General features: G+C 36.0%; 1 protein-coding gene across 1 annotated transcript; it reads left to right on the plus strand.

The window, feature by feature from the left end:
- The first annotated feature begins 33,119 nt into the window (after positions 1–33,119).
- On the plus strand, positions 33,120–57,129 carry GRHPR (glyoxylate and hydroxypyruvate reductase). The gene is made up of 9 exons (XM_074281781.1): positions 33,120–33,313; positions 40,879–41,009; positions 42,416–42,488; positions 42,681–42,797; positions 46,155–46,243; positions 48,069–48,173; positions 51,124–51,259; positions 52,614–52,744; positions 56,704–57,129. Exons 1-9 carry the CDS (start codon positions 33,228–33,230, stop codon positions 56,757–56,759), a joined length of 924 nt encoding a protein of 307 aa, XP_074137882.1. The 5' UTR covers positions 33,120–33,227; the 3' UTR covers positions 56,760–57,129.
- Positions 57,130–60,948: the final 3,819 nt, after the last annotated feature.

The raw sequence follows: 60,948 nt of genomic DNA on the forward strand, positions 1-60,948 counted from the left end.
TCTCTAGGGAAGGGAGGGGAAAAGGGAAAGGCAGAAGAAAAATTTGAAGCACAAAGTTTTGCAAGGGTGAATGCTGAAAACTATTTTTTCATGTATTTTAAAAATAAAAGGCTGTTATTTTTAAAATATGCTCATTACCACAAAATCCATCTTTTCAACCATAGAGTTCTCCTGGGGATGTTATATAGCTCCAAATCATGAAACACAACCTCAGAAAACTCAAAAATTATAAGTGATCAAGTAATTATTATGACTAATAATTTATAGAGTGCTTACTTTGTGCTAAGCAATCTACAAATATTACCTTATTCAATCCTCACAACAACTCTGGAAAGTAGGTGCTATCATTATCCCCATTTTGTAGATGACAAATCTGAGGCAAAATAGCAGTTAAATGATTTTCCCAAGTTCACACAATGTCCAAGGCTGGGTTTGAATTCAAATCTTCCTACTTTCACATCTGGTCTCTCCCTAATTAATAGAAAGATATTCAATGCTACATAAAAAACCAACAGCAAATCAACAACTACTTGTAAACAAGAATCAGCATTAAGGGCATTGTGATAATGCAAAAGTCCTCTATGGTTTGAAGCTTTCTGAAACCTATGGAGTTCACATGTGGCAAGCTGACTTCCTTGTGATATGTTCTCTTTCCCAACCTTTGGTAGAAAATTCAGAAATACCATCTTGATTTCCCAATTGATTCAACAGCCAATCCCAATCAGAGACACGTAATCAATCAGACATAAGTGAACAAGATTCTTTATAAAAATCCCTACAAAAAGTGATATAGTACAGTGCAGAGAGAGATGAATTTAGAGTCAGATGTGGATTCAAATCCCTTACTGTCTGAAGCCTTAAATTGGGTAAATTAAAACTTTCTAGATCTCAGTTCCTCATCTATAAAAGGAGGGGTTAGATGAGGGGACCTTAAAAGTCCCTCACAGCTCTAAATCTATAATCCTACAATCTAATGACCTTGGGTTGTTTCAAGAGTTGCCCTTCTGTAATACAGACCAAAGACTGGAGCATATTACCCATCAATTAGGGAAGAAGGCAGAGAATTAGGCTGAAGAAATATGAAAATGTCCTCTCCAGGAACTCTCATACCTCTTCCTGTTCTTGTTGCTTAGTCAATTAGTCGTGTCTGATTTTTTGTCTCTTTGGGGTTTCGTGGCAAAGACCCTGAAGTGGTTTGCCATTTCCTTCTCCAGATCATTTTATAGATAGACTGGGGGGACTTGCCCAGGGACACATAATTAGTAAGTGTCTGAGACCACATTTGAACTCGGGTCCTCCTGACTAGAAGGCTGGTACTCTATTCACAGCATCTAGCTGCCCCTGCTTCTTCCTCTTCCTGCCATAGTCTAAAGACCATCATATTCAAGAATCCAGTGAATGAAGTCCATTTATATCCACTTTCTCCAGCAACTGAGACCACATGATACCCTTCTTCCTTTATTTCTAATTTCCTTAGACCACTTCTCCCATGTTGTTTTAGACTGGAAGATTATGAATATAGTAAAGTGGATAGGACATAGAATTTGGAGTTATGTGACTCTGACAATGCCGTTTGCTGTACCAAATCATTTGCAATCTAAGTATTTATAAGGAATATCCTTCTCATTTTTTTCATCAAGGATACCCTCCACATTTGGGGATATCATTCTTATTATAAATCCTGTGATCCAAAGGCAAAAATCCATATACATGGATTAGGTTTAATCCTGAAAGCTTGTCACAACGACCCCTTTGACTAATGTTCCCATTAAGGGAACTCTTTCAAGGTGTGCAGGAACTAACTCATATCAAATTTCAAGAGCCAACTGTTAAATTTTCAGTGTGAGCATCTATCCCTTGGAAATCAGCAAATGCCATAAATCAAGGACTGTTTGTTGTTGTTTTTAAGATTTAAGCAAGTGATGGGGGAAATGTTAATAACAAAGACTAAACTTAAAAGTTTAATGTGTTTTTTTTCTGGAGATCCAATTATTAAATATTTACTTGCAGAACTTCCATGCAAGCATTCAGACTAACAAAATAGCAAAATATATAGACCAGGTTAATTTAACACAAAAGGAAAAAACAAAACAAAACAAAAAGAAAGGTCTCATAGCTGAGCTCATAAACAGTCAAGACAAGGTCTTCTCCCTATCCAGCTATTCTTACCTCATAATAATGAATGGAGCACCAAATTTGGAATCAGGAAGAACTAAATTCAAGGCAATTTTAAGATCTGAGCTATCAAACGCCATATGAAAGAATCCTCTAATAATTAGGGAAGTGAAAAATTAAAACAATTCTAGGGTTCTACCCCATATCTAAAAGATTGACAAAGTTGGCCAAAAGGAAAATCACAAATGCTGGAGGGACAATGAAAAAATAAGTGCATCAACACACTGTTGGTGGAAGTATAAATTGGTCTTAAAATTCTGGAAAGCACTTTGGAACTATGCCCCAAAAGTTATTAAATTATGCATAGCCTTTGATCCAGCAATTGTATCAGTAAGTCTATATTCCCAAAAAATATCAAAGAAAGAGGGAAAAGACCCATATGTACAAAAACATTTATGGTGAATCTTTGCAAGAATGAAACACTGGGGGGATGTCATATCTCTTAACTAGTCTTTACTGTCCAACATGATCTAGTTCTATTAAGTATTCAGTAAGTATTTACTGAACCTTCATTATATACTTGGCAGTAAAGGGACAGCAAAGGAATAGGACCTTTGTAATTCTAAACAATGGGGAATTTTCTATAAATTTTCTTTGTGGTATAGGATAATAAAAATTGGGGCATAAATGTAAGAATGCAAGCTAAAAATCACTATATCTATCCCATTCCTCTAATATTATGAAAGAAAGCTCCAAAGAAATCTGCATAGACGGCAATTTTTAAAAGTTATTATGAAAGCTAAATTATCCCAAAGAAAATATTAAGTAGGTCTAGGGAGTTCCCTCAGCAGAAATAGCAGAATAGTTAAAAGATAAGACTTAATCTTAGGGTTCTTGCTGTGATGGCTATATCCAATGGTAAATATGATTCACAAAGGAACTAAAAAAGTCTGAAACTATGAGATGGATCAGAAAAGATATATATATACTCCCTGTGGAGAAGAAGACATATAGCAACCACAATTCAGTAGAAAAGCAGCAGATGATAATAGTAGTTCAGCAGAGAATTGCTTAGTAGAACACCGCCAGAATTCTGTGGGAAAGTAGAAAATGGTATTTTAAGCACAAGAGAGTTGTTAATAGATGGAATGAGAGTGTAAAATAGTAGTCATCTGGGATTATGAAGATTCCTTCTTTCATCAATGAAAGAATGTGTAAATAGAGGAAGGAATTTTTTTTCTGGTTATTTCTATTCAGTATTACTAATCGACTAACAACCACTTATTAAGTACCTATTGTGTACCAGATACTGTGCAGGGTGCTGGAGATGAAAAAACAAACAAACAAAAATAAATAAATACTCTCTTCTCTCAAGGAGCTTACATTCTATTGGGGGAGGAAAAAATAGACAAACACATACACACACACACACACACACATATATGAATATATATATATATATATATATATATATGTAAACACACATATGAATATAATAAAAATATACAAAGTAAATACAATGTAATTTGTGAGAGGGCCATAATTAACTAATTATGTAATTAATTACTAATGATTCTTGTTGTTCTTGGTCATTCAGTCATGCACAATTCTTCATAACCCTATTTGGGGTTTTCTTGGCAAAGATCCTTGAGTTTGCCACTTTCTTCTCCAGCTCATTTTACTGATGGGGAAACTGAGGCAAACAGGATTATGTGACTTGCTCAGGGTTACACAACTAGTGTCTGAGGTCAGATTTGAACTTAGAAAGATGAATCTTCCTGACTCTGGATCAGTGCTCTATCCACTGTGCCACCTAGCTACCTTCATTAATAATATATTAAAAATCTTGTTTGGCCTGTGAAAGAATATATTTAATGGGATTTCAAGCTAAAAGTTTTGACAGAGGCTGACCCAGAGAGTTTAAACTTATGGTATGAAGACTACAGGGGCCATGATGAGGGATATCTGGGTTATGATAGTTATTTTTTTTAATTTTATTTATAATTTTTTGACAGTATATATGCATGAGTAATTTTTTAAAAACATTATCCCTTGTATTCATTTTTCCAGATTTTCCCCTCCCTCCCTTTTCTCCCTCCCCTTGATGACAGGCAATCCCATACATTTTACATATGTTACAGTATAACCTAGATACAATATATCTGTGTAAATACCATTTTCTTGTTGCACATTAAGTATTAGATTCCGAAGGTATAAGTAACCTGGGTAGATAGACAGTAGTGCTAACAGTTTATATTCACTTCCCAGTGTTCCTTCTCTGGGTGTAGTTGTTTCTGTCCATCATTGATCAACTGGAAGTGAGTTGGATCTTCTTTATGTTAAAGATATCCACTTCCATCAGAATACATCTTCATACAACATTGAAGTGTACAGCGATCTTCTGGTTCTATTCATTTCACTCAGCATCAGTTGATGTAAGTCTCTCCAAGCCTCTCTGTATTCCTCCTGCTGGTCATTTCTTACAGAACAATAATATTCCATAACCTTCATATGCCATAATTTACCCAACCATTCTCCAATTGATGGACATCCATTCATCTTCCAGTTTCTAGCCACTACGAAAAGAGCTGCCACAAACATTTTGGCAGGTTATGATAAAAGTTATGACCTTTGAGAGAGAAAGTAAGAGAAATGATAGACAGACAGACAGACAGATGGAACAAGCTGTGATAGAATTTACTAATATGGAAGAAGCTCATTAAGATGATTTGAATTTTTATTGTGACATCTTTCAGCCTTGGAGCAATAAATAATATAATAAAGTTCTAACCAACAAAACTGATAATGCCATCATTAACCTTACTATTTACTTTTCCATTTCCTTTAGTTTTGAAAATAAAATAAAATTTGGACTTTTAACTATTTTCAGCTCAATCTAGATGATGCAGAATAGTAAAACACACACACACAAATAAAACATTATTGGGAGTGGGGTGGGGAGATAGGATCCTCCTGTGAATGAGGAAAGATGACAACACTCAAATCTGAGTCATTAAGAATGATATCTCCTTTCAGGCAAGGCCTCTGACATTTTCCACATCCTGTTCCAGTCACGGATTTGGATAGAGGTACCCGATGTTTTTATTCTCTCTCACACTGTGTATCATAATTGTTCTGTTCCACACACCAGTCATGAATCACACTGGAACTCTCTTCCATTTTTAAGGGAAGTCATTTATCATATTCAGACTAAGAGTCTAATCCCAGGAGGCAAAACAAACTAAAAATGTGTCATTGGGGAAAGAGGGAGGAAAAAAACCTCATTTTGTCAGCATTTTATTTATTTCTTTAAGAATTTACTCAGTGAGACAAATATGATTGATAATATATATTTCCTGCCTAGAAACACTTTGTAAATAAAACATTACTTTTTCCCCAAAGAAGAATATTTTACTTTAAAATTTTAATCTTATTGTTCCCAATACCTTTTGTTTTTATATCACATTCATTGATGAATATATCCTTCCCTCCTTCCTACCTAGTGAACAATCCTTTGTAAGACTTAAAATCCCTTGTAAAGATTAAAAAGAGAGAGAAAAACAAAGGTTAGCAAAACTAACCAACATATTAACCATATTGCTATTTCTCACCCATATTTTCATAGATATGCACAATCCTCCATTTCTATAATGAAGGAAGAGTAGCAAATTTTCTCAACTCATTTATGGAACCAAAATTGACCATTATAATTACATAGCATTTAAATATCCTTTTGTTGTTTTTATTCTTTCCATTGACATTATAGTCATTGTGTATATTGTTTTCCTGGTTCTATTTACTTTCCTCTGCATCAATTCTCCAAATTCTTCATATTCACTATTTCTTACAACACAATACAGCATCCGTTTGTTTATTCATTCCCTAATAGATGGGCACTTACTTTATTTCTGTCCAAAAGGTTCTGCTAATATTTTGAAATCTTTTCTGTCTTTTGACCTCTTTGTGGTATATGCCTAGTAGTAGGATTTCTAAGTCAAAGGGTAAAAACATTTTAGTCATTAAAAAAAAAAAAAAACCACAATTCCAGAAATCGGTTTCCAGAAAGGTTGAACAATTTATAGCTCCACCAATAGTATATTGGTGTCCCAATCTTTCCCACAGATCTTCTAGCATTGACTATTTCTGTTTTCTGAAATTTTTGTAATTTACTGAATGAGAAATTAGACTATATAATTGTTCTGAATTGCATTTCTTTTTTATAACTCTGGCACTCATACTGGGCTACTTTTTGCAACTCACACTGATGCTTCCCTGAAGGAAGATGCTATTCTCACAGGTTCTGGTCCAATTCAATCCAGTCCAATAAACATTTGTTAAGGGTTCACTTTTTTCTAGGTGCTTGGCTAAGTACTGGGAGGAAAATTAATAAGTTTATTTTTCTCAATTACATGTAAAAACAATTTTTAACATTCATTTTTCTAAGAATTTCAAATTTCAAATTCTCTCTCTCCTAAGCCCTCCTTGAGATAGTAAGTAAATTTACATAGGTTACATATGTGTAATCATAGAAAACATAGGGCTATGATTAATAAAAAGAAAGACAATTCCTGCCCTCAAGGAATTTACAGTTTAATGAAGGGAAATAGGAAAGTGGGGGTATTGAAGAGACTGGGGATATTTTGTTTCCTTGAGTTGAAAAAAGACAGAATAGCAGATGCAGAGTTGTCAATTCAGTCATGTCCAACTCTTCATGACCCCATTTGGGAATTTCTAGGCAATTTTTAGGTTTACCATTTCCCTCTCTAACTCATTTTACAGATGAGGAAATTGGAATAAACAGCGTTAAATGATTTGTGCAGGGTCAGATAAGCATAAAGTAAGACAAAAAGTTCATTTTCTACTCTCCATAAAGAAAGGGACTCAAAAGAGTCTGGTATTCTACCTTCCATCTCTCCAATCAGAAGAGAGATAAGAGGCTGAAAGAAGTAGTATCAGTCAAGACTTAAGTTAGAATCACAGTGATGAAATTAACTGGGATGCCTGAGTTGAAACCAGGCAGAGTAGTAGATGCAAAGTGGAGTGAGATACCCTTCCCACCAGAATGCATCCATCTACTTAACAATCAGCCAGTAAACATTATTAGCTCAAAGCTAATTGATGGTATTGCATTGATAGTAACAATGCAGAACAAAATCCACCCCCCCCCCCAAGAAATCTGGAGCACACTCTCCCTCTAATATACATAACATCTGTGAGAAATGTGTACATAAACTTCTAGTCAGTTTATGTACTCAGTAAAAGACAAATACAGAAAATGCATATTTCCAAAGCAACTTACAAAATCTAGAATTTCAGTGATAAAATAAGTCATTTCTCTCCTTGTGAAATCCTCACAGAGCTCCACCCTAAATGCACTGACTCTGCTGGACAGTACTAGGCTCCCAGGGGGTCTGCTCTTCTCCACAGCTCAACTTTTAATTTCCAGGACTAAACCTCTCTCTCTCTCTCTCTCTCTCTCTCTCTCTCTCTCTCTCTCTCTCTCTCTCTCTCTCTCTCTCTCTCTCTCTTAAAAAATCACTTGGCTCCCTTCTCTGCCACCAGAGATCCCCTTTTAAAAGCTATATTCTTTCTCAAGTAATTGGCTGTCTGACTGGAACATGTCACTGCTCCATACCAAATATGTTATCTCCTGCTGCCCAAATAACTCCCCCTCAGAGAATTTCTTTCACATGGTTATTACTAACTTATAATTCTTTTGAGAACTATTTTCCCCCACATCCTAACCACTCATTCTTTGGGGAATAGCTTTGACTTATATATTTTTGTTCATTACTTTTGTTCATATAGTTTGTTCATCTAATTTGTACATATAAGAAATATTTGAAGCAAAGATTTTTCCCCCAACTCTATAGCTCCTCATCTTACCCTGTTTGCATTTATTTCATTCATGTAATTTAAATTTTCATGTAATTAGCATCATCTATGTAAAGATGGAGGAACTTTTTCAGACTTTTGAATGTCCAACACATGACTAATGAAGAGGAAGGAGAAAAGCAAGGTTTAAAATGTCATAATTTAGATAAATGAGCAAAATATAAGGTGGGCTGGTTATATACTGAGATCACCAAGGGGCAACCCATATATACCATGGGCACCATGTATTGTGCTATAGATAGTCACAAATTTTCAAGAAACTTAGAAGAAGGATCTCAAAATATTAGGTGGATTCCTTATAGTAGATTTATATGATATGGAAAAGAATCTTTTAAAAAAGAGAAGTATGGAAAAGTTATCTGTATTTCCTTCCCCATATTGCTTTGCCCAAAATAAGTGCTTAATAAATAATTTTTCATTTATTCATTCATTTTCTGTCCAAGATACACATATGATAAACAAAACTTTTGTATTATCAATTCATTTAATATAATAAAGTGGACAATAGGTATATTTTATCCACTTAGTTTTCCTGGATATATGGTTGAACTGAACTCTGTTGAGTGATTATAGATCTCCTTTAGATAGCTGTGCAGTATTTCCAGAATTGATGCTATCTACACAATGCTAACCATCATCAGAAGTATCTGGAGAACTTGACCATCTAGGAAGAGAAAGAGACAGAGAAAGAGAGAGAGAAGGAAGGAGAGACAGAGGCAGAGACAAGAGACAGAGAGGGGCTTTAGAATGGTGGGCATAAATAGGAGACCAGCTCCATCAAATCCCTAGACTTGATTGAAATTCTCAACACTACTAAGTATGTTCCTCCTCTGGGTGAAAGCATATCCTCTCTTCTTGACTGATGAGGTCTTATCTCACTCTCAAATGAAATATCACACTCATTACTTTTTTTTTTTTATTCTTTGCTATGGGGCAGCTAAGTGGAACAAAAGATAGAGTACCAGGCTTGTTAGAGAAAGACCTGAATTCAAATCCAGCATACTTCCTAGCTGTGAGACCCTGGGAAATCACTTACCCCTGTTTGCCTTAGCTTCCTCCTTTGTAAAATGAGCTGGAGAAGGAAATAGCAAATTGCTCCAGTATCTTTTGCAAGAAAACCCCAAATGGGGTCATGAAATCAGATTACTGACTCAATTTTACTATACAACAATCTGTATAACTTCTCTGATTTATGTTTTCTGTTTGGATAAAAGGATTTACTAAACATTCACATTTGAGATGATCTTTTGCATAACCAATAAGAGTGGAAGCTAAGGGCTACCCTTCCCTTTAAAAGTAGCTTTGATCTGAACCTAGTCTATTCGTAGACTAGAGATATTTATAAGGAAACAAGTATATTTTATGAGGAGGCAGCTAGTGGTTCAAGCTGGAATCACACTAAATTGTCTGGAATCAGAAAGACCTGAGTTCAATCCATCTTAATTTCCTAATTTAATCTCTGATTGCCTGATAAAATGGATCTAGTAAGAAAGGAAATGGCAAACCATTTCAGCTTCTCTGCCAAGAAAATCCCAAATGGGGTTACAAGGGATCTGAATAACAAAAAATAGTTTAAATCTACCCTGACAGCACCCCTCTTTCAGAATGGAGGTCTCAATAGTCAGAGATCTTCCCTTCCGCCCAACTAGCAGGGCAGACATGGCCATTGTCTCTTCTACTGCTCACTGGGGAGATGGGCCAGATCTCAGATCAAATCTATTTATGCCATCCATGGGCTGCATTTATTAAACACCATACACATACACACAATTTTATATACCTCATATGTGGGCACAAATCTTCCACAGCCCCGTGTCCCTGAGTTTCTCTCGTTACATGTGTCTCCCACTAGGACCAATATAGAGGTCTTCATTCCCTCTTCCAGTCGAGAGTCACGTCTATCTTTGTGGAAGCACCAGATTGTCTTTCTCCGACATGGATGGGAACTGGTGATTTAATGTAAAAAAAAAGATAAGTTTCCACTTTTTTTGTCACATAGTGTCAATATTTATATTGGGCATATAATACCCAATTGAATTGGTCAGCATTTAAACAAGTTTGACTTGAATAAATCTTCTCTTAAATTTACTCTGATATAATTCAAGATTTTTTGTTTCATAAACAATCCAAGTACCTAATTTCAAAATTCGTTTATGAGCCAATTTTTAACCATCATCAGCATTCTTAGGAGATAGTCTGCAGTGCTTTTAAGTGTGACAACAGTACCCCCTAACAGTTATAAGAAACACTGCACATTGACTTTGGCCAGTAGCTCCCAACCTTTTTGAGTTCAAGAAGGCTGCTGATTAGGGGAACAAGGCGGTTTCAAATGAGTCCACTAAAAGAAACCAAGGAGATCAATTAAGAGTGATCTATAGAGTACTGTAAAAACATAGGGCCAGAGAGCTTTCCTAAGTGCTCAGAAAATCTAGGAAGCTATACAGTGTCCAGATAAAAATCTGTTCTTATTTCCTGGCAGACAAGAAGCCAGGACTGTTCAGAAGAATTCTAACAACTGACTTAAAGACAGTAATGTGTTCTTCCTTTTATAGGATTAAAAAGAAGAGATAATTCAATCAAAAATTCAGGATTTTTAAAAAATCTAATGTTATGATCAAGCTCAATAACTAAGGCAAATCAGTGTTATGGAGAGTTGCAAAATTATTCTGAATGTCACTGTCAGTTGAACTGATCAAGTTTAATTTTCTATATTAAAGACTTGCAAGAAGATTAATTCATGCTACCATATAGATTGTGCTAATATTTTAGCTTGAATTATTATTAGAAAAGGTATCAGAACTATTATGTTGAACAGAAGTGCAGACTCAATCTTGCCCAGGGTTCCATAACAGATTATTTCACATAATCATGGAACTATAGAGTTGAAATAGGTCATCTAGCCCAATTTACAATGAGCAAAGCAACACAGCAATTCTAAGGTAGATCCACTAGAAAAAAATGACAAAATATTGAGGATTTTGGTTTCTACATATATGAAGACCAGGGAAAACTCTACAGTAAATCATATCAAAGGTGTCAGGTCTTGGTCAAAAGACTAATCCCTGTTCAAAGTGATGTTTCTTCTCCTTCCCAGAATAAAAGGTAAAAGTACCTGAGGAATGTCCCTCCTCTCTCCAAGTTATAAAAGAAAATAGTGTTCCTTAAAATGGCTCTTTCCAAAAAGAAAGAAGCTAGATCTTCTGAAGAAGCAGTTCTTCATCCTACAATGATTGATGAGGTAGAGCTATTGGTACCAAGAGTTATGAAATCCTTTGTTATTGTTTACAATACCAACACACAACATGAAAAAGAATCTTCTGATCCTGGTTGAATCACTTGACTACTGCACCTTTCTGGTGATTTGTGTGGTCATAAATGATACAAGCAAAGAGAAGCCAGAAAAAAAAAGTGTTAAAGATTGTGAGATCTTGGGGGAAAAAAACTAAAGAAATTAGGGATACAGGTATTTTTATCACTGCTATTGATTAAAGACAATTCCCTCAAAATAAAGTGTAACGTGCTCTCCTGGCAGTTACAATTACTAGTCTGTCCTAGACCCACCAGAGTACCTTTGACCACTGTCCTTTGCAGTGTGAGCTCTACCCGGCTCGCCCCTCTGAGGCCTTCTAAGGTCTCTGGCCCCAATCTCTTGAATCTATAGCTTAATAACCGGTAGCGCACTCAAGAACAACCACGTGTAATCTTAAAAGCCTTTATTATACCTACTCACATAATGCCCTAACTGATGCCCTGACTTGTTGGTTCCTGAGTGAACACCTGGTCAGAAGACCCATGTGTTCACTACCAAAACCCTTACCTCTTTTGGCTACCCATCTTGGCTTGGCCACCCAGGCTAGGGAGCCAGGGTGAAGAGCACCAGGTTAAAGAGAGCGCCTGCTGCCTGCAGTGGGCTTACATAGGGCCTGTGAGGTCACACACACAGCCAATCAGCGAGAGTCACCCATTATGAAACTATCTCAATATGGCCAGGATCCCACCCAAGGGCAGTCCTAATATCCACAGAAATTACTTCCGGGCCTCAATCTCCCGATTTGCTGTGGCACCCATTTAAAGGCCCCTTACAATTCCCTTTCTCTTGTTTTGCGGGAACCGCACATCTCACCAAGCTAAGCTTTTAGCACCAGCTATAGTTCACTTGATCCATGAGATGACAAAGTGTTATGCCCAAGGAGGTACAAAGCAGCAGATCAGTAAACAGAAGTATGACAATAAGAACCAGGCTCAACAGTGGCCCAAGTGTTCAACCCATTCATCAAAGTCATACTCGAGATAATATGCCAAAGAGGTTGGATGCCAAGGAGGTAGGATGTCAACACTGAGGTGGGAAGTCAACAAGGTAAAACATCACAATTCTAGTTAACAAATATCAGTAGGTAGGTTGTCACAATTCTAGTTACATTTATCACAGTTCTAGACCAATTCTAGTTTCTTACAATTTTCTGTTGCACTTGTCACAATCCTAGAGCAATTCTAGCTTATCACAATTCTCAATTGCACTTTTCACAATCCTAGAACAATTCTAGCTTATCACAGTTCTCAATTGCACTTTTCACAATTCTAGAACAATTCTAGCTTATCACAGTTCTCAATTGCACTTTTCACAATTCTAGAACAATTCTAGCTTATCACAATTCTCAATTGCACTTTTCACAATTCTAGAACAATTCTAGCTTATCACAATTCTCAATTGCACTTTTCACAATTCTAGAACAATTCTAGCTTATCACAATTCTCTAATGCACTTTTCACAATTCTAGAACAATTCTAGCTTATCACAATTCTCAATTGCACTTTTCACAATTCTAGCTTATCACAATTCTCAATTGCACTTTTCACAATTCTAGAACAATTCTAGCTTATCACAATTCTCTATTGCACTTTTCACAATCCTAGAGCAATTCTAGTTTCACAGGTGCACATAAGCAAAGTCATGTCCAATAACATTGTCTCAATAACAACGGCAGGTGGGTGTGTTGGTTTTTCACCCACTAATTTAAACGCATAGTCCTTCAAGAGAAAGCATAGGGCAAAGCCTCTTCCCAGGCCACCATATGGCAAGTAGCCCCGGGAGAAGCAAGCAGGCCCATTGTCCATTTACAGTCTTTATATTGCGTATCACCCAAAACAGTCCATTTCAGCTGCAACACTGGAACTGTGTCTGGTGTTTCTGGTGTCACGGTCAGGAGGGGCATCGCTGCAATCAGCGTCTGAAGGGCTGCTGACATCTGGCTGGTCTCTCTGGGCTGTTGTCTGGTCCTTCTCTGGGATCCCCAGGTTACAAATGTCTCTGGTGGGGATGAACTCTACTGCTGGATCTGCACCTAGGAAGGAATGTCCCCGGGGCCCAACTTGGGCCTTTCCAAATGCCATCCAGGCCTTTCCACATCACAGTGGAAACAAAGTTGTTGTCAAAAAGATTAACAAAGTCAGACAAAAGTTAGTCAGTTTGTCACTTAGCTGCACTTTCTGTGTATGCCCGAAGTGCATTGCTAAGGTAAAAGGCAAAGAATTTAAAAATGTAAAACCAAAATAATTTAAAAGTGTAAAACCAAAATAGATTAAAAATATAAAACCAAAATAACTTTAAAATGTAAAATCAAAATACTTTGAAGATGTAAAATCAAAAGTGTTTAAAAATGTAAAATCAAAATTTAAAAATTGTAAGCAATCACATATCCCAAAATTCCCTTCTCTTGTTCAGAAGAGAAGATCTTGGGGATAGTCTGTGCAGTAATGACTTTACTAATAGGATTATAAGAAATGCCAATGGAATGGGCAAAGTCAAATTCAATGCAAAAACACCTAAAGGCAAAGTATTTGTAAGCCAATCCATAAACTGTCTTAAATGCATGTGAAACTTCTACAATAGAAAAATGGTTGATCACATGTCTAGCTGCTTCTCCAGATTGGAATGAAGCCATAATGTCCATTGGTCTTAAAACATCCACTCATACAGTTAATGAAAAAATCTCGGCTATATCCCTGAATTCTTTTACCTAAAATCAAAGTTTGAGTTTCTGATACCGAATTGTACTCCAGGAGTGTGAATCAATAAACCTGATATTACTTTTCCTCCTGGGTCAAAGATCACACACTGTCTATTTATTCTAGTGATTAAAACAGCAATTTTCCAACCCATTCTAAACATAAACACTGTTTTATAAATACCCGTAGGGGGTTGGGAAATCAAGCCCACCTGTGGAAGTGGAAAATCCACGAGGTAAGAAAAGAGGAGTTTCAACTCTCCAAAGACTATCCTAGCAGTTTTACAAGTATAAAACTCCACTCTCTCTAACTGCAAGGTCTTGTCCCTGTAAGGTTTCTTAGAAATTAACTGAACTGCATTTTTAAAACTTTTCTGATTATACTCAATACCCCACAATTCCTTTTTGCCTTGGGGCATAAAGCCTACTCCTGTCCTTTGAAATGAAGACACAGGAGTTTTAAATGGATTAATGGGCAGTGCTGATGGTATTATCGCCCTTCCTTTTCCTCCTCCCCCTTCTCCCTTGGCCCAAGAAGGTGAGGCAGAGGGAAGAAGAATTGGAAAATTCCCCAAAGGCTGATTTAAAATCAAACCTGAGCTTTGCACATAAAAAGAACTAAACTTCTCAATGGAATAGTAATCAATAAATTCCTTAAAACAACAATGCACAAGGTAAACCAACAAAACGCTAAGAAGAATTTCTACAACTTTAGTCCATGTGGTTCGTTTATTTCCTTCCTTAGTTTCAGCCACTGGTTTGAACTCTTCCTGTTCTATCTGTAGTAACCTAGCTTTTTCTTCTTTCTCTATCTCAATCTGTAGTTTAACCTGCAATTGCAGCAACTCTTGCTGTGGCATTTCGTACTCTATACTGTCATACATACGCATTAGCTCTAGGTTGCTCCCTCTCCTAGCTATATTTACTGGGTGTGGGGATAGCCTTCTGGGAGCTTGATTACAAGCTTCCTGCTGTTCTTCAGTGGTGATCTTTGTTAAAAGATCTTCCATCTGGCTCTTTAACCTCTTTATGTAAGCATTATGTTCAGCTGTGTCCTTGAGCCTGATCCCAGAGTTACCTGGGTCCATATTGCTTCTCTGTCTTCCCTCTTAAGTGGCGTTTCTACCGGATCTTTCAGAATCTTAATTCTGAATATTAAATATTTTCAAAACCTGATAATTCCTGATGCGTCCACGTTGAGCGCCATTTGTAACGTGCTCTCCTGGCAGTTACAATTACTAGTCTGTCCTAGACCCACCAGAGTACCTTTGACCACTGTCCTTTGCAGTGTGAGCTCTACCCGGCTCGCCCCTCTGAGGCCTTCTAAGGTCTCTGGCCCCAATCTCTTGAATCTATAGCTTAATAACCGGTAGCGCACTCAAGAACAACCACGTGTAATCTTAAAAGCCTTTATTATACCTACTCACATAATGCCCTAACTGATGCCCTGACTTGTTGGTTCCTGAGTGAACACCTGGTCAGAAGACCCATGTGTTCACTACCAAAACCCTTACCTCTTTTGGCTACCCATCTTGGCTTGGCCACCCAGGCTAGGGAGCCAGGGTGAAGAGCACCAGGTTAAAGAGAGCGCCTGCTGCCTGCAGTGGGCTTACATAGGGCCTGTGAGGTCACACACATAGCCAATCAGCGAGAGAGTCACCCATTACGAAACTATCTCAATATGGCCAGGATCCCACCCAAGGGCAGTCCTAATATCCACAGAAATTACTTCCGGGCCTCAATCTCCCGATGCACTGTGGCACCCATTTAAAGGCCCCTTACAATAAAGAGCTAGATTTAAGTGAACAGCTTGTGAAAATGATAGTAGCTTAAAACAGGGGCAAGAATTTCTTGACTATGGACTTAAAATTCAGGAATGACAAGTTTCCAATCAGTAATGGAGTGCACCTGAAGGTTCATTCAAATACATACATATACATACTTAATATAAACATGTGTATATACAGATGTGCATTTGTGTGTCTAGATAACATCTATGTATATGAAGGAAGGCACTAAGATTAAGGAATACTTGAAAAGGTAAAGTGACTTGAAGTTAGTATAGTTAGGATCTCTCTACTTATTTATGTAGATTGTGGGGGAAGAGAGAAAGGAGCAGTATCAATATGGCAGCTAGTGTGGAGATGGCCCTAATAGTCAAGTTAGTTTTTCAAAGGCCACATGAATGCAGGGCAAGCTTTTGACTTTTTTTTTAGTGGATTTTCCATCTGTTGTCTAAGGATCGATGTAACTACATCCAGAGAATATCCTCACCAGGTTAGATAAAGGGTGATAATTTTTTTTAACAATAATTAAAGACAATCATTTGAGATAGGAAATCTATCCATGGCAGACCATAAATTGCCATGTGCAAGTCTTATGGATTATAAAGAGACAACAAAGGAAGGACAAATAAATGTCCTCAACATCCCCACATCAGGAGATACTTCTACATTAGTACTGGGGAAGGAACACCACCAGGACAATGTAAGACACTCGCAAGAGTCATGGGTTTTATGAGGAGCAGATTCTTGTCCAGGTCTGAATTCAGGAAGATTCATTTTCCTGAGTTCAAATCTGACCTGGGACACTTACTAGTTGTGTGATCCAGGATAAATCACCTAACCCTTTTTGTCTCAGTTTCTTCATCTGTAAGATGACCTGGAGAAGGAAATGGCAAATCATTCCAAACTCTTTGCCAAGAAAATCCCAAATAAGTTCACAAAGAGATGGACACAACTAAAGAATAGCAATAAAAATGTGATATATGTTGAGCTCCTAGATGTAAGATTCTAGAAGAAGCTGAGAGATCTATGGATTTCTTCTATGAATATTTATGGAGTCAACACTTCCTGTTGACAATTTATGGTCTATCATGGTTAGATAAGAAAATAATTGATTCAGGATATGTCAAGAACAGAAATTGCTTGCCACAAATGAGTCTTTATGGATCACAGATAGACCCCAAAATCAGAAGAGGTTTGAGGATAATCACAGACTCACATTTTTTTCCTTGACAATATCATGCTGCTTCTGAAGACTTCCATACTCATATGACTGAGCACCAAGGATGGAATGCCCTTGAGGCTTTAAGTTGAGTAGCATGGTAGAATGGAAAGAGAAGAGGCTACATCTTAAATAAATGTGAGCTGTGATTATTATTTTGGTCACATTAGAGACAATCAAGTGGTACGGTGGATAGAGCTTTTGATCTGGAGTCAGGGAGATTTTGAATTCAAATCCAACCTCAGATACTTAGCTATATGATCCCAAACTAGTCATTTAACTTCTCCCTTAATTTCTTTAATTGTAAAATATAAACAAATAATAAAAAACCCTTGTAAAATGTAAAATATTTTCAACTAAAAGTTATAACATCTACTTCCCAAGGCTATTGTGAGGATCAAATGAGATGATATTTGTAAAACTCTTAGCACAACAATAAGGCACATACGGTGCTCTCTCTCTCTCTCTATCTCTCTCTCTACACACACACACACACACACACAGAGATACATATTATATGTGTAAGCTTACTTCCTATACCACCCCATCTTCAATCAATTCTCCACAGTTACGCAGTACTCATCGTGTACTAAGCTTACATTATTGAGTTTCTTGTAAGCAGTGACAATCAGATGAACTTCTGTTGCCATGTGATCATCCCAGTTGCTTCAGGACTAACTAAAGAAAGGACTTTTTTGTGTTTTCTTCCAAGATTCACTAGACTTTGAGGAACACAACCAGATTCAGATCAGTAAGGGTAGGTGAACCTCTGACCACTCATTGCTGGACTGCCACACTAAGATGTAGAAGGCTAGAACCTCTGGCAAAATTCCGTGGGATGGGTATAACAGGGACATCTAGTGGTAAATTTAGTGTATTTTCTCTATTATTTAATGTTATTTAATATATGTGGAATAAGATGCTAGATCTAGAACTAAAAGGGACATTGTAGGCCCCCTTTATGGAGAATCCCATAGTTCCTTGCTGTTAGTCTATGGTCTAAGATGCACAGGTGAGACAAAAAATTGGCAGAATACTGAAACTTAGAATTATAAGTAAACTGTCAAAATAATCAAATTCAGAAGTACAGTGATGCTTTATGCTTTTTTCCTTGAGTTCTCTGCCTTTTTTTTAATTGCTAGAGATGCTTTTTTCCTGTTGAAATAACTTCCTCTTGACTTAACCACCATGAAGCTTCACCCTGAAATTTTCTTCAATGAAGATGATCTTTTCACTCTGAAACATTATTCTGCTGTGGTCCATGGAAGAAAGGTTCTTTTAGAGCTTCCGTTTGAGAAAGGTTCCAGACCAGTCATTCTTCAAACCCTTCTACTTATGCTTGGCTTCACTTAAGACTACAAACTTTTCCATCATACCCTAACCCAGCTACCTTCTTTTTCCTCCACTGACCTTCCCTTTCTTGTTCTCTTATATGTTTTGTCTCTACTCCAATCCTAACCTGGAACAGAAGCTCTTTGAGAGCAAAGACTATTTTTCTTTTAGTTTTATTCATAGTTCCAGTTTTTAGCACAGCACCTGGCACATTGTAAGCACTTCATAAATGCTTGTCTTTTCTTTTCTTTTTTTTTAATAGTTTTTATTTACGAGATATATGCATGGGTAAGTTTACAGCATTAACAATTGCCAAACTTTTTGTTCTAATTTTTCCTCTCCTTCCCCAATATATGTTAAATACACGACCAATACATGTTAAATATGTTAAAGTATAAATTAAATACAATGTATGTATACATGTCCAAACAGTTGTTTTGCTGTACAAAAAAAAAAAAAATCGGGACTTTGAAATAGTGTACAATTAGCCTGTGAAGGAAATCAAAAATGCAGGCAGACAAAAATAGAGGGATTGGGAATTCTATGTAGTGGTTCATAGTCATCTCCCAGAGTTCTTTCGCTGGGTGTAACTGGTTCAGTTCATTGGGACTGATTTGGTTCATCTCATTGTTGAAAATGGCCACATCCATCAGAATTGATCATCATATAGTATTGTTGTTGAAGTATATAATGATCTCCTGGTCCTTGTCATTTCACTCAGCATCAGTTCATGTAAATCTCTCCAGGCCTTTCTGAAATTATTCTGTTGGTCATTTCTTACAGAACAATATCTCTTTGGAATATAAGTCCAGGAGTAACACTGCTGGGTCAAAGGGTATACACAGTTTGATAACTTTTTGAATGCTTGTCTTTTCTATTGCCCTTTTGTAAAGAACTGGATTTGGTAGAAGAAGATTTGAGTATCTGATACCAGCTGTGTGATTTTGATAACTTTACCTAAAGTTTCTCATGTATATATGTTAATAATGGTGTTTTCCCTGCCTATTTTAGTAGGTTGTGGAAGGAAGATACCAGGATATTTTATGTCTGTTGTACAGGGTCTTTGCTACTAGTCTCTAAGTAACCCTGAAAGCAGGGCAGAAATTAGAAAGTGTCTTCTAATATGTCTACTCTATTTCTTAAATGTTGTACCTGAAGTAAGTACTGATCTTTCTTGTCACTAGCCCTGTCTCTAGTATAAGATATTACCCCTCCTAATGTTATCTGAATTTTCATGAAGGACTCTCAACTGCAAAGCCTCCAAAACAGCAAGTAATTAATTGCTAATTATAGAATTACAATTCTACTCTACAAAGAGCTAGAAAAATTATGGGTAGAGAGGTGATATCTACTGTGGGGAAAAAAAAACTCTAGGAAAGAATAATATGAAAGGATCCTTTTAAAGACAGAACATTTGAAGAGAAACCATCAATTAAACTACATTAAATAATTACTATGTGCCCGGTATCATTAATTAGTATAAAAATGGAACTAACCAATGTTGGAGGGGCTGTGAACAGACAGGCACACTGATGATAAATATACACTATATGTGTTAATTGGGCCCTTATTAATCAATCAAATATTTATTAAGCTTGTACTATGTTTCAAGCTATATTCTTGATCTTGACCATGTCCAACATTTGAGACTTCATGAAACTCCTCTTTAAGTCAATTTTTGTTTGTTTTATTATGCAATACAAAATATAGCACAGTCCTAGAATACAGAATTCTACAGTTATTTCTAATTGATGATTATAGACAACAAATTTCTGAGTGTGTTATCTACAATTTTAAATTCAAAAGATGAAAGTCAAGTAGTATAGTCCTTATGACTTAGCATTTCTCCTAAACAGAATCTATCAAAGAGCATTAGTTCAAAGGTAAAAATGATTGAAATCATCATATATACCTAAGTCACCATTCTATCAAAAAGCCATCAGAGACCAAGCTCTCTTTCTATAATACCAATCCTGAGAGTCAAAGTATTTTGGATGAGCTAGTATCTTCTGTTTCTCAGTTTATCTTCTGGCCAGTCAAATATATATGACTCATCTTCTTCTCCAAGAAGGCAGGAGATGCAGGAAGCATCTCTGGGGACTCAGCACCCAGATATCTCAAGCTTAAAAGTCCCTTAGGGATAGCCATCTCAGAATATTAATGTCACCTGTGCTTATGAAAGGAAGCAGAAATAACTTGACAAAGAATCTTAGGCTCATAAGTATGTGATCTTACCGCCATTTGCATATAGCTACCATCATAGTTTCTATTGAGAAAGGAGATAGACAAAATGAAAAAAAAAACCCACTTATTTATTCCCCCCCCCCCTTCCAAACACATACTCTCCATGGAAATCTGTGGAAGAACCAGCAAAATCCCAAGTGATACATTCAACAAAAAGAGAAGAAAACTCAAATGTACTTTTTTTTAGTTACATGTTAAAATCATTTTTTAAAACATTTGTTGTTGGTTTTTTTTAATTTTGAATGGTAAACTCTACCTTTCTTCTCCTTTACTCTCCCTGAGATGTTAGACAACCAGATATAAGTTATAAGTTATACATGTGAAATCATGTAAATAGGAAAATATTAGTCATTTTGCATAAAAAAACTTGAATAAAAGAAAAAGAAAGTTTAAAAATAGCATGATTCAATCTGTATTCAAATAATATCAGCTCTTTCTCTGAAGGCAGATTATATGCTTCAACATTACTCTTTTTGGGACTGTTTTGGATCATTGTATTGCTAAGAATAGCTAATTCATTCATAGCTCTTCATCAAACAAGATTGTTACTATGTATAATGTCCTCCTGTTTCTGTTTACTTCACTTTGCATCAGTACATATAAATCTTTCCAGGTTTTCCTGAAATCATTCTGCTTATCATTGCTTATAACACAATAATATTCCATCACAATTATATACAACCATTCCCCAATTGATAGACATCCCTTCATTTTCCAGTTCTTAGCCACCACTAAAAGACCTGCTATAAATATTGTTGGACAAATATATCTTTCTGCCCTCCACCTTTTGAAAAATGTCTTTGGGGGAAAAGGACGCACATGTAAGAAAATGTTTGTAGCAAACATTTTTGTAGTGTCAAGGAACTGGAAACTGAATGACTGTCCATTAATTGGGGAATGACCAAATAAGTTTGGTACATGAATGTAATGGAATATTATTGGTCTATAAGAAATAATTAACAGGATGATTTCAGTAAGACCTGGAGAGATTTACATGAACTGATGCTAAGTAAAGTGAGTAGGACCAAGATTATATGATGATCAACGGTGATGGATTTGGCTCTTTTCAACAATGAGATGATTCAGGCAAATTCCAATAGACTTGTGTTGAATAGAGCCAATTGCACCCAGAGAGAATATGGGGACTGAATGTAGATCATAGCATTTAGTATTTTTTCACCTTTGTTGTTATTTGCTTGTTTTTATTTTCTTTCTCACTTTTTCCCCTTTTGATCTGGTTTTTCTTGTGCAGCATGATAAAGGTGGAAATATGTTTAGAAAAATTTCACACGTTTAACTTATATTGGGTTACTTGCTATCTAGGGTAAGAGAAAGAAGAGAAGGTGAAAGAGATAAAAGAGGAGGAGGAAGAAGAGGAAAAGGAGAAAGAAAAGGAGGAGGAAAAGGAGGAAGGGGAAAAGGAGCAGGAGGAGGAGGAAGGGGAGAAATAGAGGAGGAGAAGAAAAAAATACAGTTGGTAAGTGTCTGAGGCAAGATTTGAATTCAGATCTTCCGGAAATTGGGTCCATCTTCTCTATCCTCTCTTAACACTGTTCATTACCAGAGGGTTAGCTTAGAAAAGATCATTTTTTTTTTAAATTTTGCACACATATATTTATGCACACAAAGACACACACATAAATGCCATACATAAAAGACTTTGCATAATGACAGAATTTTATAATGCATAATTATTGTTATATGTAGTGTACATCACAAGAAACAAATTAAATGAATAGTAGTATTATTATCAACTGTGATACTCTTCTGGATGGTTAAAATTGACACATCATAACATGAAATAATATTGAAAAGGCATAATTACATTTCATCAGTTTTTTACTGTCCAAACAATTCCAGATCCATAAAAGATCAGTTTTTAATTGACTGTGTGCTTTAGCTAGAGTCAACTGACCTCATCAAATGCAGTAATATCCATTGGTACCCAAAAAGGAAGGTCCTGGAGAAAGAAGAAACAGGAGCAATCAAACTGGAAGTATTTCTTCTTTCAACAACCACTTTTTAAGTTGTTTATATACCAAACAATATATTAGGTACTGGAAATATAAAGATAAATGGGGGAAAGTCCCTGACTTTAAGGAACTTAAAAACTCTTAACTCTTTGAATCATAAGTTGCTCACCATATAGAGCAAATAGTCCCATCTCTGGGTCCTGTAAGCAGAATTCTCAAAAACACACTAAATGTCTTGATTAGCCATGAGTCCTATAATCCTTAACAAGGAAACAAATACTCCTAAACTTATGCTGTGAGCCTCTGAGGATTCAATTAGTCTGACGTGTTGTGAGAGACATTAATACTATATGTTTGGGGAAAGCAAAAAGAGAAGATGGCATATGTAGGTATACTGCCAAAAGAGCAGCATGCCCTGCAAGAAGAGCCAACCCCACAATGAAAACTGTTCCCTCATTTCTGAATCCCATTACTGCTATCTAATTAATTAATCAATCAACCAGATTTATTAAGTACGTATTACGTACTAATCATTTTGGATTTATCGACAAAAGTAAAACAGCTTTGGTTTTTGAGAAGCTTGCAATGCAGCCAGAATGGATTGACAATAATTTACTAATTTCTGTTTTGACCAGTGCCAAATCAATGCTGCTTGTCAGAAATGGAAACCAATTATAAATTTATGCTGAATTTATAAACTCCCCCCACTTTCCAGGGAAGGCTAAAAATATACATATATATATTCTCCAGAAGTTCACTTAATGCTAAACTTATATACAGTGATATCTAAAGCAGGAGTGAAAGCTATCTGGCAAGGACAATGTAGAGTTTGGGACTTTCACCAGATAGTACGCCAGCAGATCAGTGAACCTTGGACCTAACAACTGATCTTTTTTTTTTTTTTTTTTTTTTTTGCCTCAGATGACCTCAAGTACCTTGTGCTCTTTTAGTTTTGTTTTTCTTTCTCTGAACATAGGTCACTGAATAACCAAACTGAGAGATGAATTGCTTCAAGTTGTAGAGTTACTGTGTTCCAAAACCAGCATTATCTGTCCAGTGGGAAATGCATCCTACAACTTTCATCCAAGGACAATATTATCTTGAAACTGAAGAGAATAAAGAGCTATGTCTAGTGGAACTTGTGAATTACTCAAATACAAATCTGAACATTCTAGGATAAGAATTCTGATGACTGATTTAGTCAGTCATCTATCATTCAGAATTACCAAATCAGAGGGAATTATCGTCTTGGAAAGGATAGAAAAAGATAGTTGGACTTTGGAATATGCAAACAGGGAAAAATAGGACTGCTTTGTATTCTCTGGATTTTGCCAACATATTTCAGAAGCGTTCTTATCATGGAACTTCTCCATTGCCTGTGCCCTTCTCACTCTGAACAGTTTGTCACTATGTTCCTTTTTTCCATTGGTGAGTTCTTCCCAAAGCCTCTATTTTGAGGAAGATCCTAGGAAAACCGTCAGGCAAGCCTCTCCATGTCTTACTTCTGATTCAATGCTTCATCCTCACAAAATTCCTCTTTTAAACTCTCTTTTGTGAGATCTTCCTCTCTTAAAATGTAAGTTTCTTAAGGACAAGGAATATCTTTTTTTAAATTTTTTTGTTTATATTGGTTTCCTCCATGCTTGGTACAGTGCATGACACATTATAATTACTTAATGAACATTTGCTGATTTGTCTATGAAGAGAGCTGGTGGCTAATAAGGGACTGTGAGAAGTAATATAAGCTAAAAAGCAAAACAATGATGCTAAAGAATTCATGTAATAGTCCCCAGAATATATCCTGTTGTTGAGATATTGGCAAATCTTGGAGTTCTGTTGTATTAAACTGTCACTGATGCTACACATGGTACTAGGAAGCAGTTGGTACTATCCAGTGCATACAATCCAAGAGTAATGAAAGCTTTACATGACAATTTTAGACATATGGGTCAAGGGAGGACCCTAGAAGTAGTAAAAAAATAGATTTTACTGACCCAATATGGTTGCAGCAGTCAGTAAGACATATGACAAATGCTTATTGTGCGCAACGAAAAGTATTAGCAATTTGTGCTGCATATCTGGCATATAGCTGCAAGCAAATTTTTAGAAATTATCTGAATTGAGTTTTTATCTCTGGAAGGAGATTGCAATAATATGTTATATATTGGTAGTGATCTATCATTTAACAAAGTATGCACAGACATACTCATTGAGAAACCAAAAAGGATCCAAACTTGTTAATATATTGGTTAGAAAATATTTCTCAGCCGTTATTCCCTTTCCAATTCTGTTTCTAATTCTGAACTTTAAAGTCATGCTTCCCTTCCCCTATGTTCTGCCTCCTTTTGGAATATAGTCTCCCCTTATTAGAATGTAAGCTCCTCAAGGTCAGAAACTTTCTATTTTTTTTTGTTTGTATTTGCAAACCTAGAATTTAGTACATTTGGCACATAATAAGTGCTTAATAAACACTTGTTTCTTTCCTTTCTTCCCTCTCAAGACATGGATTTCCAGCCAAGATCCATTCTAAAATTTTAAAAAACATATTATTGTAGGAAATGTTAGCTTTGGCTGACATCAAGAAGTCTAAAACTATTCTTCAACATCTCCAAGGAAACTCATAGCCTGAGCATTTCAACCACATACTGCTGAATATTTTAGGATTGCAGGGAGTAGGATAAAAATCTCAATGATGTCAAAATGTGACATTTCTAACACATGCATATAATTCCAAAAGAAATGTGAGAGATGATTTATTTGGACCCTTACTTTAGATTGGATTCCAATCAGTATTAATCAATTTGATATAATCATATCAATGTGCTATATACAAGGCCCTAGAAGTTGTGAGCTGCAGATTCTAAGTTCATTTGCTTAATTATAGAAAGCCAATTTTAAAGGCTCTCTACCCTTATTTTATCTTTTCATAGTGACCAAATCCAGCATGTTAGAGGTGACAACTACATGCAAAATTCCCCAAAATATTTTTGTACCTCCAGACCAATCCCTTATCCCCAATATAAGGGACCATCTTATAACCACTTAGGTCACTGACTGGGATAGCTTTTACCATTTCCTCCTGCCTAACCTAAGGAGAAACCTGTCCATCTTGTGTAAAGATATTTCTTGCTTTATCCAACTTGTGGCCCTGCTGACATATCATTTTGCTTATTTTAGATATGCATCATATGTCAATCAATGGAATTATTCTGTGTTTTGTATAGCTGTTCTTTAATGACTAGACATCTTGCCCTATAAAAATAGTTCCTGGAAGGAGGAGGCTTCTCAGATATAGAGGAAGAGCTCAGGTCCACTTCATTAATAGGGATCATATACCCCTGAGTTTAGACTTCTCCTCAGTCTCTTTTATTGTAGTTAGGATAATTTTAATTCCCACAGGAATCACACCAAATTGGATGACATTGGGGCAAGAGTCACATCTACCTATTGACATGCTTTGGAGTCTCAGAAACAGCCTTGGCTGAGGAAAAAACCGAAACCTCCTAGCCATAACTTCATCTTAGAAAAACTCTTAACAGAAAGAAATGATAGTACAATGAACAATGGTTAAGTTAAGAAGGTTCCAAAGACTGGCAAAGGCACATTCAAGACAATTTAACATAACTACCTACTGGCATAGCTGGACTCCCTGATGAACAAGTAAATGCTGAAGAAAATTGCCTACCAGTTATGTTTATTTTTCTTTATTTGGATCTAGAAATAATCTGATATCTTTGTGTGATCATGATGTTTCTAGAGTCATTTCTTTCATCTCTCAGTATTGAACACTCCATACATTCATCTCAATAATCTAAAGCAAGACCAAAGGGAAAAAGGACATGTATTTTGTCTACCAATTGTACAAAGACTGCCTGAAATAGACAATGGTACAGAAACAATAATTTTAAGTTAAGAAGGCTCTGCATGTTCTAACCTAATAGTACAGACAAGGAGAGAATACTGAACTCAGAGGTGCCACTTTGTTGCCTAGAACTTCAACCATAAAAACCCTTAGGACATAGGACCTAATGGAAGTAATAGTGATAGCAAGCCTGAGCCCTCTGTTTAGTCTGGAAAGATACATAAAAACAGAAACAAGGTATAGTAAATAGAGAGACTTTTATCCTTTAAAATTATTTTTAAAAAAGAACTTTGAAAAACACAATGACCAATCAAGATTCCAAGGGACCAAAAATGAAATCTGCTACCCATTTCCTGACAGAGAAATAATAGATTAAATATATAGAATGAGATTCATTCTGAGGCAGAACCAATATGGAAATTTGTTTTGCTTGACTATGAATTTTGGTTACAAGGGTTTTGTTTTCCTTTTTTCTGGTGGCATCAGGTTAAGAGGGAAAGAAAATAAATTCTTCTTAATTGAAAAAAAATGAAAGTTGATTTTTTAAAATTAAGTTTTGAAATACGGAACTATAATTCTGATGAGGAATAGCTCATGCCATCAGCTAGTTCAGGTATAGGGACCGACATGTCTCATTTGACTTGTGATCTAACTAACATAGGATGTTATAGGAGTAACTGGAAGAGTCCTTCATTCACATAATTCTAATGTCTGACCATGTAATTTGGACCTTGTACATAATTGCAAATTTCCATTAATGAACATGCTAATTACTGGTGCTTTGTATATACTTGTTTTATTACTATTTTTTGTTTGTGTTTATCTGCTTCTGTACTAATATCATGCATGTGTTGTAGATATATTTGTCTGTTAACCATGCATAGATTTGCTGCTTGTATATATGTTGATGTTTATTCATGCTTTGTTATTATGGGATCCCCTTTTGTTATTTCTTTCCTGTTATGTTTATTGGCTTGGATTCTCTGTATACACCTGTATTGCTCTACAATGTAATATGTACCTCTATGTAATGTAAATCTGTAGTCACTGAAGTAGCATGTCAAATAATATTTTACATTGTGTATATTGCTAATGTATATTTACTATGAATGTCATTCTAAAATGATTACTTAGAACTCTGAGTTAATCATCCATGTTCTAAATGCTAATATCAGAACTTATCTTAACTTTTGAGATGTATATATATATGTATATATTTCTACATATACACATGTGTGTGTGTGTGTATATATATATATATATATATATATATATATATATATATATATATATATATATATTGTGTGTATACCAAGTATTTCATAGCTCATTTTTTCAAAAGACTACAAAACTTCTGATGCTAGAGAAGAATATAGCCCTACCTTGACCATTCCTCCTGCAAACTATTTAAAGGAGAACAGGACATCACTGGCTTAGGCAAAAATTTCCTAGCATCCTACTCCTTGGCTCCTTTCACTCCCAAGGAGCTTTCACCTCTAGACTTGTGGGGAAAAGAAGGAGCTGGCTAAGGTAAAAACAATGGAAAGACTGCTACTAGAAGGGTGGAAATAGAAATCCCAAAACTAAGACAATGCAGAAAAATCATGCATAAGGCATATTAAAGTGGATTCTGTGCTAATGAAATCCATTTGGATAGGGAATCATACCCAGTGACTTTCATCTTCATCACCACCATCCTTTGTTTTTCCTCTTTCTCCCAAGAGACTAAATGTTCATTTCCAAGACTGATATTTATCTAAAGCTAGGGAAGGTTTGGTTTTTGTTGTTGTTATTGCTGTTTTGAGGGTTTTTTTTTCTGACACAATTAAGATTAAGTTACTTGCCCAGGGTCAGGCAGCTAGGAAGTGTTAAGTGTCCAAGATCAGATTTGAACTCAAATATTCTTGACCTTGGAGTTGGTGCTCTATCCATTGCACCAACTAGCTGCCCTGAAGCTTGGGGTTTGTTTGTTTGTTTGTTTGCTTTTTGCTTTTTTATAGAAAGCTTTTTATTTTCAAAACACATGCATAGATAGTTTTCAACATTTACTCTTACAAAACCTTGTGCTTTAGATAAAAATAAAATTTAAAAAAAATTAAATTTTTTCTCTCTTCTTTTTCCTTACTCCCTCCCCTAGACAGCAAGTAATTCAATATATGTTAAACATGTGTAGTTCTTCTATAAATATTTCCACAATTTTCAGATTGCACAAGAAAAATCAGATCAAAAAGGAAAAAATGAGAAAGAGAACAAAGTGCAAGCAAACAACAACCAAAAAATGAAAATACTATGTTGTGATCCATACTCAGTCCCCACAGTCCTCTCTCTGGGTGCAGATGGCTCTCTCCATCATAAGACCATTGGAAATGGCCTGAATCACTATGCCGTTGAAAAGAGTTGTATCTATCAGAAATGATCATCATAATATCTTGCTGTTCCTGTGTACAATGTTCTCTTGATTCTATTCACTTCACTTAGCATCAGTTCATGTAAGTCTCGCCAGGCTTTTCTGAAATCATTCTGCTGATCATTTTTTATACAACAATAATATTCAATAACATTTATATATCATAACTTATTCAACCATTCTCCAACTAATGGACATCCATTCAATTTCCAGTTCCTTGTCACTACAAAAAGGACTGCTATAAACATTTTTTGCACATGTGAGTCCTTTTCCCTTTTTAAAGATCTCTTTGGGAAACAGGTCTAGTAGGTACACTGCTGGATAAAATTTAATAATTCTTTTGACATAGTTCCAAATTGCTCTCCAGAATGTTTGGCTCAGTTCACAACTCCACCAACAATGTGTTAGGGTCCCAGTTTTCCCACATCTCCTCCAACATTCATCATTATATTTTCCTGTCATCTTAGTAAATCTGAGAAGTATGTAGTGATACTTCCAAGTTATCTTAATTTGCATTTCTCTGATCAATAGTGATTTAGACTAGTCTCAGACACTTAACACTTTCTAGCTGTGTGATCCTGGGCAAGTCACTTAACCCCAATTGTCTCAGGAAAAAAAAATAATGATTTAGAGAATTTTTTCATATGATTACAAATAGTTTTAATATAGTTTAAATAGTTTAAAATAGTTTGAAGTAGTCTTAAAATAGTTTAATTTTTTCATCTGAAAATTGTCTGTGCATATCATTTGACCATTTATCAATTAGAGAATGGCTTTATATTCCTATAAATTTGAGTCAATTCTCTATATATTTTAGAATTGAGGCCTTTACCAGAACTTTGATTTTAAAATTTTCCCCAACTTATTGCTTCCCTTCTAATCTTGTCTGCATTGGTTTTGTTTGTATAAAAAAATTTTCAACTTAATGTAATCAGAATTATCCATTTTGCATTCCATAATGTATTCTAGTTTTACTTTGGTCACAAATTAAAATACTTTAGTTTTTTTTAAAGTATGTTTACTCTTTTTTATTGAAAAGTTTACTTTGTTTTCCCAAGTATATGTTATTAAGCTTTGCCCAGCTGATGAGAAAGAATTTAAGACAGAAAGAAACAAAGAAAGAAACAAAAAAAGAAAGAATATAATTGCCAAAGCAAAATTTTATGGTTAGGCACTCAGTTAAAAAAAAATTATGGATTCATATTTTACAACTTCCCAGGGAGGAGAAAATGCTTTCACCAAGGTTTCTTTGGACATGTGAGTGAGTCAGTAACAGTGTCTAGGAAGGTAACTGGGTAGGTATTAAGGCAGGTATTAGTCATTATTATGGCTTAGTTTGAAAGGAAAATCACTTTCTTAGAGGAGAGGAACTAGGGTTGATTATTCTTCAATTTGGAAGAGGCATCAGGGAGGTGCTGTCATAACATGCAAGTGAATTGGATTTAACTGAGAGAGGGCTGTGCAAGGTCACCTGCCTCACCTCTGAAGCCATCTGGGACCTATGGCAAGATATAGATCAAGATGACTGGAGATAGCCCTCTGTATGGGTAACCTTGGCTTTAAGGTTTAGCTGAGATCTTTAACAAGTCTCAGTTTGACTGAGGCAACACCCAATTAGTGATTAATGTTTAGATAAGAAATAAGGCAGAAGGGGCAGCTAGGTGTTGAAATGATAGAGCCCTATCAAATGTAGCCTCAGACACTTAACTCTAGCTGTGTGACCCTAGGCAAGTCTCTTAACCCCAATTGCCTTAGGGGGAAAAAAGAAAGAAAGAAAGGCAGAAAAATGGTTTCTTTTACATAGTCAAAAAAAAAAAAAAATCAACCTGGGAGGGGGAGACCCTCAGGATTTCTGGCTTGGTTTGAAAGGAAAGATTTTCCTAGAGGAGAGGAGCTAAGGTAGTCACTAGAAAATATATCCCAAAGGATAATTAAAAGTGGTAAAGAACTAAGAAGTGCGGGAATGTACAAGAGCCTGCTAATGAGCTGAGCATATATCAGGTTACCATAGCTTCACTTAGATTTGAAAGTCTTTTTACTCACTTCTGCCAATGATATATAAATATAAATATGTGTATTTGCATGCATATAGACATACATATGCACACACATATGCATATAAATGTATGTTAGGAACAAAACATATGGGCTGTGGTGGAAATTTTAGACATTTTTTAATCTATGAACTAAAGGAGAACTTGGCCTTAAAGAGAAAAATGTTGCTTCACCCCTTACTCTGGAGGAGAAATCTGAGAAATGAACATGAAGAGGGATACATTGGGTGAAAGGGAAAATAAAGAAACTGAGGAGAGAAGGAAAAGATTTGGGAAACAATTAGGGAATTAAGTGCAGAGACAGTACAGTTGATGTTGAGCTCAATGCTACCATCACCACCTCTGCCTGCCATAGTCAATGGATCTGTCTGAGACCAGAAGGGAAAGGAAGGTCTAGGTGGTCTCCCTTAGGGAGAAATGATACCAGATGGTGACTTGCCTGTACCCTAACTCCTCCCCTGCATCTCTCCCCTCTGTGGAAAGAACTAATGTCAAATCCAAAGCATGTCCTTTCTTTGAAGTTTCTTTTTACATTTATGTTTAATTAGTACAGGATGTCAGCTTAAGATAAAATATGATAGATCATAGTAATTTATTTGCATGAGTTTCACTCATGGGAATGGAAAGCCAGAGAGGATAGTGACAGACAAGGTCTACAGAGAGAAGAGAGAGAAAATAGACTGTCAGACGTGTAGGAATTTTGTCCCAGCTGGGGGCTCTAGAGCAAAATGAAAGAGAACTTTACTGATTTTCATTATTCTATAAATTCACACACCAAAGGGAAGAGCTCTGGGGATGTGACTTCAGATGACTGACCCTAGCTAATGTCTGAGCCTTGAGTAAACAATTGTAATTGGTGAAAGAAAGTTTGATAAGGAAGCAGGAGCTACTTCTGCCTTTGACACACTTATTTTGTATTTTTTTTGTTAATATTTTTATATTTACATTACAATTTTACTTTTCCATTGTTCTCTCTAGGCAGATTCCAAAGGCCACTGGTACAGGGAACATCCAGGTAAAAAGATACCATATTCGAGCCTGCAACTTCTTTGCAACTTAGTTGCCTAGGTTATTAAAATAAAGCGACTTGCCCAGGATGACATAGTCTGGAAGTTGCCGATATATAATATCGGTTACATTGTATATCCCAGCACCAATAACCCAAGCCTCTATCCACTATGTCTGAACGTCTCATCTTTCACTAATTCCTGTATGTATATTCTTATGTTATTTATATTTATATTCACATTTACAATGTAAAGTCTTTGAAACAAGAGGCTATTTCATCTTTCATTTATTCTTATATGTATATTTACACTCTTCTATTTCACTTGTATTTACATTTCTCCGTGTTTCGCCTAAGAAATGCAAAGTCTTTGCAACTAGAGACTGTTTCCTCTTTCATTTGTTCCTACATGTATTATATTTACATGCTTCTATTCACTTATATTTACATTTCTCCACGTTTCGCCTTTAGGAGGTAAAATCTGCAGAAACTGTTTCATTTATTCCTACATGTATTATATTTACATGCTTCTATTTCACTTATATTTACATTTCTCCACGTTTCGCCTTTAGGAGGTAAAATCTGCAGAAACTGTTTCATTTGTTCCTACATGTATTATATTTACATGCTTCTATTTCACTTATATTTACACTTCGTGCTTCACTTCAGAATGCAAAGTCTTTGCAACTGGGATCGTTTCACTTATTGCATTTACATTCTCATCGACTAGCAGTGCCTTTATTAAGTGCTTGTTGGTAAAGAGCGCTGCTCGAGGTCCTAAAAAACTGAGTAAATTGTGCCATAGAAAACAAGGCACAGGTTAATTCCCGGGGTGGAGGAAGGGCTCCCGCAGCCGCGGAGGGTTTGAGGAAGGCCCCGCTGAGGAGCTAAGCCTTGAGGGGAGCTAGGAGAGCATCGCAAGTGGCCCATGGCAGGGAGCACGGGTCCCGGTCACGTTGTAGTTTGTCCTCCATCCGTGACACCTAGGAGGCGTTGCCGGGACTGGCGAGTGAGATGTATTTAAGGAAGTATTTAAGGATGTATTTAAGGACTGCACGGGCTGTACAGTCGCTAGCATCGCTCTCGCCTCCGGAGTCAGTTGGATCCAGCTGCAAGCGCCCAGCCCGAGGACCTCGCCGCTCTCCCGCAGAAGGGGAGGGCGCTACATCCGGGGAGTGCGGGCTGGAAGGAGGGAAGCGGAGAGCTTGGCGAGCTGAGGAAGCGGGCGTGGCCGAGGGCGTGAACACATCCCGGAAAGGACTACGTCTCCGCCCTGCCGTCCACCCCCTAGACCGCACTTCTTAAGCCTTCCTCCAGGGCGCAGAGAGATGAGGCTAACTGCGCGACTAATGAAGGTGTTCATTACTCGGAGGATCCCCCCTGAGGGGCAGGCCCTGCTGGACCAGGCCGGAATGTAAGAGGGGCGCCCCCGACCCCCAGCCCTAGCGCGAGCCTCGGGCTTCCGGAGTCCCTCCTCAGGTTCTCCTCGAGTTCCCCGAGCCGGGACAGGCGCCCGGGACCCCCGCCTTCTCCCCTAGCGCTTTTCAGCCTGAGCCCTCACTCCGCTCGCGTGCTTTAAGACGTGCACCCAGAGCGCTCATGTGCCCACTCGGAACCCGGCGCATACTGTACGTGGGTCCGTCCCCCTTCCCCCCGCTTGCGCGGGGTCTTTCCCGGGAGCTCGGCCAATCTCCCCTAGACCCAAGTGACAGCCTTGGTGCTGGTTTTTCTGCTTTAAAGGGTCCGGGCTCCCCAGGAAGAGAAAGAGGGAAGGAAGGGCTGTGACCCCGTTTCTCCACTACTTGGACAGTGGTATAGGAATTGCCCGACGTTTGGGGGAAGGGAAAGGAATAAAATTTGGGTCAATGAGGCAGTCCGCGGGCACAGGAGGTGGGGAGCAAAGGGTATTTAGAGCCGCCCGCGCTGGTATTTGTAGCCCCTCTCTTGTCCCCTCCAGGCCGGACGGTCTCGAGTGGCTAGTGCCCCCCACCTGTTTGGGTTTGCTACTTCTTGTAGCTGCTGCTTCCAGCAAGGCTTCACTCTCCGAGCACGGAGCCTGCGGCTTGCTCTAAGGGCCCCCAGCCAGGCCACCGAAGCATGGGGTGGTTAGGAAATACAGCATTTGGCGTCTCGATCCAAAGTCCCAAGCCCAGAGAAAGTCAGGGCCGGAAGCGACCCTACAGCTCTCCCGAGCCCACATTTTCATTTTGCAGAACTCAGATGACTGTCACATGGCTACTGAGTCCTTGAGTTGACCTTGAACCTCAGTTTCCTCATCTGTAAAATGGAAGAGTTGAACTCTATGATCACTGGAGTCTCAGCTCTTAGATCCCTAGTCTTAAGATCCTACGATTTCTAATGTCTAAGACTTGCAAATCTAAGGGAAGTTATTTTACTGTTCTAGTGGAATAGGGTGGCAAGACTGGGTAGTTCTGGAACACAGGATTTCTGCTAAGTATCCTTTTATACAGTTTGCCCCAATCTGACATTATTTCGTGTTCTTTGGTTGCATTTTGAAAACCATTTAAAAATAGTTTAGCTGTAAATTTTTCTTCCTCTTAAAAAGGGCTGTAGAAGGAAAAAATGTGCATATGTTTCTATTCAATCAGGATAGTATATATTATAATTTATAATATAAAATAAAATAAGTATTTTGAATATTATTATTTATTCTTTACAAAAACTCATTCGGACCAACTTGTTGGTTGGGTCCCCCACTCAAAGTATTTTTGTTGGGCTTTCTGCTTGGTTTTTGTGCTAGCTAAATAATAGCACTCAGCTGCTAGGGTTGTTGTGAGAAACAAAAGAGCTACAGGAAGAGCCTTAAAGCTCTACATCAGTGCTATTGTTGCTGTTCTATACTAATATAATATTCTCCTGGATGGGAAGCTCAGAGTATGTAAGTGACTGGCCTGCTCTTTCTTTTCTCATAATTCACATCTCTTTTATGTGGGGATGTCAGATCATAATCTACAATCTAATATCACCTTAATGTTGTTTGTTTTTGTTGAGTTATTTCAGTTAAACCTCATTCTTCATGATTGTAGTTAGGATTGTCTTGGAGTGGTTTACCATATCCTTCTCCAGTTTATCATTTCCTCCAGAGGAGGAAACTGAGGCAGAGTTAAGTGACTTGCCCAGGATCACATATCAAATAAATGTCTCAGGACAGATTTAAGCTCTAGTCCTCCTGACTCCAGGCCTGGTGCTCTATCCATTATGCCCAATATCACCTTCACAAAAGGGCAAAAAGTAAAACTGATTTTATTCTTTTGAGATTACCCTCTCCTCATGTCCTGCTCTGTAATCAATGACACAATATAAAATGTTAATATTTTACTCATGGAGGTCAAAAAAAAAAAAAAAAAAAAAAAAGCTAGGAAAATAGGATAATGGGTGATCAGTGAAGTCAGCTTGGTTTTTCATGATCTTCTGAAAAGTGAAGGTCTAGTTTGCACAATTCTGCTCGTCATACCTTATTAAAATGTAATAATAATTCTTACATGAAAAAAATACCTTATTACTCACCTTATGAGGTCATGAAAAAAGCTTTGTAAGCTTTAATGTGCTTAAACATGAGCTAATACATAGACATTCTGAGCCTTTATTTTTCCCATCTGATAAATAGTAAGTTAAGTGTGTTATTGGCCCCAATACAAGCTGTATCCAGCTCCCCCGATCTGACTAGAAAAAATTGGAACCTGCTCTTCTCCAAAAAAAAAAAAAAAAAAAGGAAAAAAAAAATTACCAGTAAAAATAATGAAAACAGAGGGCAGCGATGATAAAAATGAATAAAACACTGAACTAAATAAATTTTAAATGTTTATAGTAAACATGTAATATAATTTTAGGTACATCAAATGAGTTAACATTTATAAAATGCCAGGGTATAAAATCTGGCATATAATAGGTCCTTAATATACACTTAATTCCTTTCCTTTTCTTTTACTCCTAGCCTTTTATTCTCAGAAGCCATGGCTAAAATGCGGGATTTACAGTCATTAAAAATCTGGCTTTAAAGATTCAGAATCTGACACCAGAAAAGGGTAACTGTCACTGAGTTTCAGAAAGCTTTGAGCCTATCTACTAAATATATATAGAAGGGTTAAGATTTGCTTTGGATGGCTAAGAAATCACAAGTCTTTTGATATAATTTTGTGTATTTTTTGTGTTATATCCATTTTTATTTTCAGTGAGATCTCAGTTTAACGGAATGATATATTCAGACCAATAAAAAGAGAAATAACCAATAACAATTTTTGCTGATTTTTGTAGGAGGCATGTTGAAGGTACAAGACAACAACAACAAAACTTATTTCAATGACCAAATAAAAGACATTTGGAGTTTAGAATTTATACCATGAGAAATTCATATAATGAAAAGGAGTTTCTATCATTCCAAAGCACAAAATACCAGTCAATTGCCTAAGTCTTATTGCATGAGACTCAAGAAGGATGTCAAAGAACCAGGTTTAAAATAAAACATTAAGTTTCCTTTATAAAGCACTCCACAGCTTACAAAGTATGAACCATCTCATCTTACAAATGAGGAAACTTATTAAATGATTGTGATGAGGAGTAAATGATGAGGAGTAAACTGTGGTCTAAACAGAGATGGGTCAGTTCCTTTTCTCTCTCTCCTTTCTTCCCCAAAGTAACCAAGGGCTGGTTCGGCAGCAAATGAATTTGCTACTTAATGCTGTATGGAAACATAGTCTTTATTGATTAGAATGGAAACACCGGAGGAGAGCCGGTGGGCAAAATGGCTGCATGGTACAAGGCCAATTTTGCAAAGAGTAGATTTTTGAGTTCTCTCTTTTATACAAGAGCACAATCATTCAGATGCAGTGATGTAAGGAGGTTCCTGAGAGTGATGTAAATAAGGATTCTCTTGTTATCTTTTGGGGACAGACAGAAGTCTCTTCCCAAAAGGAATTTCCTGATGCCATTTGGTCTATCTGAGCAGATTAGAATGGGGGCTGTAAAACCCTGGCCAGCTCAGATAGCCCAAACTACTTTGACAAGATCTTGTATCAAAGGTCCAAGTCTCAAAGGAAGTTGGAGATCAAACAAGGAATATCAAGGGGCTACCGCCCTCAACAATTGGTCCAGAGTCACACAGCTAGTAAGTGTTTGAGTCTAAATTTGAGCTCTGATCCTCAAATCACAGACACTGTTTCAGATCTTCCTGAAGTGGACTCTACCTTCTACCATCTCCTTGCTTTGTTCTCTGCTGCTGAGACCAGACCTTGAGCTCTTGAGCCTAGCTGGCTGCAGATCCAGACCTACATTCCGTTCTCACTACTACCCTAACCCTTTGCTGTCAAAGCTGTATTATTAGCAAATCAATATTAGCATTGCTTCTCTGGAAAGGAAGTATCTATCAGTTGACTCCCCTGTTCCCTTAGACACCCACCACTCCTGTGATTTTGGAAACCAAAATTCCCAAAGATATGTGAGGATTTACTGGAATGTAAATTTCCTGATTGCAGGGATTATCTTGCTTTTTGTATTTGCATCACTAGGATTTAGCTTAGTGCTTGACATATAATTAGTACCTAATACATGGTTTTCATTTGTTCATTCTTGTTAAAAAGCAGTCTGACTTGAGAGAGATATTAAGAGGGTCCACATTAGACTTTAGGTTTTTTAGCCATAGTTGGCAAGCTCAGGGAAATTTAAATCCTCTTCTGCCCAAAATGCTGGTAAACTGGTGATTGAGACCTCTATATGTGATTGTTTTTGGACTTGGGTGACCCAATTGTCCCAGACATTTCTGTCCTTAGAAAGAAAAAGGAATTATTTCGAGTCTTGCAAAAGTGTCCCGCACTATGTCAAGATAATCTAGATTTTACTTCTTCAGCTGCTTTAGAAGGAAAGTGAGAATTTTAGAGATCATTTAGTCTTGACTGAGTACTTCCTCAAGGTCACATAATTTGTTAGTACTAGAATACAAATCTGATTCCCACCTGTCACAGAAAGTGAAACTAGAATCTGTATCCAAAGATTGTCCTGTTTCAAATATTCCCCAGTTTTTCTAAAATGTTCCAATCTCTGACCTTTACAGGTCCAAATCCTTGCAAATTAAAGAGGTAGTATTGCACCTGACTTGGAGTGATGAAGACCTAAATTGAAATCTTACCTTAGATTTCATAGCTGAATAAACCTGAACAAATCACTTAATTTTTTTATTTCATTTTTCTCATCTGTAAGATGATGGGGATGAACTTGGTCTTTTAAGATTCCCTCCATATGATACTTGTATAAAAATCATAATAAATTTGTGATTCTGAGCTGAATGATTACTTTGAAGTCATCTTCACAAATTCCTTCTCCTAATTCAGTTGAAGTCTGCTTCTGATTTCCCCCAAGGGGGGAATTTCCAAGGCTGATATAGAATTCTTTCCTCTATTATAAATGTAGATAGGGGTTGGAAACAACCAAGTTTTAAGTCTTCAGGAACCTGCTAGAGATCAGAAAATATGATTTTCTGCTTTGCCTCCCCTTAGATATTAAAGATAAGTATAAACCAATGACCAGGTACATGTGGTATCCTTGCATGGGTACGAAGTCCTCCTGCCCAAGCAAATGACCTAACCTTAGAACTATATACCCTATTTCCAATTTGTACCCTTTAAGTGGCCTTCATTTTTTAAAAAATTTTTCAGTACTATTTTATTTTTCCAAATACATGTAAAAATAATTTTCAACATTCATTTATGTAAGACATTGTGTTTCAAAATATTCTCCCTCTCTTCCTTACTTCCCTTCTCCCCAAGACAGAAAGCAATCTGATATAGGTTAAATATGTGTAGTTGTTTTAAACATATTTCCATATTTGTCATGTTGTACAAGAAAAATCAGACCCAAAGAGGAAAAAAAAAAAAACATGAGAAAGAAAACAAGCAAACTATCCTTTGGGCTACCTTCAGTCTCCATAGTTCTCTCTCTGGAAACAGATGGCATTTTCCATCACTTTACAAATGAGGAAATAGAGCATTAGAAAGCTTCAGTGTCTTGCCCATAGTCACTTGGTTCATAAATCTCAAAAGTAGAATTCAAACATCTCTTCTAACTCCAAGCCTAGTTTTTTCCTCAGTATTACACTGTGTTTCATGTAGATGCTCACTGTTTCCTTCCAGATGCTCAAGTCTTGTCATTAAAATTTACATTAATTTTTTTATGACATGTGATGGTTGGCAAAATACTTTCCTCATAGAAGATAGATTGTAAAGTTTACTCTCTAATCTGCTTCACAGATTAGAATTTGGCTTAGATTAAAATTGCGTTCCTTTCATGGAAGCCTACCATAAATGCTAAATATTGCACATTATTAATAATGCTTTCAAATGCAGTATTTTAAGAATCATCTGAATTTTTTTGCTTGGGCATAAGTACTTCATTATTCATTTGTCACTAGGCAATGAATAAATGCTCATTGCATTGGTCACATAATTTATTGAGATTTTAAAAAAATTTTTTTTGTTATTAGGGCCAAAATTTCCCTAGTATCCTTTCCCCTCCCAGAGACCTATGCTATATAATAAAACAAAGAAAAATTTAAGAAAAGAATAGAAAGCATAAGTAAAACTTATTAATAATAATAGCACTCTACACTTTACAAATATTTCCAATATTTGTTTTTATTCATACAACTCTGAAAAGTCAGTGCTATTATTCTCTCATTTTAGAGATGAGGAAGATGTATTTTTCATTCATTGAAAAAAAATGTTAAGTAGATGAAATGTTCCATACCTGTAAATCCTCTTTCCATTCCTCTCTCTACAAAGAGTTTAGGAAGGGTTTTTTTTTTTTATATCTCCTTGTCCTTTATAATTTTGCAACCTCTATTTTTAAAAAAATTATTGTTATTGTTTTGTGGTGCTTGTATTTTCCATCAACTTTGTGGTATGTATTTTTTTATCTCCACTTATTTCACTCTGCATCAGTTCATGTAAATCTTCCCATTCTTCATCATATCTGGTACAGCTGGCACCAGGATATTCCATTAGGTTCATATACCATGAACATTTAATCATTTCTTAACAGTTTTGGTTTTCCTAGAATAGAACATAGCATAGTGGACAAGAGTGCTGAACTTGCAGTCAGTAAGATCGGTGTTTAAATGTTGCTTCAGACTTTATGTATAGTAACAATGGACAAATCACAAAACTTCTCTGAGTAATTATTTCTTTATATAGAGAATAAGGGAGGGAAGGAGGTTAATTGATAATTATAATAATAATCAACAGTTATATAGCATTTACTATGTGCTAGTTATTGTGCCCTTTACACATCTTGTTTCTTAAGACAATCCTGGGAGATAGGTGCTATTATCCCCATTTTGTAATTAGTCAACATTTATTAAGCACTTATTATGTGTCAGCATTAAACACTTTACAAATCTTATTTCATTGATCCTTACAATGATCATTGGAGATAAATGGTATTGTTATCCCCATTTTACAGATGAAAAAAGCTGAACCAAAAAAGTTAAGGAACTCACTGAGGTCGTTTTTTAACTTCCCAACTTCAGATTTAGACTATATCTAAGTCCCTTCTGGTACAACTCGGCGGTACTGTAAGTAGAGCACCTGGAGTCTGACTTTGAATTCAAATTCCTCATAAAATGGGAATATATTAAAGAAGAAATTAGCAAGCTTTTCTATATCTTTGCCAAGAAAACCCTGTGGATAGGGTTACAGAAAGTCAGACACAATCAAATGGCAATACTAACATGGGTCCTTGCTAAATCCAAGTCACTTAACCATGCTGAGGATCAGTTTCCACATCTGCAAAATGGGATTGATGATAGCACATCTGTCACAATTATGCGAATCAAGTAAGATAGGGCATCTCTGATGCTTTGCAAACTTCTGAGTACCTTATGAATGTGAGCTTCTGTGTTCACTGTGCTTGGGTATTTTTTGAAGCCTGTATGGCCATGTAGGAAATACACTAACTCCCTTCTTATTTCAGTTCTGAAATAAAACGGTGGGACTCAGATGAGCCCATACCGAAGGAGGACCTGGTGAAAGGCGCAGCTGGAGCACATGGAATTCTTTGTCTTTTGACTGACAAAATAGACAGAAAACTCCTGGATGCTGCAGGTGTGTGTGTTTGGGATCCTAGATGGTAATTTTTTTGGGAATGGTGCCTGCTCCTAAGCTTTATTTATTTTATTTTATTTGTTTGTTTGTTTATATATGTATGTATGTATGTAGTTTTCAGTTCAATCCAACTAACGACATGCCTACTTTCTGCCAGGGGGAGCATTAGACATAATCAATAATCATTCCCTACCCTCAAGATCTGTTCAGAAATAACTCTTTACTATACAGCCTGCAAGGAAAATGACTAGGCAATGGGTTCCCCTGCTGTGCATTTGGGGAAGAGAAATTGCTTTCAGCTGGTTGGGATGGGACATGGGACATCAAGGAGGTGGCACCTGAATTGCACCTATAAGGAGGGAGGTAAGGAGGAAGACATGAGAGAAGGAAGGATGGAGGAGGAGTGAATAACATCAACTATAGAAATATGCTAAGGAGAAAGATTCTACTCCGTGGGAGGAAATACATGATCAAAAGTGGCAAGATGGGCTTTTGTTGCAAAATAGAAAAGGATGATTAAAGGTTAAATGGGTTAGCAGACATCCATAGCCTTTTTTATTAGAGGGCACTCATTAATAAAGAAATATAAACTACTACCTTGTAAACTTAAACTATCTCCTGTCCTTATATTGCTTTTCTATAAAATGAGAAGACCAGGTGAAATCAGGAATTCTTAATCTTTTTTGGATCATGTAACCCTTTGGTGGTCCCAAGAAGCCTATGGATCCCCTCTTGGAATATTTTTAGATGCATAAAATAAAATACACTTATTCTTAAATAAATATTTTTAAAAACCCAGCTTACTATATAATCTTTAAATTAGTTTTGAGTTGTAGCTCCAGCTGTGTAATATGGACTACAGTCTGAGCCTTTATTTCCTGATCTGTAAATTTGCTGAGTTGTCATGAAAGAAGTACTTTATAAATTATATAATTTTATTTATATGTATACATATAAATGTATATATAATTTTAGATATATATTTATCATAATTATATATATTTATTATTTAATGTATTTTATAAATTATAACACACTGAAATAAAGATGCATGTATATGTATACATATATATGTATGATTGCCTACATATAGACCCCAGCTTAAGAAATACTGGGTTAAATGACCTCTAATGTCTTTTCTACCTTTAAATACACTATGTATGCACTATGCCTTGCACAATGTAGGCTTTTGTGTAGCAGAATGCCAATAAGAAGATCTTTTGGCAAGAAAAAAAACTGAAGCAGGTCCAAAATGGCAAGGACAAAGGTCACATTTCCTAAAGAGAAAGCAAGCTGTGTCAGATTATTTATTACTATACTCAGTGGGTACTGTCAGGATTAATGTTTAAGACATCTTAATTCTATAAAGCAAGACAGCTAAGTTTTGGTTTCTTTCTATTTATCAGGGAAGAATCTCAAAGTAATCAGCACTCTCTCCGTGGGAGTTGACCATCTTGACCTAGATGAAATTAAAAAGCGGTAAATGCTGCCTTTTGTTCTTATCTAAGGGGTGTTAAAAGTTGTTGGAATTATTGAAGGGGAAAGAAGAAGATTCTTAATCGTTCAGACAGAAGGATTGACTAGGAAAAGGGAAGGATTAAGAAGGATTCTTGAGAAGTAAAGGAATATTGTCTGTGGCAGTTATGGGAACTTTAGCTCTTGCCTTCCTAGAGGGATCCGTGTGGGCTACACGCCAGATGTCCTGACGGATGCCACAGCTGAGCTTGCAGTTTCCTTACTGCTGACCACCAGTCGCCGGCTGCCCGAATCCATTGAGGAAGTTAAGAAGTGAGTGTATATCTTGGGAAGATTCAAAGCAATCGATAATTTACCTGGTTAATTTTACATTCTACAAGGGCTATTGTAATGCCATCCCCAAGCCACCTAACATTTTACCTCCCTTCCCTTCCCACTCTCTTTTTCTTTTTCCCTTTCTCTATCTTTTTCACTTTTTCACCATGAGGCTTTTTATATTATAATTTTTTTCATTGACTAACACATGTGTGGTAACTTTAAATGCTGTAATAAACCACATTTATTTCAATACACTTTATTGCTGTGCAGTGCTATTGCTGTGAATTAAAATTCAGGAACTGAACCACAATACTAAAGAGGAAAATTGAAAATGTATGATTTTTTTTTTTTGCTCATTAGACATTTATTAGATAAATTTGCTACAAAGATTATTTCCCATTTATTTATTTCTCCTTTCAATTGTGTCTACATTTATTTTGCTCATGGAAATTTTTTTTCAATTTTATATAATCAAAAGAGTCCATTTTATTTTCTCTAGTCATCCTTTTGATGAGGTGCAAGAATTGGGGTGGGAAATCCCCTCTGGTTGGAGCTTCAGATCCTATGCAAAAGAATTCACAAACCCAAAATCTGTGACAAAAGGGATTTATGGGCACTGAGAAGCCAGCTTGTTGCTAGGAAGACAGACTTCTTAGTGGGCAAAAAATCCTGGCAGGACAGCTTGCTAGGAAGACAGCTTCCTTAGCAAGCATAATCCTGTTTAGGACTTTTTGAGACAGTTTGACCAACCCTTGATTATATGCTGGGAGCAGTTTGGGCTTCTCCATTAAGGACTCTCAGGCTAAGATCTGCCATTGAATAAAATCATTTAACAGGCAGTTTGAGCTACTGGGAGTGGTTCCAGACTAATTTTCAACTCAATAGAGAGTGTGACCACAACTGAGTGAGACCACTTAACTGGACTCCTTAAAGGGTGGTCTTCTTTCAGAGGGGAATTTGAGACTCAGGAACTTCCCCCAGAAGTGTGGCAGGTTCAGGGTTCACCTCAAAGGTTTAGGGGACACAATTTACATCATTTCCCCCCAAAAGATCTGTTTACATCATTTATTTAATTAAAAATCCTTTCCTCTATCATTACTGTAGAAAGCATTTCCTTGCTTTTTCTAATTTTTTTTCACTTAATATTATTATATTTTTTTCAATTACATATAAAGGCAATTTTTTATTAACCAGAATATATGCATTTATCATAGCCCTAGAGCTCTATTTCCCTGTCAGTATCAGGTCACAAAGTAAGACTTCCTAAGACTTTTGTATTAGCTGAACATGTGTGATGGAATTACTAAGTAGTGGATTTTAAGCAGATAAATTTTTTGAAGCAGATAAATTGAGCTGTGCATGGCTTTTCCTCCAAAGATGAGAGGAGTGGAATCTCATTTACACTTCATGAGTACTAATGCATAACTTTTCATGGGCAGGTTGAAAGGGAGGAGACGACCACAAACCCAGGAAAGACATTATGGAAATTTCTAACTTTTCATGATGCTGTATATTAAGTAAAAACTGTGTTTGGAACTTGAAAGTGTAGACTACAGCTAGCAATTTAGCATGATTGTTGTTCTGTTGATTTTAGTCTTGTCTGACTTTTCATGACCTCTTTTGGGGTTTTCTTGGAAAAGATACTGGAGTGGTTTGCCATTTCCTTCACCAGCTTGTTTTACAGATGAGGAAACTGAAGCAAATTGAAGGTTGTCCTGGGTCACACAGCTAGAAGTATCTGAGGCTGGATTTGAATTAACTGATTTGAACCTCAAACCTCAATTTCCTAAACTAAAAAATAGAAACATAATACTTGTAATACCTACCTCATAAGGAGGAAGTGCTTTGTAAACCATAAAGAACTATTTAAACAAAAGCTATTATTATTTTTTTACCCTTCATTTATAGTCATCTTCCTGAATCCTGCCCACCCTGCCACTTAGGAAGAGTGACAATCCAATTAACCAGAAGCAAGAACTGCTTCTACCTTCAGTCCATCTTGACAAACATTTATTAAGCTCTTGCTGTGTGCAGAGCATTGTTCAAAAATGGAGTGATTATGTTACATTTGTATTTGTCAGCTCCCCAACTAATTTGTAAGATTTTTGAGGTTACTGATCACCCTGGAACCAAAGCTTCAGAAACCCTGTATTACTTCAAATGTTGCTTTACTTCTTATGAGTGTTCAATAAATGAAGTTGCTCCATATCCATCTCCCACTTTTGTCTCTTGAAAGGTTCTTAAAACATGACATGAGTGGGTCTTAAAATATGGCCAACAGGCTTCCCGGTGCCCCTGAGTTCCTATGAGTGGGTTCCTCATGGACCTCAAAACTATTTTCATAATAATACTAGGATATTATTTGCCTTTGAAAATACTCCTGCCTTTTCTATTTGCATATTTGTGAGAGGCCAAATTCTCTTAATTTGTTGATCGAAACCCAGTAGATAGAACACAGAAACAGATATGAGAATCCAGTTGCCTCCTTTTAGGCCACACATCAAAAAGAGATTTGCAGAAATATGTGAAATATTGCCACTTTCCTTACCAAATTGTTTTTTTTTTAAATATATTTTTCATATTTGTATGATTTCATATTTTTTAAATGGGCATTCTATTTTTTGCCCTCTTAGTGGATGGGGAAAAAGTAGAGTGAGGGAAAAAATTTGGAACTGAAAATAAAAATAAATTTTTTTTAAAAATAGTTATTTTAAATAAAATGTTATTTATGCTACTCTTATTGGGTTTTTTTTTTTGGTTGTTGTTGTTGTTAAGTTGTTTCAGTCATATCACACAGCTTAGAAGAATTTGAGGTCATATTTGAATTCAGGAAGAAGAGTTTTCCTGACTCCAGGTTCGGAAATAAGCAGTGATGGGAACATTTGCAACCTCTCAAATAGACTTTTCACTTAGGGTATCAGTAATTGTTCTCTATCAGAGTTCATGAAATCTTTAGGTCTTGGATCCTTTTTCACTCTGAAAAAGTATTAAGGAACTTTTGTTTATATTGGTTATTGATATCTGATTTACCATTTTAGACATTAAAACTTATAAAATTTTAAAATATTTAACAATATAAACCTATTATGAGCAGCTGGATGACTCACTGATGGAATGATTCTGGAAGATTCACGTTCCTGAATTCAAATCTGTTCTCAGACACATCCTGGCTGTGTGACTACATACAGGTTGTGGTTCCTGATCTGTGAAATGATCTGGAGAAGGAAATGGCAGTCCTGTATCTCCAAGAAAAGCCCAAATGGGGTCACAGAGAGTCAGACATGGCTGAAATGATTGAATAATGTACTTGAGGTATAGTTTTTCAGTTTTTTTCTTTTCTTTTTATTCCAGTGGTGGTTGGACTTCATGGAAGCCCCTCTGGATGTGTGGCTACCAGCTCTCGAACAGCACAGTTGGAATTATCGGGCTGGGAAGGATAGGTAACATCTCTTTTCTGCCTTTTATAACATTGGTTGGAATCAAGGACTATACACTCTCTGAAATGTTGTCGTCATTGGGTTTTAGTTATGTCTGACTCCTTGTGACATTATTTGGGGTTTTCTTGGTAAAGATACTGGAAATGAATTCCTTCTCCAGGTCATTTTACAGATGAGAAAACTGAGTAAAGAGATTAAGTGACTCGTCCAGGGTCACACAGCTAGTATCTGATGCCAGATTTCAGTTTAGGAAGATGAGTCTTCCTGACATTATGCACAGTGAATATGCTGAGCCACCCAGCTGCCTCCAAGAAAATGAATAAATAGATAGAAATTAGTAAAATCAACCTTTATCTGATAGTGCAAATGGAGAACTTAGAACAGCAGCAGCTCATTCAACCCAAGTAATCAAAATTTTGCATTATTTTGTTTCTGATTTTTAAAAAATCAAACAAAAAACACTAAAAAAAAAAATGCAATGCAAGTCATCGGAAGGAAAAAGTATTTAGTCCTAATATAGAAAAGCAAAGAATTCTATACATGCCTAGAGTTTAAATTTACCACCAAAGGCTTATATTTGCCTTTTGATATTTTGAAAACATGCAGGAATCTTGGAATCATAAACTTTGGGTTCAAACTATGACTTTTTTTCATCTATAATATGGGGAAAACAAATAACCCTGGATTTTTATGATCTGGATTTGAATCCCAGACCTGGGGTTTACTACTATGGGGTTTCAGGGAAGTCACCTACTCACCTAACCAATCCATCTTGCTCATGCACAGACATCCCCAAACAGCCACCTCCCACTCCTGTATCTTTGTTTATTTATAAAGGAAGGCCACTGTACTAGATGATGTGCTTCTCCATAACTCCCAACGGTACCATAGGAAAAATGTTCTGTGAAAATAGAGGGTGCCATACAAATGCAAGTATCATTCTGACTATCACAGTACATAAACCAGGAGTTCAATTGATGTATGCTTTTTGCTGAAATAGTGTTATCCCTTCTGATGGGGTGAATAAGATTCCAGTAACAGATTAGATCCTTGGTTGTTAGGTGATCCATAGGAATGGACATTGACCGGAGTGAGCCTTTATTAAATTTAAATGGAATGCAAGTGAGCTTTAAGTGAGCCTTTGTAGTAATTTTGGGATTCAATCTTTGCACCCCATCATTTCAATAGGGCACAACACCTCTAATTTAGAAATTTTAAGTAAAAAAGTTTTGGTCTTCTCTTTACACCAGAGAAATCTGAATTGTTTCTTTTGCAAGCTGTTTTATAGATCCCTCTTGTGAAATTTGGGTCAATATTATACAACATCATACATATATTTTATGCATTTCTGAGTTTCTAAACTTTTTCTGGGTTATTTGTTGACTTTTACATGTTATCTGCAGCTTCCACAAAACTCCCCCCAAATTCTCATATTTTTAAAAAATTTAAATTAAAAAAATTTTTTGACCCACAATATATTGAAACTGCAATGGGAAAAGTTGCGATGTGGAAGAGATAATGGTAATCCTGTGGCACCTATTTGTATATAATCTTTTCCAAACTCTTGTTTTTTCAACTGCAACTGATTCTATCCAAAGGAATTTAGAGCTTGCTTTGGTAGAAAAAAATAAATGACCAACACTAACCAGGAGAAAGCACTTTTTGTCTCAGGCATCAATCTATCTCCTTTCTCTAATTAATGAAGAGCTAAATAATGGTGAACCGACCAAATGTTCCCTATTCTATAGTAAAAAATAACTGCTACCTCAGCAGCCTTATGTGGGGTGAATTGGACAGAATGACGTGGATGTTGTTTTCTAATTTTCAGGCCAAGCTATTGCCCGTCGCCTAAAACCATTTGGTGTCCAGAAATTTGTATATACTGGACGTCAGCCCAAACCCTTAGAGGCATCTGAGTTCCAAGCAGAGTTTGGTAAGTTTAGCATTCATTTAAAGGCTGTTCAGGTTGTTTTTGATTTATGTCATGATAAATCCTGCAGATACCCACAAGTAGATAAATACAAAGTATATGCAAAATTATACCATTTAATTTCAAGTGGGAAAGAATGCTGACTGAATAACAAATTGGAAAAAATCTTGAGTAGGAAATAGCCCCTAAACTGTGTTTTGAAGGAGGCCGGAAATCTAGAATCATCAATATGTTGTGAAATGATACATTAAAATAATAAACTATTCTAGTAATTATATTATAACTAATTATATTTATTTTTGTAAATACTTTAATAATTATGATATATTATCATAACTAAGATTTATAATAGCATTTACTATGTGCTAGGCACTGTGCTAGTGCTTTAAAATTATTTTATTTGATCCTCACTCATAACAATCCTAGAAGAAGGAATTATCTCCATTTTACAGATAATGAAACTAAGGCAGAGGTTAAGTGACTTGCTTAGGATCTTATCATTGATTCTGGATTTATACTTGAGTCTTTCTGGTTAAAGTTGGTCTAATTATGGAGAACTTTGGATAATATCAGTCAAAAAGAATTATCTTGGACTGAATTTTTCTGATAGTATTTCAATTCTAGGTCATTTTATGCCCAAGAACCTAAGCTAATCAATGTTAAATGAAATTATAATTAAATTAATAGACGTTAAAGCAAGATAGGATCTTATAGATTTGGCCCAACTCCCTGTCATTCCTTTTTACAAAATTTTACAAAAATGGAAATTGAGACACAGAGCACCTGAGTGATTTGCCTAAGGTTATACAGGAGTAGCAAGTGGCAAAATTTGAACACAGATTTTTTGACTTCAAATTCTCCTGTGCTTTATTTCACATTATTTGATTATCTCAGCCTCTAAACACAAAGGCATCTTGAAATTCTTATTATTTCATAATATCTAATATCTCTTTGTTTCTCCAACACATCCTTCACTTTTTGGTCTCCTTGTCTAAATATCTTACCTCTAGAAATATGTTTAGAAGAATTGTATATCTTTAACGTATGCTGGATTACTTGCTGATTAGGGAAGGGGAAAGGGAAGCAGAAAAATTTGGAACACAAGATTTTGCAAAGGTGAATGTTTAAAACTATCTTTGTATTTTGAAGATAAAAAGCTATTATTTTTTAAATATCAATCTTCCCTCTATGCTTTAGCAAAATAAATTCCAATTGCCATTTCAAAGCTACAAATCCTCCTACTTCCAAGACCAAATCCTTCATCCCCTAGATGATTCAAATACCAAAAGTTAGCTCTTATCAGTCTCCACCTACTAATGCATGTTATACAGTAAACAAGTTTAGATTCTTTTGTTCAGAGTCTTATTATCTGTGAAACAGACTAGCAGGTCTTTCCCTGGAGCTAGCCTAGGCCTTAAAATAAATATAAGTATAGTATGTTTGTCCATCTGTTTTTAGCCAAGGTTGCTTGTGGGCTGGCTGATTTTTTCAAAATTATCTGCAAGCCTGGTTTCTTAATTTAGTGATATGCTTAACATTTTTGAGAGTTTGAATTTGATAAGTTGTATAACTCTGTCCATATCCCATTAGGCTGTCATCAGGAAATTTCATTTACCTAGAATAGCAGCACTTGGCCAGGCAATCTGTTCAAAGAAAAGCCACAGTTAGGGGCATAAAAGAAAGAACATGAACTTCTCTCTTGCATTAACTAGATCAATCAAGCAATATTTCTTAAGCACTTTTTCTTCAACAGGAAATATGCTAAGCACTGGAAATTTTTTTTAGAAAGAGGCAAAAGACAGCTCCCACAATTAGGAAACTTATAGTTTAATGGAAGAGGTAACAAGCAAATATATAAAAATAGACAGGACATCAAATAACAACTAAGAGGAGTTGGGAAAGGTTTCCTGTAGAAAATGAGATTTTAGCAGCATATAAAAGTAGGAGGTAAAGATAAAGAGGGAGAAATTTCTAGTTGGGAGGAGGACAGTGAGTAATAATGCCCCAAGACATTTCTGAGAGACAGTGTATTGTTTGAGGAACAGACAACAAGTTAGATTCAGTGAATTGAAGAGTACATGTTAGGCAGTAAGGTGTAAGAAAATTGGAAAGGTGTAAGAAATTTAGTTGCTATAGGGATCAGAGATGTTGTTTGGGATTCATTCTGATGGGTTTAAAAAAATGACTTGCTCATAGATATTTTACCCAGATCCTCCCCAACATATTTGCAGGAATGATTTCGTTTTTCTAACAATGAAAATTAAAAAAAAAAAAAAAAGTAAGAGCATACAAGAAGTGACACTTTAAAAAGTGTTTTTTGACTTGGATGTAAAACAAAGATTTTGTATGTGTGGTCTGCAAGCTATATGCAGCTGACCACTTTCCCATGTGAAGCCTGAAACATGAAAGTGAAGTTGGGAAATACTGAACAAAATAAATGAAAGTATAATAGAATACCAATAATATAATGTTTTAAAACTCAAGTCATATTATTGGTATTCTATTATACATTGAGTTGTGTCAGAATTCTGACTCACGTATTACCCTGCTTTTTATCTGATTTATTATTTTTTTTAAGACACTAAGGGTTAGGTGATTTGACCAGGATCACACAGTCAGCTGTGTCTGAGGCTGGATTTGAACTCTGGGCTTCCTGATTCCAGAGCTGGGACTATATTCACAGTACTACCTAGTTACCCCTAGTCGGATTCTTTTAATGGATTTCCCTCACTGCATCTCATATGTCCTTGAAATTGTATGAATTTTAATTTGCAAGGATTGGTATAATTATTTGAATTCTAAAAACCAGGCTCCTCCAAGAAGCTTTTTGATTGGAGAGATAAGTGCATCAAAGTCTTGGTTCCTATTCCTTTGGGAGAGATTTCGCTCTTTTACCTGTTGTAACTAAACTACTGATCCATCCCTCCTCTCCCACTCTCATTCTTCCCTTAAGTGTCTGTTGAGCAGCTGGCAGCTCAGTCGGATTTTATTGTGGTTTCTTGTGCTTTAACCCCTGAAACCAAGAAGCTCTGCAACAAGGACTTCTTTCAGAAAATGAAGAAAACGGCTGTATTTGTCAACATAAGCAGGTAAAGCTACAAACTTGGTGTAGTTTTTTTTTTTTTTTATGTTTTTCTAATTTGGATTTCACATTTTCAGTGTTACTGATACCCCTATTTGAACATATGTTTCTTTCATTGAATCAAACTAAAAAGAAAATCAGGAATAAAATGAAAACCATAGTTTCTGTTTGATTCTAAAAAAAAAAAGTTAAATCTCAACTGGAAACTATATCATATTTCCTGGGAGGAAGAAGCCTTAATTGTAGGATTTTTGCATAATTTGCATAATTGAGTGGGTCTCAGCAGAAATGAACAGGACATACCTTTGGAGAAAACTTTGCCAATTATTTTGTATTACAGAAAATGGAGTGGTGGGCCTAGAGTAAGAAAACCACCTGGATTTGAATCTCTCCTCAAACACTTAGTAGCTATGTGACTTTAGTCAAGTCTCATAACAGCCTGAGATTTATCCTGTGTGAAAAGAAAGACGTTAATAGCCCCTAATTCATACGGTTTCTGTGAGCGAGAGAGAATCAACAGAAATTTTATATATATATATATATATCTTCACACACAAACACACATATCAATAGAAACTATGTATATATGTACATATACATATGTGGGGGGGGGTGTATAAATGCTTTTGCAAACCTGAAATGTGGTGTCTTGTACTCTGAAGTTTTTAATACTTTCAGGACATTATTAAGTTGAGATATATTTTTCATTGGTAGTGAAAATAGTATTCTGCTGCATTCATCCAGGAATAATTTATGAATTTTCTCTTAGCCAGTCCTGATAATGGTCACTTTAACATACAGAAAGACTGCTAAATGTTCATCCATTGACAATAAACCTATTGTCTAAACTATGCTCTACTGTACTTATAGGGACAATTCACTGAGCTGTTTCATTAATACATATATCTTAGAGAGAGTTAGATCTAAGCAGGATGAATTTGTGGAAATTATGTACTCTTTTCAATCCCTAAATACTTAGTGATTCATTGATAAAGATAGTTTTATGAGGACTTTTTCACTCTGAACAATTTTGATGTGGCTTAAATGAGCAACTAATGGACTTGCCCCATATATTAAAATTTTAATTGAGAGTAGAAGGTAAACTGAATCCTTATGTAAATAGCTCTGTGTTACTGATGTAAATTTTTTTTCATAAGCTAGACAATTCAATGTTATACTAAGCATGGACTTCTCACATTGAGGTAGTTTGTTTTTTTAGGGAAGAGGGGGTTGTACATTTGTTGTTTGACTGTGCTTTTTTGTTATTTTTGGGTTTTGTTTTGCTTTTTAACAAAATTTGAGAGGCTGTTGAATTCTTTCTTGGACAATATATCAAAGTATCATTCTAATGTGGTTCCCAGAGGAGATGTGGTGAACCAGGAGGACCTCTATGAGGCTTTGAGTAATGGCCAGATTGCAGCAGCTGGGCTAGATGTCACAAGCCCTGAACCATTGCCCACAAACCATCCTCTCCTTTCGCTGAAGAATTGTGGTAAGAATTTAGTTTTAAAGCATAAGCTTACATTTTAATCTTCAAAGTCAAGAAGTGGGGAAGGGACTATAGGATAGAATAATATATATTATATCAAATTAAGTCATTTTGTTGGCCAGTTTTGCTTAAGGAAATGGGAAAGTAACTGGTGGTTTTTTTTTTTTTTTTTTTTTTATTATATATATATATATATATATATATATATATATATATATTTATTTATTTTATAATATTATCCCTTGTATTCATTTTTCCAAATTACCCCCCTTCCCTCTATTCCCTCCCCCCGACGACAGGCAATACCATACATTTTACATGTGTTACAATATAGTCTAGGTACAATACATGTGTGCGAATATCATTTTCTTGTTGCACAATAAACATTAGAATCCGAAGGTATATGCAACCTGGGCAGACAGATATTAGTGCTAACAATTTTCATTCCCCTCCCAGTGTTCCTTCTCTGGGTGTAGCTACCTCTGTCCATCATTGATCAACTGGAAGTGAGTTGGATCTTCTTTATGTTGAAGATTTCCACTTCCATCAGAATACATCCTCATACAGTATTGTTGTTGAAGTGTACAGTGATCTTCTGGTTCTGCTCATTTCACTCAGCATCAGTTGATTTAAGTCTCTCCAGGCCTCTCTATATTCCTCCTGCTGGTCATTTCTTACAGAGCAATAATATTCCATAACCTTCATATACCACAATTTACCCAACCATTCTCCAACTGATGGACATCCATTCATCTTCCAGTTTCTAGCTACAACAAAAAGAGCTGCCACAAACATTTTGGCACATATATGTCTCTTTCTGCTCTTTAGTATTTCTTTGGGATATAATCCCAGTAGTAGCGCTGCTGGGTCAAAGGGTATGCACAGTTTGATAACTTTTTGGGCATAATTCCAGATTGTAACTGGTGTTTTAAAAAAAGAAAAATTAGTCAATTTTTTAAAGTTTTTAAAATGTAAAGTTATGTTTTGCCTTTAATTTAAAAAGACTAGAAAAATTCAAGTTTTGAGACTATTTTTAACTCTGACAAAAGCTATTTCTTTAAACAGAAATTTATTCCTCATAACAGAACCTAAAAGTAGGCATAATTTTAGTTTCTGGAAACTCAGACCATTGTGGAATCACTGAGGAGATTGCTTACTCTACGGGTTGGGCAAGAATAAACCTTTGTCAGGTCTCATTTCCAAAATATATAGAGAACTGACCCTGATTTTTAGGAAACCAAACCATTCTCCAATTGATAAATGGTCAAGGGATATGAACAGACAATTCTCAGATGATGAAATTGAAACTATTTCCACTCATATGAAAGAGTGTTCCAAATCACTACTGATCAGAGAAATGCAAATTAAGAGAACTCTGAGATACCACTACACACCTGTCAGATTGGCTAAGATGACAGGAACAAATAATGATGAATGTTGGAGGGGATGTGGGAAAACTGGGGACACTGATACATTGTTGGTGGAGTTGTGAAAGAATCCAACCATTCTGGAGAGCAATTTGGAACTATGCCCCAAAAGTTGTCAAACTGTGCATACCCTTTGACCCAGCATTGCTGTTATTGGGCTTATATCCCAAAGAAATACTAAAGAGTGGAAAGGGACCTGTATGTGCCAAAATGTTTGTGGCAGCTCTTTTTGTTGTAGCTAGAAACTGGAAGATGAATGGATGTCCATCATTTGGAGAATGGTTGGGTAAATTGTGGTATATGAAGGTTATGGAATATTATTGCTCTGTAAGAAATGACCAGCAGGAGGAATACAGAGAGGCTTGGAGAGACTTAAATCAACTGTTGCTGAGTGAAATGAGCAGAACCAGAAGATCACTATACACTTCAACAACAATACTGTATTAGGATGTATTCTGATGGAAGTGGAAATCTTCAACATAAAAAGATCCAACTCACTTCCAGTTGATCAATGATGGATAGAAATAACTACACCCAGAGAAGGAACACTGGGAAGTGAATGTAAATTGTTAGCACTACTGTCTATCTACCCAGGTTACTTACACCTTCGGAAGCTAATAATTAATGTGCAACAAGAAAATGGTATTTACACACATATATTGCATCTAGGTTATATTGTGACACATGTAAAATGTATGGGATTACCTGCCATCGGGGGGAGGGAGTGGAGGGAGGGAGGGGATAATTTGGAAAAATGAATTAAAAAAAAAAAAAAAAAGAATAAATCTTTGTCTCTCAAAGCAATAAGCAATAAACCTGGATTCTCTAAAGAGTCTAGAGAGACATCTATCTCAAGGATTTTCTTTAATTAGTGGAGCCAAATCATTACTCATAAAGCTAGAAACAAGTTGTTTTTTTTTGTTTTTTTTTTTTGCTTTTGTTTTGGTTTGGTTTTTTTTGCATCATATGGAAGCTACCTGGAATAGGATCTCCAAGAGGAGAAATGACTTAAAAATTCTTCTTTAAAACTTCACAACCTTATAACTAACTATATACCCACTGGTGAGAAGAGATTTTTTTTTAACCTACATTTTTAGTAGAATAACTGATGGGGCTTTATTTAGAAAATATAATGCTTTGTGTCCTGAAGTTTTTAATACTTTCAAATAACTTTCTGAGTAAGATCAATATGGGACATTATCAGATTAAGAGAAATTTTTTAGTGATAGTGATAATGATATCAAGTAGTAATCAGGAATTATCTATGAATCTTATAACGGTTTGGCCACAGGGCTTGGTTCCATCTTCTCAGTCCTGATAATGGCCACTTTGAGATATAGAAAAACTGCCATGACCTCTGAAGGTAAAAACAGGACCTTAGTGATATTTAAAATTGTTTATCATTAACTCTTGTGCCCATGTAAGTACACTGGATATCTTAGAATCAGCCTGAGTCAGGATAAGCAAAAGTCTTTATTCTTGGTCTTTTGGGGTGGCAGTCAGGAATATAGGATATATAGATATATATAGATATATATAGGAATCTCCACACCTCCTTCCTCTCTCTCCACTTTCCAAGAATGATCCTGCCCGGTCCTACTCTCCCCTCTCCCTCTCTCTCTTTTCCTTCTTTGTCCACACCCACCAATGGAGCCAGCACAGAATAGTTGGGGAGGGTCATTCTCCAAGGATATGTTAATAGAGAATTGTCCAATTGGTAATTAGCCCTAAGTGCTAGGTTACCTTGCGTCTAGGTTAAGTACATCTGCTCAATTCTAGCCCTTTACAATTAACGTTTTACCTTAATGATAAACAATTGTAAATTTCATGAAGGTTGTGTTTTACTTTTTTTCTTTTTCTTATGATCACTAAATCTTGTTGTATTTAAGTTCCTGGAATTGTCAGCTAAACTGTTGGTGAAAGTATTACCTCTTTTCCCATAAGACAAAAAAAATCTTGCCTCCAGTTAACTGATATTCAGTGGATCAGTGGCTTACAATATGAAGAAGTATACCATTAAATATAGGTTTAAATATGTTCCAAAAAATATACATAAAAAAGCATTCTGAAAATTTAAAGTGCTGTATAAATATAATTATTTTGTCATTTAGGGCCACTGCCTTAAATAGCAGCTATTTATTATTAAGTATCATCTTCATATGTATGTTGTTTGCTAGAAGCATATTTGACACTACCTTTGAATCGGTCCTTTAAAATGAGTTGTAATGTGTTCCAAAAGCATAATTTTCCATAAGCAATCTAATTGCATTGAACTTTTTGACATCCCTTTGGCAAAAACCATCAACTTGTATTGAGAATTTGAGACTTGAAAATATAACAACTCAAAGATTAGTCCATTTCTTCAAACTGCATTTGTTAACATAATGTGAGGCCATGATCAGTATAGACCAAGTATAGTTGTCACAACCCTCATTTTACTAGCCAGAAACTTTATTCATTGAATTCTGTGTAAATGTTAAAATATTATGCCCTTTCTTCCTGCCATTTTCTGATCACCCTCTCTTTCCTTTGCAGTGATTCTACCACATATTGGAAGTGCTACCTTTGCAACCCGAACACTATGTCAGTGATTGCTGTTAAAAACTTATTGGCTGGCCTACAGGGGGAGCCTATGCCAAGTGAATTCAAACTGTGAAGATTAAACAAAGAAACTCACAATTGAAGAAACAATCAAATAATTATCATAGTTTCACTTCTGCTAAACAGGAGTATGTTACTTTCACCTACATTTCTGCTATCTTAAAGAGAACAAACAGTGAGGAACCTCCCTGTCTCCCCATACATATACTTGACTCAAAACTACATAAAAAGTGCCTAGGAATAACATTTGTGATTATTCTTTAATTTTTGATACAAAGGTATCAATGGGTATGCAACTTTCGTTGATGAGTACTATCTAGTCTAAACCGAATCTCAACAATTAAATGACCATTGACTTAATATGTATGTCTAAATATGAATTATTTTCTTACTTCTTAGACACATCCCTAAATTAAAAGGGACCTTCATAATACATTTTGTTAAATTTATACCTGAAAAAGAAATTTCTCTTCAACACACCCAATAAGCAGTCACCTAGTTTTACCTTGAAAATCTTCACTTTTGTGTCTATGCCCTTTTTTTCAGTGTTGTGATCATAGAGCCGTTCCCTACAGTGTCTTTTGTCATTATTGCCCAAGACAACTACTTTGGCTTTTAGATAGTACAATGACTTAGTTTTTCCTTACACCAAAACCAAAATTCCCTCTTTAAAATTTTCACTATTGATCCTAGCTCAATATCCTGGATGACCAAGCAGAGCCATTTTAATTCATTTTCTGACTGACAGAATTGAAGAGACATTCCATGTCTTCCACACCACCCACTCCAAACCACTTCTTTAGATTAAATAGCCCTACTTTCTTCAGTCTTCACATCCATTGAACTTCCACAATCTTGGATACCTTCTTTTTCTGGACAAATCAGAAAACTCAGTAACTTCACATCTTTGAGTTTCAGTATGAATTTGTGTCACTGATTTCTGTTGGACAGCTCCCACATCCTCATTTCTAAGATCAAAGAATGCAAACTACCTTCTTTATCCACAGATTTCTGAAAAGATCTGACCAAGTAGACCAACTTTGGTCTAGAGTATTTTCCTACATGAAAATAAACTTTTATTTATATTGCATGAACTAGTAACCTGCATAGATGGCTTCTATTTCTTTATCTTGGTAAACCACCAAGCCATTTTATAGAAATTAATCAGAATGCAAAAAGAGCCAAGATTCTGAGTCAGAAGTCTGGATTTGACTCTCAACTCTGCTAGTAAGTACTTATGTCATCTTGGACAAAAAACCAAATGTCTCTGGTTCTCATTTTCCTCTTTATAAAATGGGAAATTGTAATAATCTCTCAGGGTCCTTCTAGTTCTTGCCAGTCAACATCTTGAAGGTACTTATGTCCTCATTCATTCAAAGAATTTTTCTCAATACTCACTTTAACCTCCACACGGCATTTAATGCTATTAAAGACATTCCCACTTTATTTTTATTCTCTTGTGCCAGCCATGCCAAATTGGTTTCCTCTCTTTTTTTTTCATATCTGTTGATACCTCAAATCCCATCTATCAGATGGTATAGTAAAAACTTCATTTGGACTAGGCTAAGAATTCTACTTCTAAAGTTGTTTTGTTAATTTTTTCTATTTTACCAATTCTACTTTTTAAAGAGTTTTCTTTGATCAATTTCTGTGCTTTCTTTTCCAAGCTATTGGCTTTTCCCAAAAAAATTTTCATAATTCTCCTACATAGATCATTTCTTTTCCCCATTTTTCTTTTAAGATCCTTTTTGAGCCCTTTCAAGAGAGTCTTTTGAGCATGACATCAGTTCATATCCCACTTTGAAGTTTCACCTGACACCATTTTGTTCTTACTGTCCTCTTCTGTATTTGTGTAATAATTTTTTGATAAATTGTTTGAGGGCAGAATTGCATTTTTATCAGTGTAACACCAGCTTTTGGAACACTTGACATATAGCAGGAACTTAAATAAATGCTAGTTAATTGATTACAAATAAAGAAAACCGAAAAGCAAAATATCAAAAAGGATTGGAGTGGGGATGAACACAAAACATGGAATAGAACAATAAAGATGTCAGAATGATTAAAGTGAGTCACATAATGAAATTTTTAGAAAATGCTAAGAAGAAAAGTTTATTAGTATTTTAAGGTTTACAAAGCACTTTACACACAACTTAATTAAATGAATCCAAATCACCTGACTTGGAATTTGAATTACATCTCTGAAAACAAAAAATTCTTGTTAAGTTGCCATTTCTGAGAAATTATAACCAAGAAAAACTGAGAAATGATCAAATTTCTTGAACTTCTGTATAAAAAAATTAGATTCTTGAACCTATTGGCATTGATTTCTGGCAAAGTTCTAAAAGGAATTATTAAATGGTTCATGAGCATCTTGAAAGAGAAGCTATGATCAATATTAGCTAAATTCTACCAGGAACAAATCATGCATGATTAGTTTCATTTTATTTCTTGGTCAGGATTACTATGTGTAGCACAGGCAATAGAATATAAAAAAATGATATGTAAAATCCACATTGCCCATAATTTACTACCTCCTCCATGAGTTTTAACCAGTTTTCCCTCATCATAAATAATTCTCCTTTCCCCTTCTATCTCTTCTTTCCTCACTGCTTCGTCTCTCTGAATCTTTATCTGCCAACCCTGCTGTTTTCTTTTTCCCTATCTATAAATGTCTTCCCCATCCTTTAAAAAATTCACCTAACCCTGACATACCTCCAAGCTTCCCTACACATCTCAATAGATTTTCTTTCATAGACAAACTTGGTCATCTACATTTTTTCTGCTTCTTCACCTTCCACTCTCTTCTCAACCAAGTTCTAGCAATCTGGCTTTTGACTACTCTTAATACCACTTCATTCTCCAAGATTACTGGCAATCTCTGCAAATGACTATCTGAACAAGAATCACATCTTCAAAAAGAGGGTCATCTAATTTTTGCTTAAAGAATTCCATTTCTCTCCCGTTGACTTCTGATACTTTCCCCTCCAAATTCTTCTACCAGACTCAGTCCACCTAACTGGATCATCCATCTTCCACATAATGTGAATTTGCCAATTTGAATTTATCCAATACTAGCCTAGGCCCCATTCTCTCTTCTTTGATAATCTTCTGGATTCCTGGGGTTTTCTCGCCCATAAAACTCCCTAATATTTTTTCTGAACTCATATTCCACACTGCCAATTGCACACTCAACATCCTATGTTTCAAACAAGTTAACTAAAATGGAACTTATCTGCTCCTATAAGCCTTCTTCTAAGCTTACTCATTTCTTCTAGCCCTATCAATTACCCAGATTTAGAAACCCAAAGTCATCTTTACCTCACTCCATTATTCAAATCTAATTTTTCAACTTCACCTATATAACTCCCCCCAATCCTCTCATTTCACTCACCCTCGTTTAGGCCCTAATCACTTAACTGGGGTATTATTATTTTTGCCTCAAGTTCAATTGGAGGGCATTTGGGCATATTGGTCCATGTTCTCAATGCTAAGTAGCTTGCTGGTAACTTGGGAAGTATGTCTACTAGGTACAGTCTAAGAATCCTAAATATAGTCTTGTGGAAGCCCAGACCTTCAAACACTAAATTATACAAATTCAACAAGTTTTTAAGAGTTCATATCTACATCTACGTACTTTGTCTCCTCTGGAATCCGTTTTCTACACAAATGCTAAATTAATCTTCCCAAAGCATTTATGAGGCCATTGCTCAGTTCTAAAATCTTCAGTGATTCCCTACTGGTTGAGATATAAATCAGTTGTCTGTGTTTGGCATTTAAAGCCCATGTTTTTACATCGACTGCACATTCCCCTTCCCACAGTCCACACACTAGCCAAACAGGCCTACTTATTATTTCCATGTCTCAAAAAGTTTCTCACTTCTGTGTGGACATAAATTGTCTATAGGCCTGAAGGTATTTCCTATTTACCTTTGCCTCTTAGAATAATAAGGTAATATATTATAAAATTTATGTCCGGTACCAGCTCCAACAAGTCTGTCTTTATGCTCAGCTGTTAGTGCCTAAAACTATATAGCACAATTGTTTCTTTAAGTTTTATTTTTACAATTCTATCTACAATGTCTTGATGACTTTTTCATTTGTCATGGCATTCTCAAAGTCTAAGAGTGTTTTACTGAAATAAGTGCTTTGATAAATGTTTACTAAATTGAATTATTC

Source organism: Sminthopsis crassicaudata, chromosome 1 (assembly GCF_048593235.1).
Source record: "Sminthopsis crassicaudata isolate SCR6 chromosome 1, ASM4859323v1, whole genome shotgun sequence".
NCBI classification, from domain to species: Eukaryota; Metazoa; Chordata; class Mammalia; order Dasyuromorphia; family Dasyuridae; genus Sminthopsis; species Sminthopsis crassicaudata.

What these genes read in the sequence shown, in the direction of transcription:
- GRHPR (XM_074281781.1), top strand. Translation starts at nt 33,228, where the DNA reads ATGAGGCTAACTGCGCGACTAATGAAGGTGTTCATTACTCGGAGGATC. An exon ending in CTGCTGGACCAGGCCGGAAT is followed by an intron (nt 33,314 to 40,878) that starts GTAAGAGGGGCG and finishes TTCTTATTTCAG; the next exon opens with TTCTGAAATAAAACGGTGGG. An exon ending in TGAGTTCCAAGCAGAGTTTG is followed by an intron (nt 48,174 to 51,123) that starts GTAAGTTTAGCA and finishes TCTTCCCTTAAG; the next exon opens with TGTCTGTTGAGCAGCTGGCA.